Source organism: Capricornis sumatraensis, chromosome 1, assembly GCF_032405125.1.
Source record: "Capricornis sumatraensis isolate serow.1 chromosome 1, serow.2, whole genome shotgun sequence".
NCBI classification, from domain to species: Eukaryota; Metazoa; Chordata; class Mammalia; order Artiodactyla; family Bovidae; genus Capricornis; species Capricornis sumatraensis.
In genome coordinates, this window is record NC_091069.1 from 30,186,507 (window position 1) to 30,258,595 (window position 72,089).

A 72,089-nucleotide genomic window follows, 5' to 3' on the forward strand; every position below is an offset into this window, starting at 1 on the left:
ATTGGAGAAAGACAAAGGAAGTGAGTAAAAACAAAAAGAGATCAGGTAGAAAGAGAGAGAAAGAAGCCTGAGAAAAGAAAAACAAGAAAATGAAAGACAAAGAATGTTGGTATTTATTCACACTGTGACCTTGGCAATGTTGCTTAATTTCTTCAGTTTTCAAATCTTTAAAACTGAGATAATATGGTAATCTAGAAAAATGGTACAGATGATCTTATTTACAAAGCAGAAATAGAGACTCATGTAGAGAATAAATGTATGAATATCAGGGGGAAAGGAGGTGAGGTGGGAGGAATTTGGTGATTGTGGTTGACACATATACACTATTGATACAATGCATAAAATGGACGGGCTTCCCAGGTGATGCTAAGTGGTAAAGAATCTGCCTAAAAATGCAGGAGACACAAAGGACCTGGGCTCCATCCCTGGGTGGAGCAGATCCCTTGGAGAAGGAAATGGCACCTCACGGCAGTATTCTTGCCTGGATAAATACATGGACAGAGGAGCTTGGCAGGCTAGTCCATAAGGTTGCAAAGAGTCGGACACAACTGAGTACAAATATCTCTCTCTCATAAAATAGATAACTAATGAGAACATACTGTTTAGCACAGGGAACTCTATTTCGTACACTGTGATGACATGAATGGGAAGGAGGATAGGAAAAGGCAGGGAATACATGTATATGTAAGGCTGATTCACTTTGCTGCATAGCAGAAAGACAACATTGTGAAAAAACTGCACTGCAATAAAAATTAATTTTAAAAATTGAGATAATAATCTCTACCTCTCATGGCTGCTATTGGAATAAAATAAGTCAGACAAACTTATTTACTTAACCACCCTTCCTCTGTGAAGGCTAAAATTAAAAAAAAAAAAAAGTCAAACATAACATTTAAAAAGGCTTCAGGTGTGATGAAATCCTGACATTGATGATGGGCAGTACATGTATACTCACTGTCAACCAAATAAAATTCTTAGCATTGCCACTAAGAAAAATTGATTTGATGATTCATTGTAGATGTGAATTGACTACACCTAGAGGTATCTGGACTCTCCATCATGCTGAGCTTCAGGGATGAACAATTTCAGATTGAGCACTGGAGCTCCACAGACTGCTGAGTTTTCATTAACACTCTTATTAGTGATGAGATCACATGTTAAGCAGAAAGAGAATTACTTTGCTCGATGACAAATATGGAGTTATCATAATCACCACATGTAAAAAACAATATCCCACAGCAAAAATAGATAAAAAAGGACCAAAGTGTAGCAATTTTAAAAATTAGGCTCTTTGGAGGTGGTTCTAACTCAGCAAAGTTTTGCATGTGTGCATGCATGAGTGCACACACACACACACACACAGATAAAATATATATTAGTGTAGAGAAATGTCTTCTAAAACAGGTATTTAAAATAATTCTAGAACCTAAGAAACTTGCCTAGGAAGAAAATGTATTGAATTCTCCATTCTTGAACACAATATCCATTATTCTAAGACTGACATCTCCTCTAACCCTATATGGTATTATTATCCTGTTCTTTTCTGCAGTTACCGTTTATCTCCAGAATTGTGTTATTCATTCAATCACACAAAACACACTTGTTTTAAAAGAATCCTGGACACTGTTGAAACTGGAAATATAAAGAAGGGTGTGGGATAGGAAAACATGGTCAGTCTCTTTAATAGAGCTCAGAGCCTAGGTTAAATAGCCATTGTTTTCAGTGATAAACAGATAGAAAAACATACAAGGCAAAGTCCTGTTGATATTTTGCAGCTGTACAAGTGATGAGTGGCATGAAGTGTTTTTGAAAGTTATCTCAGAAGCCTCAGAAATCACATCAAGACTTCTATAAACATTAAAGCCATGGTCCTAAAGCCTGAAGCAATGAAAGTTCCCAGAGATTGCTCTCTTCCATGCTCAGGGTAAAGTAATGTCAGGTTATTCTGAAGCACAGAACAACAGAAAAATTTCTCTGCATTGACTTTTTTTCTGATGCTTTCATAATCTTCTCCTCTTTCTCTGCTGGTTGCACTCTCAGATGATGAAAAGAAGGGTTTCTTTCTTCTTTTTTTTTTTTTTTTAAATAACATCTCCTTAATATGCCAAGGGAAAGCCTAAAAAACTGGAAGCAATTTGAGGGTAGTCTGTTACGATACCACAATAACTACAATATAAAAATACAATGTATATATGATACCCACACACATACATACACATACCCTAATATCATATATACAAGGGTATTAGTTAACTTTCAGCACTTCATAATAGATATAACTCTGAAGCAGAAGAGTTTTTGAGACGAGAAAGGAAAAGCTATTCTCTGTGTATATGAGATACATTTGGGGAAAGATAAAGTAATTCCGAGAAGCCCAGGGGGCACAGTGGCAATTTACCTGCCAACACAGAAGACATAAGAGATTCGGACTAGATCTCTGGGTCGGGAAAATCCCTTTAGTAGGATGGCAACCCACTCCAGTATTCTTACCTGGAAAATTCCATGGATGGAGGAGCCTAGTGGGTGCTGCAAAGAGTTGGATATGACTGAGTGACTGAGCAGTCATATTCAGTTCAGTTGCTCAGTTATGTCCAACTGTTTGCAACCCCACGGACTGCAGCACACCACGCTTCCCTGTCCAACACCAACTCCTGAAGCCTGCTCAAACGCATGTCCATTGAGTCAGTGAGCAGGCACAAAATGTATTAATAACTTCAGATAGTGCTCCTACGGCCTTGAATGTCTGTACCCCACTGCCCCAAATTCATGTGCTGAAATCCTAAACTTCAAGGTGATGATATAAAGACATGGCATCTTAGGAGGTGACTAGGTCATCAGTTACCTTATAAAAGAGGTCAGAGAGCTCCCTTGTCCTTTCTACCATATTGGGGCACAATGTTGGGGCACATATCCATGAACCGGAAAGAAAGCCCTCGTCAGACATGATTTTGCACTTGATCAAGTTGCCAGCTCCTTGATCTTTGACCAACCAGTCTTCACTATGAGAAATACACTTATTTTGTTTATAAGACATCTAGTCTTTGATATTTTGTTATAGAAGCAGTAATAGGCTTAGATGAGTACTAGGCACAATGAAAAGCAGTGTGTTAAAAAGCAGAAACATTACTTTACTGACACAGGTCTGTACAGTAAAAGCTATGATCTTCCCAGTGGTCACATATAGTTGTGAGAATTGGACCATAAAGAAGGCAGAGTGCTGAAGAATTGATGCCTTTGAATTGTGGTGCTGAAGAAGACTCCTAAGAGTCCTTTGGACAGCAAGGAGATCAGACCAGTCAAACATAAGGGAAATCAACCCTGAGTACTTATTGGAAGGACCGATGCTGAAGCTGAAACTCCAGTACTCTGATCATCTGATGCAAACAGCTGACTCATTGGAAAAGTCCCAGATGCTGGGAAAGATAGAGGGCAGAAGGAGAAGGGGGCGTCAGAGGATGAGATGGCTGGATGGCATCATCAATGCAATGGGCATGAACTTGGGCAAACTTCGGGAGATGGCGAAGGACAAAGAGGGCTGGCGTGCTACAGTCCATGGGGTCACAAAGAGTCAGACACGACTGGGCAACTGAACAACAACCACAAGATACATTGATCCCAAATATTGACTTAGAGCTGTGATTAGAGGCCTAAAGCTCAATGACTTAGTCTGGAAAAAAAGCCAGACAGGGTCATCTGAGGAGCTGTGTTCTGTTTCATGTCTTGGGAGATGCTTTGTGTGGAAGTCTAGTCTAGAGGCAATTCATTTCTATATGGGTCCCAAAGACAAATGATGAAGATGCATGCCCAGAGTGAAGCCAGAGTGAGGCTGTGTCCTCCCTACAAGGCTCTTGGTCTCCTGTAGCCGCAGCCCGCAGAGGGGAACCTATAGTGTTCTTTCTCAGTACAGTCCTGGCTTCTGACAACCTTCCATGCAGACAGCACCAGAGTAGAATGCTGGCTCCATTCAGCTCTCCCAAGAAATTCCAGAAACTGACTCTACATTTTCAAAGGCCTGTGGGGTTGAGATTGAAGTTACCTTGGAAACGTCTCAGTGATAAATGGAAAGGGCTTGAGTGGAAATCTGGGGGACCGAAGCACAGCATTGCTGAGGTATTGCTCATATATTTGCTTTGTGCTGTTTTCAAAGCACAGTGCTCTCATTCCCAAATCCCTAGGGGGGCCCATACAAATTCACAACTGCACCCCCTCTATGTGCGTGGACACACAGAGCACAATTGTCCATTCCAGACAAAAGGATCACATTATAAAACTCTCAACTTTGTCTTTTCCTAAATCACGTGGTGAACAAGTCGCTGTAACTTAACTCCTTGTCACATACTTATCAATAATTTAACTGGATCTAACAATGCTTTTTATTTTTTAAGCAAACACCATGCCTCTCAGTGAAGAATTATGGTCCTTTCTTCTGGTTCCACAATGAAGTGCACAGCATATTGACTACAAGGGGAACTAACATCACATTTAAAATATGGGAGCAGGGGGTCCAGAGTAGATCAATCAGGATGAAATGATCCAGAAACATCTTTTTCCAAGAATGAAAAAAAAAAATCTAAATTAGGCAGTGAAAATCAGAGTGACAACCCCAGAAGCCCTTGAGGGTTTGCCAAGCTAAGATGCTTTTCAGGCAGAGTGAGCTTAAAGCCAACTGACCACTGTCTTTCTATCCTTAGGACTGCACCACCTAAGCAATCACATAATAACAACTGTCTTTGTGAAATGTTAAGTCAAAACCATCTGCTTTCTTAGGCCTCTCCTCTATTGAGTTTCTCTTTTCCAGAGAATCAATTCATATTTCTCCTCCATATCAAAATGGAAGCACTGCCATCTTGTTTACTAACTTTCACCAGCAAAGAGGATGTCAGGCTCTTTCTGGAAACTTACACTGGGGGTGGTCACAGGTGAAATCTGGAAGCAGTAAAAGGTTTGCAAAGTACAAATGGTATTGGAGGCAGATTCAAGAGTATCTCAAGGTCTTAAATGTATCCAAGGATCATGAGTATCTGCGCCTCAGTTGGTCTTCTCTTCACATAGCTGTTATCCCAGAAGCCACATGGCATTAATTTCACTTCTGTCAGTAAATAATGATCCCTAGACCAATACCCTAGAACTCAGCATCATTACAGTGTTGATTTGGGGGCCCTAGGGTAGTGACTGAGCTAGGGCTTTCTTTCATGTTGAACACTAGTTGGACAACTGGATCCTTGTTCAGCAACTTTCACCAGAGGCTTTGAGTGTGATCCAGAGTCAGGGACTCCTTTCTCTGAGTCCACCTGCCCTCCTATCCTCCTGCTATGATGGAGTATAATTCAGCTAATTGTCATTCATCTTCTATTTATTCTTCTATAGTAAATACTCTGTGTGAAGAAATGGTGTTTGTTTGTCTTGGCTCCAGATTGTTTCTCAGATAGGATAGTAAAAGTCACTTTACATACTAAGCTGCTAAGTTGCTTCAGTCATGTCCGACTCTGTGCGACCCCATAGACCGCAGCCCACCAGACTCCCCCAGCCTTGGATTCTCCAGGCAAGAACACTGGAGTGAGGTGCCATTTTCTTCTCCAATACATGAAAGTGAAAAGAGAAAGTTAAGTCACTCAGTCGTGTCCAACTCTTCACGACCCCATGGACTGCAGCCTACCAGGCTCCTCCATCCATGGGATTTTCCAGGCAAGAGTACTGAAGTGGGGTGCCATTGGCTTCTCTCTAACTTTTAGTTAATTTGAGCTGATCTACCCACCAGATTTTGAACTAATTAAGAGAAGGAGTTAGGTCTTATTCATTTTCATTGAATTTGAATTTAAGCTCACGTGAAAATTGAATATACTATCTTATTTAGTAAAACTCCTATCTTATTCTTATTTTGAATATACTGTTATCTTATGAAAATAAATACTTTAAAATGCATTTAGAAAATATTTTTGACCAGAAATAGTGTGAAAATTAGATCTTTGTTACTTTACTTCTGATTCATTCATTCTCTATATAGTTATTTAATCCCCACTACATGGCAGATATTGTGAATATTACTTATCTACTCATTTCTGCACCTTTCAATATTATGATGTAGTTACTGGATATAAAATACATTTTTGAAAGAGAAAGAAGCTCCTGAACATTTAAAATATTGCATTATCAATGGAAATATGTTAATTCACTTTGATCAAAATCAAAGTATGAAAACAAATACTATCATGGAATCTCATTTCTTTTTCAAACCAAATCTATAGGCTATGGTTTTTCCAGTAGTTATGTATGGATGTCAGAGTTGGACTGTGAAGAAAGCTGAGCGCCGAAGAATTGATGCTTTTGAACTGTGGTGTTGGAGAAGACTCTTGAGAGTCCCTTGAACTGCAAGGAGATCCAACCAGTCCATTCTAAAGGAGATCAGCCCTGGGTGTTCTTTGGAAGGAATGATGCTAAAGCTGAAACTCCAGTACTTTGGCCACCTCATGCAAAGAGTTGACTCATTGGAAAAGACTCTGATGCTGGGAGGGATTAGGGGCAGGAGGAGAAGGGGGCGACAGAGGATGAGATGGCTGGATGGCATCACTGACTCGATGGACGTGAGTCTGAGTGAACTCCGGGAGTTGGTGATGGACAGGGAGGCCTGGTGTGCTGCGATTGATTCATGAGGTTGCAAAGAGTCGGACACGACTGAGTGACTGAACTGAACTGAGGTACTCCTAAAGTGAGTGCTGTCAGAGTGGTCACAGTTGATGAGCAAAGGTTTTCTTATTCAAATTTCACTGGAATTGGAATTTGCTCTATTATTTCCCAAGGAGGTACTTTTATATCAGGGTTGGAGAAAAACGCTTGCCATAGTATCCTTAAGTATAAGAGAAAGGCTTACCTATGTTGGCTCCCTTTCTGGAAGAAGGGATTTAAACCTACACAGAGTTCAAGTGCACAGGATGCATCCTGATTCTGAACCAAGATAGGGTACAGCACAACTCAGTCATTCCAGTAAAAAAAGCCAAAATAATCAGTCTTTCAAAGGCCATCTCATGGCACGCCAGGTTCAGAGAAACAGTTTCACAGGACACTAGTCTCTCATTGATCATGTCAAATTAAAGCAGGCTAACATGAACTGACAGTGATTCATTCAAAACAAGGTGTTGGGAAAAATCAAACTCAGAGCTTCTTTTTCTTTCTTCTAAGCAATATAGACTTCCCCACAGTCTGTAATATATTAGAAAGGGAAGGAAAATTGACCTTATCAATAATCAGTGAAAGGATGATGAATGCTTTCCCTCAGGGTTCAGAAACCTTCAATGCCCCCTTGCCATGGAAATGGAACAATCCAAATGCCTGCAGCTATTCTTAGTCTAGGACTCTCCACAGTCTCCACCTACTCCCCCCAGTTCAGTATGAAGCACATGAGTCATCTTGCTAGAATATGTCTCCCCTCCATTCTTTATATATTTCTAAGTTCCATTTAGCTTTCAAAGTCCATCTCAAGTCATACCTTCTCCTGGTCGCTACACTGACCACACAATTCACTGGACTCCCTTCCCAAAAATGGCAGAGCCATGACTAACCTACCAAGGCAGCCCTTGCCTCGCCCTCTTATACATGTGCTCCCACCTCACGGAAAGCACAAGTCTTTCAAGGCTGAAAAATTACATTAGTTTCCTGGGAAAACTATAACAAATGATCGCAAATTAGGTAGTTTAAAATAACAGAGTTATATTCTCTCACAGCTCTGGAGACTAGAAGTCTAAGACCAAGGTGTCAGGAGAGTCATAGGCTCTCTAAAGGCTCAAATGGACGATCTTCTCCATGCCTGTCTCTTAGCCTCAGCTACTGCCTGCAGTCTTTGGCATTCTGTCTTGTAGCTGTATTCCTCTAATGTCTGCCTCCATCCTTGTGTGGTCATTTTCCTTCTATGTTAATATCCCAGTGTGTCTTCTCTTTTTCTTATAAGGACACCAGGCATATTGGATCTAGGGTCCACTCTAGTGTCTGGTGGCTCAGACAGTAAAAAATCCACCTGAAATGCGGGAGAACTGGGTTCAATCTGTGGGTTGTGAAGATCCCCTGGGGGAGGCATGGCAACCCATTCCAGTATTCTTGCCTGGAGAATCCCCATGGACAGAGGAGCCTGGAGGGTTACAGTCCATGGGGTCGCAAAGAGTCGGACATGACTGAGCAACTCAGCATAGCACTAGTACCATATGATCCCATATTAACCATTTGCATTCGCAAAGACCCTATGTCCAAATCAGGCCACACTGTGAGATTCTGGTTAGATATAAATTTGGGGGAACACAATTCAACCCAGGCCAGAGATAAAATCACCCTGTTTGTGATGCTTGGTGTCTTCCTTTCACCAGGAGAACTACAGAGCTCAGCTGATGATAATGACATTATACTTATGGGGATTGCTTTGTTTGAGATGATATGCTGATCTCTGCAGGGGACCCTTTCTGCACTGATTCAGTCAGAGAAAGGCAGTAAAAGTACTCTTCCTGTAAGTCTTGGTTCTACTAAGAAAAAGCCAATCACTTTGTAATGGTAATTGCTTTTGACCTGTTCTTCTGGGAGGCCGCTGATAGATACAATGGAGTTCACTTAAGCAAAGCTTTAGTATAAGAGATCAGGAATAATTAAGGCAAAGAGGGTGGGGAGAGGAAGCAATCATGGAGAAGCCTCATCATAAAGCATGGAAAATGCCACGTTGGATTCACTCTGTGTAAAGGTCAGCCCTAACATGCCAACCTTTCTGAATTTCATTTGAAGGACTCTGTTTAAAATATCATGCTACAAATTTGCTAAAGAACCATACACTCTGGGAAAACCTTTCATACAGCTGCAGAAGACAGTGTTACCACATTAGAGTTCAAAAGTAAATTAAAACAAAATAAATTTCCTGAATTCTAGGGAAACAAAAAGGAACACACCAAACTTTAAATATCCAGGAGAACAGTCTGGTAGAAGGGAAGTAAACAAAAAATGAACAAACAAAACCCCACTAGTCTTGAATCAGAAAAATGTGCTTCTAGTTCTAGGTTGCTAGTTGCTGGCTTTGTGACAATTCAGCAAGTTTAAACTTGACTCCTTTCTCTAATATGGGGTAATACTTGGCATGCTTACTATAAATGATTATTTTGCAAAACAAAATGAAATCTTATGCATGAACTATTTTGTGACGTCATTATTCACTCCAGAAATACTCATGACAATTTTGAAACCCTCAGATAAGCAGTTGCATGTTATCTTAATCAGGATCAAAGTTACAACCAAATATCATCTGCCATCTTGAAATAAAACAAATTTGTTCTTGAGTAAGGTCCTAAGGGATCAGCCCAAACTGGTTGCGTAGGAGAAGAGACATTTAATTAAAGGTTAAGCAAAATTGAAAACTGCAATCTGAAATATAAAATTAGAGTCTTACAAGGTGATCTAGTCAGAAAACCTACAAACATGCTGATGGAACACCTACTGTGTGTAGATGTTCTCTAAGACCGAAGGAGAAACAGACCTTAAAAAATTAGTGCCACAAAACCTAAAAAGATAAGAACACAGCCATACACTATTAAAAACAAAAACATAAAGCGTCAAAGTAGTGCAGGAAGAACACAGAGGCATGGCTAAATAACAGCTGAGTGACTTCATTGTAAGGAGGGATCCCTGTGGATATAAAGGTCAGGGAAACATTACGGAGGAAGAGGTGAAGAGTTCTGTCAGTGGTAATTTTGAGTCTATGTGATGGAACAGATCCTAAAACATCTTGGATGTAGTAAAGCTGTAAGGTTTGAGAGTGAGGAAGGAGAAGAAACTTTTATTTTGATCCAGGACTTTTCCACTTTAAGTATTCTGTCACTGAGATTATTACCTACAGTATCAGTTTGGACCCTCACGTCAGACTGAAACAAAAAGGATTTTAGCAAATCCGCTAGACTTAGGAGAAGCCTTCGTTAGATATATTATCATCTGTTCTGTTGATTTCAAAAAAAAAAAAAGATGAGGATGTGAAGACTGATCTGTTTGTCTTTAGGGTGCCATGGACACTTGGCCAGAATTCCCACTATTTACAGAGAAATGAATCCATCCACTTGTTTTAATTTCTTTAATGATAAAATATATAGATGTATTAAAATACTTGTACAAATCTATACATACACAAACACACTAAGAAGATTTGACTACACTAGTATTTTTAGAAAAGGAGAAGAGAAAAAAAAAACTTGATAGATGAAGTATGAAAAAAATCAGAATGGAATTTAAAGTTGCAAAATGGAAGTGTTTTTAGCAGACTGAACGGGAGAAAATGATCAAACTGAACTTAGCTGGATTGGAACAATGCTTTCTAAAAAGTGACCTATTCAGAGATGGGAAGATCTTACCCCTTCGAGAAGAGACAATCAGCTTGTGTGTGCAGTGTCAGTGTAAAAGCTGCTTCCAGCTGAGAGGAGAGCAGCCCCGCACTTGCTTTCTAGAGGAGATGGTAAGATGACAGAACGATGAACTTTAATGGGCTATCAGATATTTTTAAATAGCATTTTCCATTTTAAATGTGGATCCAAACCCAGTGCTTATAGAATGAGGGCTAAAAGCTTCAATTCAAACCAGCAAGGCCATCACCAATATCTGCGCCAAAAGCTCTCTGACAAAAATACACTTGATTTCCAACCAGCAAGAGACTAGTTATTCCATTTAGGGAAATGACATCGTGATGACCTAAAATTACCCTTGCAGTTTCTGCAGACTATAGTTTCAGCAATGCATCTATTCCAAGTTGCACAGAAAAGCTTTGCTAAGGCTTTTAGAGAACTCTCTCCAGGGGGATCATGCTTTCTTTGCTGCTTTGCTAGAGGTGATATGAACGCCTGTCAACATGGCGTTTACCAACCACTCAAGCTGGAGATTCATTCATTTAGGAACAGTTCTCGAATGCTTCCAATGTGCCAGGCTCAATGCAAGATGGTGGCGAAACAAAAATTAAAGACATAATGCCTGCCCTTAAGATCTATTGCCCTTTGGGGAAGACAAAAAAGTAAACTAATAATCAAAATGCAGTAAAGAGAGGTGGCCAGGTAATTCCTGGAAGAGCAATTGAATTTTGCAGCCTTCACCATCTGCAATCTGGCCCAGGCCCTTTCCTAATACTAATCTCCCTAAGATCACCAGGAACACTCAACCTTTCAATTTGATGGCCAGTTTAATCTTTATCCCATCCATTTGCCAACGGCATGTGTCATTTTGTGTTGTCTACTGATTTTCAGAACCATCTCTTTCATCTGTTTCTAGGGCTGTGCAATATCTTGATATTTCTCCTATCACCTAGAAAATTCCTTCTAAATTTTTTGAAGTAGTCTTTTTCATAGTTCAGTCCTCAAACATTAGGGTCAAAAAGAATAGGATTCAATTCTACCTATATGTGCCTTCCTTAATACAATTCCATCTTTCAGGCTTCCATATAAACCTAAGCCTCCAAATATGTCCCATATATAATCCATTGTCAATTCTGTTCATTAGATTCTGGAAATGCTTCCAAGTTTCCATTTAAGATGGTAAACAGAGCCCATATATTTGACTACATCATTGCTAAATTTTCATTTATATTTACAATGTTATATAAAAATATGTGTATTTTAGAAAACTGTATCAGTGTGACCAAACAGGGAAGGATGCCATTCACATCCTCAATATTGTTGAGAACATTTTTCCAAGATATGATATAGGCTTAAATTGCTAGATAGAAAAATCACATACTAGGCTTAGATTCAATACATGGAAGGCAAACTCTCCAATCCTTTGAAACACAGGGGTAGGACCTAGAGGGATGGGGAAGGACCTGAACAGTAATCAAGAGGGGCCTAATCACAGGAATTCCCTGGTGGTCCAGTGGTTAAGACTCCACTTTTTTAATGCAAGGGGTGCAGATTCGATTCTTACTAGGGTCCCACATGCTGCCCAGCCAAGAAAATAGGGGGGAGCCCGAATCTTACTATGTGAATGACTTCAAGATGGACATCACGGAAAGCACTGAGTCTGAGGTCACCAGGCTTGGACTTCTACTCCAGAGTGCTTTGGCCACCACACAAAAAACACCAAATGAAATAGGGAAATTTTCTCAGAAATACCCTGACAATCACCTGGCTGACCTATGCTCTTTTCTGCAGTTTTATTTTGCCAGAGAAAGACATAAGACATGACAAGCAGGAAGGGAGTTATTACTATAGGCATTTTGTTCAGCAAGAAACTTTTTCTCTTCTGACGGAAGCTTGTTTTCCTGTGTCTGTTTGCCATGTATGCCTGTTGAAGGAGCTCTGCCTTGGTAGAGATCCAATCCTTATTTACTAGGTGGTGCAAATGCACAAGTTGTGAGATGGCACCAAGGCCACCTTCTAACCAGGTGTATGTCCAGAGTAGGCTCTATGTATCTCTGTCCACAGTACACACCAACTCCATTTCCAAAAATTAAAATTTGCCCCCAATCCTTCTCTGGTCTCTGCTACCTGCCCTGATGGGTGTCTCTGCCTGGAATTTCAACAATTAAAGAGGGCGGTCTACAGTAAACCTTGCTGCTACTAGCAAAAAAGCTGGATTTCCACCCCCCTCAAGTTGGTTTTGACACAATGAAGTTAGCTGGACTACTCCTCCTCCGTAATGGACATGTGGTGGTGGTAGTTTAGTCTCTAAGTCATGTCTGACTCTTGAGACCCCAGGTACTATAGCCTGCCAGGCTCCTCTGTCCATGGGATTTCCCAGGCAAGAATACTGGAGTGGGTTGCCATTTCCTTCCCCAGGAGGTCTTCCTGACCCAGAGATCAAACCTGGATATCCCACACTGAGGCAGATTCTTTACTGTATGAGCCACCAAGGAAAACTCCTAATGGTCAGGACTTTGCTCATTAACAATTTCTCTTTTCTCACATGCTTTAAATGGCATGTGTGTCCCATGACAAGGATAGTAGGGGAGAACCCATGTCATATCAGTAAATATTGCCACGATAATTTTGTGTGACATTCAACCTCAAAATCTTAGTAGGCTAAAATGGCAAGCACTTATTGGGCTCACTTTTATGAGTAAGCTATGGTTTTCTGGGGATAGGATGGACTTGGCTGCAAGTCAGCTTCGGACTGTTTTTTATAAATTTGTGTGTGAGTGTGTGTGTGTGCTCAGTCTTGTCTGATTCTTTGCGACCCCACTGGAGGATAATTACTTTACAATGTTGTGTTGGTTTCTGGCATACAATAACGTGAATCAGCTATGTGTATATGTGTGTATACACACTTCAGCCTCCCTCCCCTCCTTACTGCTCTAGGTCATCACAGAGTGTCAGGATGGGCTCTCTGTGTTATACAGCAGCTTCCAACTAGTAATCTATTTTGCACATAGTAGAGTATATATGTTGATACTACTCTCTCAGTTTGTCCCACAGATTGTTCTAGACTTCTGTTTCCGGGATAGCAGATACCTGAGGTATGTGCTTCCCAAGGTGAATCGCAGGACCATAAGATGGTGAGGTGAACCAGAAGATCCTTCCTCAGGCCCAAACTTGAAACTGGTATACTGTCACCATGGAATACATTCCATTGGCCACAAGCCCTGTGGTGAAGCCCACCAAGGCTGAGGTGGGTAAGACCTCAAAAGAGTAAGAATAATGGAGACAGGAAGAGACGGGTAATGATTGAGGTGGAACTTATGAACTATTTTAGGAATAAAACAGATTCTATATAACATGTAGTTGGCTGTGTGTGATAGACATTTTTTATTGTTCCAAAATTTTCCCTTTGTCTTAGTTATTACCTTTTGTAATATGGCTTCACAATGATTGAATCTTGGGTTTATCAATCCAGCCTTCAATCTGGTACTGTGAACATGGTATTTTATACATACTATTTCTTTTTTCACCTATACTGTTGTAAAATTATCCAATGTTTGTGTATATGCATATATATATATATATATGTATATATTCTTATAAATGTGAATTTGGGAGAGAAGGGAATTAAATGTACAGGGCTGAAATTGTCATCTTGAACCAGAAAACATACATGTGGCTTTTCCATATTTGTTTATGTTTCTTCCAAAGAGACTATGTATCATTCTTGTATGCTACTGCTGCTGCTAAGTCGCTTCAGTCGTGTCCGACTCTGTGCGACCCCAGAGACGGCAGCCCACCAGGCTCCCCTGTCCCTGGGATTCTCCCGGCAAGAGCACTGGAGTGGGGTGCCATCACCTTCTCCTAAGCATATAATATTGTTCCTGGAATATTAATATAGTAATACATCCTCAATACATGTTCAAATTATTAATCACATTAATTATTTGGTTCTTCACTGTCCAAACATTTTATAATGATAAAAACTTAATCCTGTACAGAGTCCCTCATGTCTTTATCGCCAACCTTTCTCTGACTCAGCAGCTTGATCTTGCCTTGCTCTCCCTATAAGTTCTCCAGTTCTTTGATGCTTCCCTGGAGATGGGGCAAAATTTAAGCCTAATAACTCAAGTGTAAATTAACTATTTTCTATTATCAAGGCAGAAACTGTGAGTTTCTATCACAAGTGGTACACAGAGAAAGTTAACGTCAGTGCTTAACTTTCTGATTTATCCTGTCTAAAGTCAGGACAATGGTTCTGACTTTTCTGCTTTGAGATTTGAAAGCCACTTCACCACTCTAGCCCTCAGTTATTCTAGAAGAAGTGTAAGTATGACTTGTACCTCTCAGGGCAATGAGAGTGGAACAGAAGGAAAAAATATGGAGGAGCTATTTTTGCCTGCTCCATCTCAATGAAATGTAAACAACATACAGAAAATATACAGCTGCAGAAAAAGCACACCTCCTCAAGAGACAATATCCTCCTGATCCTATCTCACCAACCACCCACATCAAAAAATCCAAAATGGAAACAGACACAGGGAAAAGGAGATCAGCAGCCATAAAAGGGCGTTTATTTGGGAGTGAAGTTTCAGTATCTGTCAGCCTCACTCAACCTCCAGTGTGCCTCTTGATGTGTTTTGACAGGGGAGAGAGCTTATCCTGATTAAAAGGATCCATTCACATGGGGAGGTTTTTGGGGAGCAGGGCAGAGAGGGAAAGACCAATAACCAGCACTTCCACAGTGTGTAATTCTGGGCTGATGCTCCATCTGACTCCATCTAATACGGGGCATTCCGTTCAGTGCCATCTGTATTCTAGGACTGGAAAAAAAAAGAAATCACTTCAAAGATTAAACTCCATGCTGAGGAGCCAATTTCTCATAACAATCACTAATAATGAGTCTCCTTGCAATCCTTTTCCAATCAGAAAGACAGGGATTGTCAGAACAGATATCACTGTATTAAGGCCAGACTAACAGTCCAGTCAGGACTTCTCTTCTATGGATAAACCCACTAATAAAAGCAGTTCTAAGATATTTCTGTGAGAGTTTGAGAAAGAACACTAATTAACCCAGACAGAGAATCTTCCGAAGACGCATTCCTTCTGTTGAGGAATATCCTGTATTGGCATTTTTGTGAATCATTCTTGACATTTTGCCAGTTCTGCCGTCAGTTTCCAAGGGATACAGAAATACTCACTGGATTTTTAAAAGCAAAATCTATAAAACAAAGTCTGATTACAAAACTACCGGCCAGCTAAAAAGCAAAACAAAACACAGAGATGATCATTAAAAAACAAAACTTCTAGGAAAGCCTCCTGCAGTGAAATTGCTTCATCTAGTACAGCAGAACTATGTCAGAAAGGGCCAACTTGGATTAAATTAGCGTGTTCCTCAAGTCATAGCCTAAAAGCATTTTGAGTTATTGAGTGGTGTGTATGCAGGAGTGAGCAAACATTCATACATGATCACACACATTCATTCAATGCATGTTATTCAGTATGTACTATGTGTCAGCCACTGCTAATAACCTCTTAGAGCTACTGTTATTATTTTATAAAATATTAGTAGTTTGTTTTTTTTTTTTTCATGTATTTTCAGGGCTTCCCTGGTGGCTCTGTGGTGAAGAATTCTCCCCCTAGTGCAGGAGACATGGGTTTGATCCCTGGTCCAGGAGGATTCCCCGTGCCATGGAGCAACTGAGCCCTTGCGCCACAACTATTGAGCCTGTGCTCTAGAGCCTGGGACCTGCAGCTACTGAGACTACGTGCCCTAGAGCCTGTGCTCTGCAACAAGAGAAGCCACTGCAACGAGAAGCCTGTGCATAGCAACTGGAGAGTAGGCCCCACTTACAGACTCTGATGCTGGGAGGGATTGGGGGCAGGAAGAGAAGGGGACGACGGAGGATGAGATGGCTGGATGGCATCACCGACTCGATGGACGTGGGTCTGAGTGAACTCCGGGAGTTGGTGATGGACAGGGAGGCCTGGCGTGCTGCAATTCATGGGGTTGCAAAGAGTCGGACACGACTGAGCGACTGAACTGAACTGAACTGAACTGCCACTAGAGAAAGCATCTGTACAGCAATGAAGACCCAGCACAGCCAAAAATAAATAAATAGACTTATTTAAAAAACAAAAATTTTTTAAAATGTACTTTTGACTCATCTTGGTGTTCTGTGATGAGCTAGACTGGTAGGATGAGAGGGTGGGGCAAGATCCAAGAGGGAGGGGATATATGCATAGGTATAGCTGATTCACTAAATTCTACAGCAGAAACTAACACAACATTGTAAAGCAATTATATGTCAATAAAAAAGTAGTTTCTAAATATTTAAATGTTATTTTATGCTTTTAGTAACTAAATTTTTTTAATAGCTTATTTTTAGAGCAGCTTTTTCTCAACAAAACTAAGAACAAGGTAGAGAGATTACCCTTTTAGCTCATATCCTCACACATTTAGAGTGTCTCCATTATCAACATCCCCCACCAAAGTGGTACACTTGTTACAACTGATAAAGCTACCCTGATATCATTATCACCCAGTCTATAGTTCATACTAGGGATTTTTAATCTTGGTGTTATACATTCTATGGGTTTAGAATATACTATGACATGTATCCACCATTATAATATCACACACAATATTTTAACTGTTGTAAAAATTTTCTGTACTCTGCCTATTCAGCCCCCAACACACCCAGATTTTTCTGTTGTCTCCATAGTTTTGCTTTTTCCAGAACATCTTATAGCTGGAATTATACAATATGTAGCCTTTTCTGATTGTCTTCTTTTATTTAGTAGTATGTAAGAAGCTACAGTACTTTGGCCACCTGATGTGAAGAACTGACTCATTGGAAAAGACCCTGAAGCTGAGAAGGATTGAAGGTGGGAGGAAAAGGGGATGACAGAGGATGAGGTGGTTGGATGGCATCATTGACTTGATGGACACAAGTTTGAGCAAGCTCTAGCAGTTAGTGATGGACAAGGAAGCCTGGTGTACTGCAATCCATGGGGTTGTAAAGAGTTGGACATAACTGAGCGACTAAACTAAGTTTCATCTCTTATCTTTTTATGGCTTAATCATTTCCTTTTAGTGAATAATATTCCATTGACTTGATACACCATTGTTTCACTATCCATTCTCCTACTTAAGAGCATCTTGGTTCCTTCCACGTTTCGACAATTATGAATAAAGCTGCTTATAAACATCTACGTGCAGGTCTCTGCCTGGACATGTTTTCCACTTCTTTGGTCAATACCAGGAAAGTAAATTTCTGGATCCTATGAAAGAGTATATTTAATTTTGTAAGAAACCCTCAAGCTATCTTCCAAAGTTACTGAACCCTTTTGCAGTCTCACCAGCATTGAGAGTTACTGTTGCTCCACGTCCTGGTCAGCCCCTTGGATTTTACCATTCTAATAGACGTGTAATGGTATTTCCTTTTAATTTGTCCTTCCCTAGGAAATGGCAACCCACTCCAGTGTTCTTGCCTGGAGAATCCCAGGGTCTGGGGGAGCCCGGCGGGCGGCTGTCTATGGGGTCGCACAGAGTCAGACACGACTGAAGCGACTTAGCAGCAGCAGCGATGACATATAATATGGGGCACATTTTCATAGACTTATTTGCCATCTGTATAACTTCTTTGGTGAAATGTCTTTTAAGGTCTTTAGTCTACATATTGGATTTTTTGTGTTCTTATGGTTGAGGCGTTGAGTTTTAAGTTTTTGTATATTTTGAATAATGGTCTTTTATCAGATGTGACTGGAGGAGGGCATGGCAAACCAATCCAGTATTCTTGCCTAAAGAATCCCTATGGACAGAGGAGCCTAGCAGGCTACAGTCCATGGGGTCACAGAGTTGGACATGACTAAGCACGGAACATCAGATTTGTCTTTTGCAAACATTTTCTCCCTGTCTATGACTTATCTTTTTATCCTCTTGATCTTTTTCTTATTATAAAACAGTAAGTGTAAGCCATATATAGGGGTTTCCCAGGTGGCTTGGTGGTAAAGAATCTGCCTGCCAACTCAGGAATTGCATTTTTAATCCCTGGGTTGGAAAGATCTCCTGGAGTAGGAAATGTCAACCCACTCCAATATTCTTGCCTGAAAAATTCCATTAATGGAGGAGCCTGGAGGGCTACAATCCATGGGGTAACAACCTCCACTCACCACTTCCTGTGGAAATTCTATGAAGCATGAGTTGGACACTCAGCCATGTCCAGCTTTTTGTGACCCCATGGACAGGGGTCACCAGGCTTCCCTGTCCATCACTAACTCCTGGAGCTTGCTCAAACTTATATCCATCGAGTCAGTGATGCCATCCAACCATCTTATCCTCTGTTATCCACTTCTCTTCCTGCCTTCAATCTTTCCCAGCATCAGGGTCTTGCCCAGTGAGTCAGTTTTCCCATAAGGTGGAGCTTCAGCATCAGTCCTTCCAATGAATATTCAGGACTGATTTCCTTTAAGATGGACTGGTTGGATCTCCTTGCAGTCCAAGGGACTTTCAAGCATCTTCTCCAACATCACAGTTAAAAATCATCATTCTTTGGTGCTCAGCTTTCTTTATGGTCCAACTCTAACTTCCAAACATGACTACGGGAAAAACTGTAGCTTTGACTAGATGGACCTTTGTTGGCAAAGTAATGTCTCTGCTTTTGAATATGCTGTCTAGCTTGCTCGCAGTTTTTCTTCCAAGGAACAAGTGTTTTTTAATTTCATGGCTGCATTCACCATCTGCAGTGATTTTGGAGCCTAAAAAAATAAAATCTGTCACTGTTTCCATTGTTTCCTCATCTATTGCCATGAAGTGCTGGGACTAGATGCCATGATCTTAGGTTTTTGAATGTTGAGTTTTAAGTCAGCTTTTTCACTCTCCTCTTTCACTTTCATCAAGAGGCTCTTTAATTCTTCTTCCCTTTCTGCCATAAGGGCGGTGTCATCTGCGTATCTGAGGTTATTGATATTTGTCCCGGCAATCTTGACTCCAGCTTGTGCTTCATCCAGCCTGGCATTTCGCATGATGTACTCTCCATATAAGTTAAATAAGGAGGGTGACAATATACAGCTTTGAGGTACTCCTTTCCCAATTTGGAACCAGTCTGTTGTTCATGTCTGGTTCTAACTATTGCTTCTTGACCTGCATACATATTTTCAGGAGGCAGATAAGGTGGTCTGGTATTCCCGTCTCTTTAAGAATTTTCCACAGTTTGTTGTGATCCACACAGTCAAAGGTTTTGGAGTAGTCAAAGAACATTACTCTTAAATTTTAATGTCAATCAGAATTTGTTAATGGCTTTCAAAATTGACATTAACAAATAAATACTTCACACATAAACCCTTTATCTTTGCTCACATGATATTTACACTTCCTCCATTCCTCACTCTATCTTCCAGAATGACTGATAAATAAGATACAAGCTCTTTTTTAAAAAAAGAAAAGATCCCATCCATAAGCAAGTGCAATAAAGACATAGTTTCTAGATCATCAAAAACCAATGAGAGAGACAACCTTTTGCCTAAGAGATAAGCAGGATGGAGGATATGGTGTATTTCTTTGTAGCTTGGGGAGTGGGGTCTTTGAGAAGATACTACACAAGCCAGGGATAGAAGATTTGGTCATTAAAGTAGATCGTGGCTCAGCTAATGGCAGATGGTCTAACGAAGCTGATCCAGAGGCCTGGTGCCTTAGATTGGACCCTCATGTTCTGATTCCACATCAGCTAAAAGGCAAAATAAAACAAACAATAAACACACCAGTATTCCCCTATCACATGCTACAAAACACAGGCTTATATTTATGAGCCATAGTAAAATGCTTATTTTAAATATGTTTTTACAGCCTTTGGAATCCTCAGAGGGCAGGGCCCCTGTGAGAAAACACAAACAGTAATGATGCTCCACAAACCTCTGCGAGATGGTGGCTATGGAGCCCCAGTCCCCCTGAGGCAAGACTGCCTCCGTGGAAACTGCATCACAGTCTGATGGCGGGGGAGTGCCCCACCCTTGTTATCTGATAACCTCAGCAGGTGCAGAGGGGAATAGGGACTTCTGCAAGGTGGAGGACCCTCTGTCCATCTCACTACATAGGCACTCAGGCCCTTGTTCACCCACCAAAACTCTCGCAGACCCTTGCTGGAAAAAAATGGCTCCTGGGCAGAGCCTGTCAGCAGGAGGTTTGGCTGAGGGAAAGAAATAAAAAGAACACTCTCTGAGCATATTTTCTTCTCTGCCTCAGTAATAGCAAGAGTACCAAAAATGACTGGCTGAGTAAATTGTTTTTGGAATAAACACATGGTTCTTTCCCCCTGCTCTCTTCCTCTTCCTTTGTGTTCCCACTTTCCCCACCTCTTTCCATCCCTGCAAGAACATCCCTCTTCTCTCTTTTTGGTACTGACAAAGCTCTGGGAAAAATATGTATTTATATAACTCCCCCGACTCTGCGTGCACATACAGACACACACACACACACACCAGGATATAGCCTCCAGCTTTCCAGGTCATGAGATAGATTTGGTCAAGATAGAAACCATGCTCCTCTTCAGATTCACATCACTTGCTTGTCACTGACCAGATAACATGGTGTAGGCTTCGAAGGCTTTTCCACTAATAATAGTTTGAAGCCCTCTGGCAGCTGAAATATGACCCCATACCAAAGAAAGAGCTGAATTTGCAGGCTAGGTCCATTCCACAGGAGGAAGTCATTTAGGTTGCTGCCATGGTATTTTTTGTGACTGTGCACTCAAGCCTCCTCCAGGTTCTCTCTCATTTCCAGCTTGGGTTCTGCTCTGGGAAAGCTTTCTGCAGATCTCTTCAAACACCTTTTTTATTAGCCACATGGACACTGTCATCCAGCCTTCCATAAGCTTGGGTCTCTCCAACTGTGGTTGAAATTGCACAAAGATGCACATTTATCTGGGAGCTACTGCTATGAAACATCCTCTCCATTTGGGAAATCATGTAACTTATAAAGTAGGGTGTCTACCAAGTTAATGAGCATGGAAAACCACAGAAAGTGGCATTATATGTGTCCCCCACTCTCTCCACCCACTTATACAAATGCCCGTTAACAAACAGCCTCAGCTACCAGTTAGCTCAAGACCTCAGGATCTGCTTCATCTGAGATCCAGCTTTTAGGGACCTTTCCATGCTTGTTGCCTGATAGGATTGAAACAGACTGAACTTAACTTTCTGTGCTATTATTCTGCTTCCTATTTCCTTCAGCTCAGCTTACACATGTCTATGTACTGTGTTACTCCAGTTAAATAACAAGCTAACTGAGGCACAGAACATAGGCAAAATTTTTCCTGCCATCTCCAGTATTCAGAACAGTACCTTTTTAGATGTCAATACATGTTTGCTAATTAATTGATAGGTTTATAAAATGAGTATAACTGAGAATAATAATAATCATGGTGATAAAATACCCTTTAAAGAATATTTACAAATTGCCAGGAACTTCAATAGACGTTATACATTTAATAACTAATTTATGCAAAACACTTATGAAAGAGAAATAATATTCTCTACACAGAATTATCAACTCAATGGACATGAGTTTGAGCAAACTCTGGGAGATAGTGAAGGATGAGGGAAGCCTGGTGTGCTATAGTCCATGGTTTGAAAAGAGTCAGACACAACATAGCGACTGACCAACACAGAAGCAAATTGAACTTTAGAGAAAAGAAATAAAGAAATTGTCTTAGGGCTATAAGAGGTAGAAAAATCATATTCCTGCCTTCAAATCTTCAGAATGTTAGTCAAAGTGGAATTTTGAAGGCATTGCTAACAAGATTTTTCAGTGTTCCGTAGGGAAGATTGAATTTTGCCAATAAAATTGATTTCTCCTTTCATAATCTCATCTCGTTTGTTTCTTTGTTTGTTTTTTAGTATACATGTAAGTAATCAGGATTTTCAATGTATTTACCCAGGTGCTCATAGATTTTTAGTAAAAGTCATTTGTATATCACAGAATGCCTGAGTGAGAAGAACTATAAAAGAAAATCTAATCCAACTCAACTTGGCTACTTCCAGCATTTCATTTGATGTCTTAAAAATCTCGTAGGCAAAAATACTTTACAACTTGAGTGGATGGCACACTTGAAATGCTCCTGGGCAAAAAAAAGATGCCATCTGGTAAAAGGAGTTGCATTTTGTCCTAAACTCTACTATGCATGCCTCCCAACATGTAGGCTATGTCTACTAATTCTCAAAAGTTGGCTTTCTTTTTAGACTGTAACTTTCAGGATCACCCTTTTTTGGGGATCTTGGTGTCCCCAGTGTTGCCTACTGACCACAGTCTGGCAACTAGTTTCATGAAACTACTATCTCCCAATTTTCAATGTAGTTCAGTTATGTATGTTTCTGAAGCTTGGCAAGAAGTGTGATTGTTCATAAATTTAATAAGACATGGGAATCAAACCTGATCTTCAATCCAGAAGTCATATTTTCTTTCTGTTGCATTATGAAATAAAATGAAAGTTTCTTTGCTAGTGGAGAAGCTCTGTCTTAATACTGAATTAAGCACTAGAAAAGAAGATGGCTGAGATGAGGGAATAAAACCACCATGATCTATTTCAAGTTATCAGATACCATAATCTAATTATAATTTACTTGATGAGAATAAACTAAACATCAGAGGTTTGACATAGTTTTCTACTTCAATTTAATTATCCCCAGGACCTATGAAAGATTCATAACATGGGGGATTTCTTGACCTGTTCCAAAAAGAGGAACAAGGGCATGCAAAGATTTCTGGTGAAGTGGGACAAATGAGCGTGACTATAACTAATACATAATCAAAAACAAACAAACAAAAAAGCAAATGCATAAAACATAAAAACAAATCCAGAAAACTCTTCGGCTGGGGCTTATTACATGAAATCAGCTCAAAATCCCACCATTACTGAAAGGTAAGAGTGGATGGCCCTCTCTATACATACCTTTAATATCCACTGCTTGGTCTCCTTCAAGGCTATTATAATATCCATGTATTATACTCCCCATGAATGTTCCAAAGATACACAACCACTTCTGAAGATTAGAGGCACACTTAAGTGCCCTCAAGCCTCCTTGGTGGCTGTAGATCCACTCCTGCAAGCCACAAGTTGATCTATTTGCCTACATATAGATCCCTTAACCAAAATCAAGTGTCTTTAAGTAATAAAAGCTCACAGTCCTTTACACTGGTGGGATGAACAAATAGTTGTTCATACATATGCTAACATCTTTCCTTTATGTAGACATTAACCATTGTTTCTTTCTGATTTGTGATATCTATGGATGCATTGCCTATAGATTTTGAATGAATGAATACAGTTTTAACTGTTCACATGGAAAGTGAAAAAAAATGGGAAATCAAGACCAGACCAAAGAAAAACCTTCAATTCAAATGCTTAAAGAATGAGTAATGATGCCCGGATTAAAAAGAATCCATTTAGCATGCAGGTTTAGAGTTAGAAATGGTAATTATGAAAAGAATAGAAACTCACCATCTAGGTTAAAGAATAGAAAGGTAATAGTACTTTAGAGGAATCCTGTGTGCCCCTCTTTAACCATCTTTCTTTTTCTCTCCCAGATTTAACCATTACCGTAAATTCGTATCATTTTACATACTTAAGCATATATAAATATATCCCTAAAATATATATTTTACCTACTTTTGAATTTTTAACTTTATGTAAATATATTTATACTGTTTATAAGTAGTCATTTAATTTTTTTTTACTCAGCATTATGCCTGTGGAGGTTCATCTGTATAAATGTATCTAATTTATATACCACAAATAATATATTGACTTTTATTGCTGATAGATGTTTGACTTAATTCCAATTCTTTTGCAATTCTGAAAATACTATGCTATATGATGTTTTATAAATATGTATTTATATTTTACAAATTATATATGTAATATAAAGATATATACCTTGTGTTCTGATACATATGAAATTCTCTGTGGTGTGAATCATGAGGTGAAATTCTTATGACGTAGAGTATGAGCACTTACAGATGAAAACTGCCCACAAGTCTACCTGTCTGCTCTATTGGCAGTGTATGAGTTTCCCTTTTGTATTATGAGTTTAAAAACTCATTTCATATACAAAGTAATGAAGATATTTTCTTCTAAAAGCTTTTGAGTTTTTCCTTTCAGACTTTAGTCTTTAATTCAATTGGCATTAATTTGCATGTGATGCTGTGGTATAAAATAAAGATGCATTTTAGTTTTCTCTACGTGTACAATCATTCTCTGTGCAATTTGGTACACAGCTTTCTTCACCACAATGCAGTGAAGAAAGATTTTCAGTGCTAACTTTTCCCATGTCAAGAGTCAATATATGTGTAGACCTTTCTCTGGAAATTCTATTCTGTTTCATTTGCTTATCCAGTTGTCTGTCTAGTTTAAATAGCTTACTTCCCACTCTGCAGAGAAAACTGAAATAATCAAAGTTCAAGTTTCACAGATTCCTGCCATCAAATCTACTCCCTACACCAGCATCTGGTAAAAGAGATGACAACTTTCATCTTTGCTTATTGCATTAGAATTGAGAATTGATCCGTGTTGTTCTGTATTTGTGTACAATATCAGTCACTTTCTTTTACTTAAGGATATTACATCAGCAATTCCACCTTCTCTTTCTCTTAATTCATCAATATTTCCTTCTCTAAAGTGTCATTCTCATCAGCATGAGTATAACTTCTTCCTTAAAAGAAACAAATAAGTCTCATCTCTTAAACACTTAGATACTCTTGCTATAGCCATTTCTCTGTTCCCCTTTACAGCAACACTCCTTGAAAGAGTTGACTGGACTCGCAGGTTTAACACCTCTAGTCCTAATCTCTCTCAAACTCACTCATTTGGGCACTCAATTCCATCGTTCTGAAACTGCTCTTATAAAGACCATCAGTGGCCTATGTCTTGACACATACGACAGAGATTAGACTTGGGAAGACCAATCACTCTCTGAAATACCATCTCAGTTGCTTCCAGAACTCCAGATTCTGCTGATCCTTGTCCTGTATCATCAGCTGCTCCTGAACCATCTTTTCTGTGGCTCTTTCTTTCCTTCCTGACCTCTTTAAAGTTGAACCACATCAATGACCAGCCAGACTAACCTTTACTCTTTTCTCTATGTATTTCATGTAAATCACCAAGAGAGACCATTGGTTCTGTCTTCAAAAATATCCAGATTCTGACAATCCTTTCTGTATCCACGTTGTCACTCTGATATGAGTTGTCCCCACCTCTTGCTCATATGATTGCATTAACCTGTCCCTCTCTTCACCCTTCTTTTCCTATAATCTATTATCAACATAGCGTCCTTAGCAATCTTTTTAACATGTCAATCTGGTCATGTCCCTTACCTGTCAAAATGCTCCAGTGATGCCCCATTTTGTATAGTAAAAGCCAAATCCCTCACCATGGTCTACTCTCTCTCTCTCTTCCTTCATCCCTATGACTCTCATCTCTTCCCTCTCCACTCCAGTCCACTTCCTTGAAAAAAGTCAGGCACATTCTCACCTGAGTACCTGTTCTGTAGTAAATCATGTAACAGGCTTCACTCACCTCCAAGTACTTACTCAAAAGTGACTTTATCAGTGAGGAATAATACAATTTTAAAAATTGAAAATCAAATGAACTCCTCCTCGTAGTACCTACTGTCATCCAATATACCTGTTTGCTATCTTTCACAATATTGCTCACCTTCCAATGTAATATATAACTGAATTATTCCAGTCATTGTCTGTCTTCCTAGGGGTGAGGCGAAACTGGCTCAGACCAGCTCAAGAGGTCTGACTGAACATACTTGCCAAACTCTCTGGAATTGGCTGGCTTGAAATTACGTTACAGCAGGCGTAGCAGCCATGGAAGATACCCCACATCCAAGGTAAGAGAAACCCAGTAAGATGGTAGGCGCTGAGAGAGGGCATCAGATCAGACAGGCTGAAACCACAATCACAGACAACTAGCCAATCTGATCACACGGACCACAGCTTGTCTAACTCAATGAAACTAAGCCATGCTGTGTGGGGCCACCCATGATGGATGGGTCATGGTGGAGAGGTCTGACAGAATCTGGTCCACTGGAGAAGGGAATGGCAAACCACTTCAATATTCTTGCCTTGAGAACCCCTCAAACAGTTTGAAAAGATGAAAAGATAGGATACTGAAAGATAAACTCCCCAGGTTGGTAGGTATCCAATATGCTACTGAGGATCAGTGGAGAAATAACTCCAGAAAGAATGAAGGGATGGGGCCAAAGCTAAAACAACACCCAGTTGTGGATGGGGCTGGTGATAGAAGCATGGTCCAATGCTGAAAAGAGCAATATTGCATAGAAACCTGGAATGTTAGGTCCATGAATCAAGGCAAACTGGAAGTGGTCAAACAGGAGATGGCAAGAGTGAACGTCGACATTCTAGGAATCAGCTAACTAAGATGGACGGGAATGGGTGAATTTAACTCAGATGACCATTATATCTACTACTGTGGGCAGGAATCCCTTAGAAGAAATGGAGCGGTCATCATAGTCAATAAAAGAGTCTGAAATGCAGTACTTGGATGCAATCTCAAAAATGACAGAATGATCTCTGTTTCTTTCCAAGGCAAACCATTCAATATCATGGTAATCCAAGTCTATGCCCCAACCAGTAATGTTGAAGAGGCTGAAGCTGAACAGTTCTATGAAGACCTACAAGACCTTTTAGAACTAACACCAAAAAAAGATGTCCTTTTCATTATACGGGACTGGAATGCAAAAGTAGGAAGTCAAGAAACACCTGGAGTAACATGCAAATTTGGCCTTGGAGTACAGCATGAAGCAGGGCGAAGGCTAATAGAGTTTTGCCAAGAGAACGTACTGGTCATAGCAAACACTCTCTTCTGACAACACAAGAGAATACTCTACACATGGACATCCCCAGATGGTCAACACCAAAATCAGATTGATTATATTCTTTGCAGCCAAAGATGGAGAAGCTCTATATAGTCAGCAAAAACAAGACCAGGAGCTGACTGTGGCTCAGATCATGAACTCCTTATTGCCAAATTCAGACTTAAATAGAAGAAAGTAGGAAAAACCACTAGGCCATTCAAGTATGACTTAAATCAAATCCCTTACAATTATACAGTGGAAGTGAGAAATAGATTTAAGGGACTAGATTTTAGAGTAACTGATGAACTATGGGCAGAGGTTCATGACACTGTACAGGAGACAGGGATCAACCATCCCCAAGAAAAAGAAATGCAAAAAAGCAAAATGGCTTCTGAGGAGGCCTTACAAATAGCTGTGAAAGGAAGAGACGTGAAAAGCAAAGGAGAAAAGGAAAGATATAAGCATCTGAATGCAGAGTTCCAAAGAATAGCAAGGTGAGATAAAGCCTGCCTCAGTAATCAATGAAAAGAAATAGAGGAAAACAATAGAATAGGAAAGACTAGAGATGTCTTCAAGAAAATTAGAGATACCAAGGGAACATTTCATGCAAAGATGGGCTCGATGAAGGACAGAAATGGTATGGACTTAACAGAACCAGAAGATATTAAGAAGAGGTAGCAAGAATACACAGAAGAACTGTACAAAAAAGATCTTCATGATCAAGATAATCACGATGGTGTGATCACTCACCTAGAGCCAGACATCCTGGAATGTGAAGTCAAGTGGGCCTTAGGAAGTCTCACTAGGAACAAAGCTAGTGGAGATGGTGGAAATCCAGCCAAATTCTAAAAGATGATGCTGTGAAAGTGATGCACTCAATATGCCAGCAAATATGGAAAACTCAGCAGTGGCCACAGGACTGGAAAAGGTCAGTTTTCATTCCAATCCCAAAGAAAGGCAATGCAAAAGAATGCTCAAACTCCCACACAACTGCACTTATCTCACACACTAGCAAAGTAATGCTCAAAATTCTCCAAGCCAGGCTTCAGCAATATGTGAACTGTGAACTTCCAGATGTTCAAGCTGGTTTTAGAAAAGGCAAAGGAACCAGAGATCAAATTGCCAACATCCACTGGATCATGGGAAAGCAAGAGAGTTCCAGAAAAACATCTATTTCTGCTTTATTGACTATGCCAAAGCCTTTGATGTGTGGATCACAATAAACTATGGAAAATTCTGAAAGAGATGGGAATACCAGACCACCTGACCTGCCTCTTGAGAAACCTACATGCACATCAGGAAGCAACAGTTAGAACTGGACATGGAACAACAGACTGGTTCCAAATAGGAAAAGGAGTATGTCAAGGCTGTATATTGTCACCCTGCTTATTTAACTTATATGCAGAGTACATCATGAGAAACGCTGGGCTGGAGGAAGCACAAGCTGGAATTAAGATTGCCGGGACAAATATCAATAACCTCAGATATGCAGATGACACCACCCTTATGGCAGAAAGTGAAGAACTAAAGAGCCTCTTGATGAAAGTGAAAGAGGAGAGTGAAAAAGTTGGTTTAAAGCTCAACATTCAGAAAACGAAGATCATGGCATCCAGCCCCATCACTTCATGGGTAATAGATGGGGAAACAGTGGAAACAGTGGCTGACTTTATTTTTCTGGGCTCCAAAATCACAGCAGATGATGATTGCAGCCATGAAATTAAAAGACACTTACTCCTTGGAAGGAAAGTTATGACCTACCTAGACAGCATATTAAAAAGCAGAGACATTACTTTGTCAACAAAGATCTGTCTAGTCAAGGCTACAGTCTTTCCAGTGGTCATATATGGATGTGAGAGTTGGAATATAAAGAAAGCTGAGTGCAGAAGAATTGATGCTTTTGAACTGTGGTGTTGAAGATGACTCTTGAGAGTCCCTTGGACTGCAAGGAGATCCAACCAGTCCATCCTAAAGGAGATTAGTCCTGGGTTTTCATTGGAAGGACTGATGTTGAAGTTGAAAGTACAATATTTTGGCCACCTGATGTGAAGAGCTGACTCATTGGAAAAGAACCTGATGTTGGGAAAGATTGAAGGCAGGAGGAGTAGGGGACGACAGAGGATGAGATGGCTAGATGGCATCACGGAATCAGTGGACATGAGTTTGGGTGAACTCTGGGAGTTGATGATGGACAGGGAGATCCGGTGTGCTGCGGTTTGTGGGATCACAAATAGTCGGACAAGACTGAATGACTGAACTGAACTGTGGAGTATTACATCACAGAAAACAGCAAATACTACAAACCAGAGCTTTTTGTTTGTTTTCTGGTTGTTAAAATTTTACCAGCACAATGCTGGTCTTCACCTTCTAGAACAACTTTATCTCCCACAAGATTAGAGCAGGGATTTCTTTATTTCTGTTTATTTTATTCACTGATCTTACTTTAGTGCTTAGAATAACACCTAATATTTATTAGATACTTCAGAAATTAGGAAATGAATTAGAGAGTTGTGTATGACCTTTCTCTTTTCAGCAAATATGCTGAGTCATGCTACAAGGTTTTCAATGTTTAAAGAAAAGGATGGATTTCTGAAATAAACTCAACATTGTAATATATTTTCTGATATACATATACATTACATTTTTAATATGTTGTTTAAGAATGTTGCATCCCTAATTATCAGTAAAATTATCTGGATGGTTCCTAGCTTATGCTGCTTTAGGTTGAGTTTTCATCTCACAGTTATATTAAACTATTATAAGAATCAGGAAGAATTATTTCAACTTTTATTTCCTAAAATGCTTGTATGATATTGGAATTATGTGTTTCATGAATTTTTGGTAGAATCAGCCTATGAAACTATTAGAGTTTTCTTTAGCAGAAGATTTAATACAGTTTTCTTAATAAGTTTAAGGCTATTGATAGTTTTTATTTCATCTTAAATTTACTTCTGCTACATATATTTTTCTAGGAACTCTTTCCCTGCAGATACTCTTTGAATTTATTAGCATATCATTATTTTAATCTGTGCCACATCTGTGGTTATGGCCCATTTTTCCACACCTAATATTGTTTATTTAGCTTTTTCTCTCTAGTTAATCTGGAAAATTTAATTGTCCACTTTGTCAACTCAAAGAACACACTTTGTCTTTTTTGATCTTTTTTCCACTAAACCTTTATTTTACTATTTCATTAATTTACTATCATTATTTTTTAAAATTATTTTCTTCTTAATTTTCTGTTTATTTGATGTGGTGGGCAAAATTCTAAAAATGGTTGCATGTCCTAATTCCCTGAACTTGTGAACTTAATGAGATGGCACTCCCATCATTATGTTATGCTAAATAGCACAGTTGAATTTAAGATATGGAGATTATCTGAATATGTATAATATCATCACATAAACCTTTTAAAGGCAGAGAGTTTCTACACCTGGCAGCAGAAGAGAGAGAGAGATTGGAAACATGAGAGCAATTTGATGTCATGGCTGGGATTATAAACGCACCTGAATGTGTCCATATATCTGAGTTCTGACCATTACTATGAGAGGAAACGTGCTGGGGAAAGCTCCAGATTACTTTCCTGAAGACAAGATGCTTGCCCTGGAATTTCTCATTCCCACAAATTTCTATTGGTAAGAAATAGTGAATGTTTATATAATATTGGAAAACATATTGAGAATGGCAGAGGCTCTCTTCAACTTCAAGAGCGTTTCTACCTAGAACTTTAAAGGGAGGAAGATATAAACCCATTTTATTTAAATCACTGTGTTTTACAGTCTCTTGATAATAGCAGCTTAGTTTGTACCCTATTACAATATATTTAAAAATTGCTTACCTTTTATGTGTTTTGATTTCTCTTTCAAATTTTCTATTTCTTCAACATTCTGTGCTTTGTTCTATTGTTATTCTATATTATCAGATCAAAATCCAGTTTGCTATTTCCCACTACAGCTGTGTCTAATTGAATGTCTATTCTACCCACTGAATTTTAATTTTAATCACTGTGCTTTCCAATTGTAGTTAGTTCTTTTGCAAATATGTCCCTGTTGATTTAATACTATATACTCATTTATGATATGTCTAAGAGTCTCTTTAGCTCTTTAAAAATATCAAATCTATTACTAATCCCCAAGGCAAAAGATATGATACTGAAAGATGAACTCCCCAGGTCAGTATGTGCCCAATATGCTATTGGAGAAGAGTAGAGAAATAACTCCAGTAAGAATGAAGAGACAGAGCCAAAGCGAAAATAACGCCCAATTGTGGATATAACTGGTGATGGAAGTAAAGTCTGATGCCATAAAGAACAATATTGCACAGGAACCTGGAATGTTAGATCCATGTATCATGGCAAATTAAAAGTGGTCAAACAGGAGATGGCAAGAGTCAACATCGACATTTTAGGAATCAGCAAGCTAAAATGGACTGAAATGGACACATTTAATTCAGACGACCCTTATATCTACTACTGTGGGCAAGAATCCTTTAGAAGAAATGGAGTAGCCCTCAGAGTCAACAAAAGACAATGCAGTACTTGGGTGCAGTCTCAAACGACAGAACCATCTGTTCATTTCCAAGGCAAAACATTCAACATCACAGTATTCCAAATCTATGCCCTAACCAGTAATGCTGAAGATGCTGAAATTGAACAGTTCTATGAAGACCTACAAGACCCTCTAGAACTAAAAACCAAAAAAGATGTCCTTTTCATCACTGGGGACTGGAATGCAAAAATAGGAAGTCAAGAGATACCCGGAGTAACAGACAAATTTGGCTTGGAGTACAAAAATGAAGTAGGGCAAAGGCTAAGACAGAATGCACTGGTCATAGCAAACACCCTCTTCCAACAACACAAGAGAAGACTCTACACATGGACATCACCAGATGGTCAATATCAAAATCAGACTGATTATATTTTTTTGCAGCCAAAGATGGAGAAGCTCTATACAGACAGCAAAAAAACAAAGTCCAGGAGCTGACCGTGGCTCAGATTATGAACTCCTTATTGCCAAATTCAGACTTAAATTGAATTAAGAAAACCACTACACCATTCAGGTATGACCTAAATCAAATCCCTTACGATTATATGGTGGAAGTGAGAACTAGACTCAAGGGATTAGATATGATAGACAGAGTGCCTGAAGAAATACGGACAGAGGTTTGTGACACCGTGTAGAGATCAGGAATCAAGACCATCCCCAAGAAAAAGAAATGCAAAGAGGCAAAATGGTTGTCTGAGGAGGCCTTACAAATAGCTGAGAAAAGAAGAGAAGCTAAAGGCAAAGGAGAAAAGGAAAGATATACCCATCTGAATCCAGAGTTCCAAAGCATAGCAAGCAGAGATAAGAAAGCTTTCCTCAGTGACCAGAAGATCAATGATCAAAAGAAATAGAGGAACAATAGAAAGGGAAAGACTAGAGATCTTTCAAGAAAATTAGAGATATCAGGGGAACATTTCATGCAAAGATAGGCTCAATAAAGGACAGAAATGGCATGGACCTAACAGAAGCATAAAATATTAAGAAGAGGTAACAAGAATACACAGAACTATACAAAAAAGATCTTCATGACCCAGATAACCATAATGGTATGATCACTCACCTAGAGCCAGACATCCTGGAGTCCAAAGTCAAGTAGGTCTTAGGAAGCATCACTATGAACAAAGCTAGTGGAGGTGATGGAATTCCAGTTGAGCTATTTCAAATCCTGAAAGATGATGCTGTAAAAGTGCTGTACTCAATATGCCAGCAAATTTAGAAAACTCAGCAGTGGCTACAGGACTGGAAAAAGTCACTTTTCATTCCAATCCCAAAGAAAGGTAATGCCAGAGAATGTTCAAACTACTGCACAACTGCACTCATCTCACACATTAGCAAAGTAATGCTCAAAATTCTCCTGGCCAGGCTTCAACAGTACGTGAACTGTGAACTTCCAGATGTTCAAGCTCGTTTTAGAAAAGGCAGATCAACCATAGATCAAATTGCCAACACATGTTGGATCATAGAAAAAATCAAGAGAATTCCAGAAAAACACCTACCTCTCCTTCATTGACTATGCCAAAGCCTTTGACTGTGTGGATCACAACAAACTGTGGAAAATTCTTCAAGAGATGGGAATACCAGACCACCTTACCTGCCTCCTGAGATATCTGTATGCAGGTCAAGAAGCAATAGTTACAACTGGACATGGAACAACAGACTGGTTCCAAATAGGGAAACGAGTACATCAAGGCTGTGTATTGTTACCCTGCTTATTTAACTTATATCAGAGTACATCATGCAAAATGCCAGGCTGGATGAAGCACAAGCTGGAATCAAGATTTCCAGGAGAAATATCAATAACCTCAGATATACAGATGACACCACCCTTACGGCAGAAAGGGAAAAAAAAACCTAAAGTGCCTCTTGATGAAAGTGAAAGAGGAGACTGAAAAAGCTGGCTTAAAACTCAACATTCAGAAAACTAAGATCATGGCATCTGGTCCTATCACTTCATGGCAAAGAGTCAGACACAACTGAGCAGCTGAACTGAACTGAATAATTCCCAAATTGGTAGTGTTTGATGTCCTGTTTCTGTGATTAGTTATTTCTGTTATATTTTGTTTATGGTGGTTAGTGTAATGATTTGCTGAATAACCTCTTACTGTGAACACATGTCCCCCAGAACTTGATCAGCGAGAATTTGTTGAGATGAGATCTAGGTTTAAAACACATTATTCCAGAGAAGATAATCATTCACTACTGACTAATTCTGGAGTACTACAATTTAGCACCACTTTAAACCACATTTCTTTGGGTGGGGTAGGAGGCATAGAAAGTGTGATTTCTAAGCCTCAAAACTCCAGAGAGAGGGTTTGTGGTTTGAATTCTCATAAAGTTTTTATTTATTTTTTCGATATCATCCTGTAGGCAGTGTGCCAAAAGAGGACAAGTCCACATGCCTTTCACTGTAGGGACATTTATGCTTTCCATTTGGCCACTGAGAGTGTTGACCCTAATGTACCTGAAAAGTGAAATTGCTAGTTGCTCAGTCATAGTCGCTCAGTCCGACATTTGTGACCTCATGGACTGTAGCACATCAGGCTCCTCTGTCCATGGAATTCTCCAACAAGAAAACTGGAATGGGTAAAGCCAGTCCCTTCTCCAGTAGATCTTCCCAACCCAGGGATCAAACCTGGGTCTTCTTGCATTGCAGGCAGATTCTTTACTATCTAAGCCACCAGCGAAGCCCAGTAATGTGCCTGGATTTATAGAGTTATTACAATTTGTCATGTTAAGTCATCAAGAATGAACACAATTCCCCCAGAGCAAATGTCAGTTCTTGTTTTCTCCCTTTGATTTGGGCTTTCTCAAATTTCATTTCTTGCTATACATATAAATGTCTATATTTCCAGATAAGCTTCAAATTTTCTATGTATGGGTATGTATCATTATGTAAAATTATCTTTGGGGGTTTTGGAGAGGTTATTTTCTGTTTTCTTTTTAGACTATAACTTCCTGAAATAGGAAACTGATTAGTCTTATTTACAGCTATATTTCCAAGACTAACAATGCCTCACACATAGAAAATGCTCAATAAAAATTCTTAAATAAAAATAATAAATGTAAGTATAAATGTAATTATACATTTATACACACATATAAATGTATTCAGTTCGGTTCAGTTGCTCAGCTGTGACCAACTCTGCGACCCCATGAATCACAGCACACCAGGCCTCCCTGTCCATCATCAACTCTCAGAGTTCACTCAAACTCATGTCTTATTACATGCACTTAAATATGTGTTATACATGTTTGCACATCTATTTGTGTGTGTCTGTGTGTTCAGTTCAGTTGTTCAGTCATGTCTGGCTCTTTGCAGCCCCATGGACTGCAGCACACCAGGCTTCCTTGTCCATCACCAACTTCCAGAGCCTAAACAAACTCATGTCCATCAAGTTGGTGATGCCATCTAACCATCTTATCCTCTGTTGTCCCCTTCTCTCACCTTCAATCTTTCCCAGCATGAGGGTCTTTTCCAATGAGTCAGATCTTTGCATCAGGTGGCCAAAGTATTGGAGTTTCAGCTTCAGCATCAGTCCTTCCAATGAGTATTCAGGACTGATTTCCTTTAGGATGGACTGGTTGGATCTCCTTGCAGTCCAAGGGACTCTCAAGCATCTTCTCCAACATCACAGTTAAAAACCATCATTCTTTGGTGCTCAGCTTTCTTGGTGGTCCAACTCTCATAGCCATACATGACTACTGGAAAAACTATAGCTTTGACTAGACAGAACTTTGTTGGCAAAGTAATGTCTCTGCTTTTTAATGTGCTACCTAGGTTGGTTATAACTTGTCTTCCAAGGAGCAAGCATCTTAATTTCATGGCTTCAGTCACCATCTGCAGTGATTTGGGAGCCCAAGAAAATAAAGTTTGTCACTGTTTCCCCATCTATTTGCCATGAAGTGATGGAACTGGATGCCATGATCTTAGTTTTTTGAATACTGAGTTTTAAGACAGCTTTGTGTATGTGTGTGTGTGTGCATTGTGTACCTATATAATTTGAATTTGAGCCATTTCTTAAACAACCTAATCAATTATAAAACATTGTAATCTTAATGTATATTAAACATGATGAGTAAGATTAAATATTAAGAAATTCCTTGCATTGAGTGTTTGGTAAAAAAGGCAAATGAGAGTTTTCTGGACAAAATTGGTTATTAACATGACAGACACAGCAGACAAACATGTACTTTTGAAGTCCTGAGTTATTGTAATATATATAGTCACTGAATGTTAAGCTTAATTTCAGGTTGTCATTCAGGTTTGCATCCTGAACGCCTCATTTCCCTGGTGGCTTTGAAAGGTGCTGTATTAGAGATTGTCACTTGGAGGCTTGAGGCACCTGGAGTTCCTGTAGTATGACTGACATGAGCATTGAACGGCCCTTCATAGTCTCTGCCAGCAGGCCTTTATCCTGAGTAAAGGAAGTAGATTAGATAATTGGATGGTTCAGCAACAATCCATGTATGTGTATTTGATGGAAGCAAAAACATGTGTTCAAGAATGCAAATTTGAGGATGAACTCTGTTTGCTGTGGAAAAAACATTGGAACTGGGGTTTGGAGACTTAAGTTTAAGCCTAGCTTATCCTCTTACTAAGGTGATTCACTTAACCCTTCTGGACCTCAGTCAATTCACTGTAAATTAAAAGGATCCTGTAGTAAATGTTCCTTCCAATTCTGCAATTCTATTATCAAACATTTCACAAACTCATAGACCTTTCTGAAGATGAAATAAAGTCTGAGAATAAGTTATTCCTCTTCTGTACTATGCAGTGTAAGGTAAGTCTTTGCTATAATTTTTTCAACAATAGTATTGTAAATACATGATGCCTATCCCCAAGTGCTTCCCCAAAGTGGATGGTAATATAACTGAAGACAGAGCTGTACATAGAAAATAATAACTTATTCTATCATCTTGAGAAAGCAAAGTTAGGGATCCCTTAGAGACATTTAGGGTAACTTGGTACTATTTCTAATCTAACTTGATGCATGAGTTATTGGACTGTAAATGATACTTCCTATGGTGCCACTCGCCTCTAATTTCTAAATCTCACACTTTGTTGTTTTCCACCAACATTTATCTCTGGTTGGATTCAACTTCTCTTGATTCATCTTGCTAATTATATCTAGTCTGTATAATCAACCGAACAATAGAGAATGAAAGCACAGTATTTTTAACATATGATGACCATAGCCCATCAAATAGCTACAGCAGTGCATCAATCCTGGCCTCTGTCTACCACTGAAAGTAGACTACTGATAAAGAAGAAACAAATTACCCATACCAGAAATAAAATAAAATAATGTTCATGATCCCATGAGTATTAAAAAGAAAATAAATACTATGAACAATTATATGTCCATAAATTTGATAGCTTTGATGAAACTGACCAATTTCTTAAAAGACAAACCAGCAAAACTCTCACAGTCTCTTGCCTTCCTAAACCAGAATAGATAATGCAATTAGCAAAGCATCAGACAGCCCACTAGCTGATAAGAGCAAGGGTTTGGGGTAGTCCAATGCTTTCTAATAGTTTAGGGGATCTCTGGTCACACCTTTTCACTCATCATCAACCATGTTGGTTAGCTTGCTTTCAAGTCTATTAATTGAGGCTCGCTCTGTGCTTATAATCTTGGCAAATCTCAGCATTATTTAGCCAAAGTTTGACCTTCTCATCATCCTCTTCTTGTGAAATTGGACTTTTCTCTCTGTACCCTTAGTTGTTGATAGAGGTCCTGCCATAGCAGAATGATGAGCCAGACCCGAGATGCCTTCTGTAGCTTCATTTCAACAGCTCGGGCTCCCCCACCATCTTATTGCTGTAAATAATAAATCCAACCATCACAATACTAGACTTGCTGACCATGGATTGCTTAGAGGTAGTAAGCAAGCAATTGCATGGATTGCTTGCTAACCACGGATTCCTTGGGAATCATAGTTTCCAACTAGAGCAATTTTTTTTTTTCTTCCTCCTTGTCTCTCTTTACTGTTTTCCTTTCTCCTGGTCCATCATGAAAAAATCTCTTGTTATTACATAGTGTCTCTTTTTCTATCTTTAGGTAAAGTAGGAAGGAAAAAGCAGTTTAACAACTCAGCCAGTTGGAGGTATGTCATAGTCATCAAGAGAGGCACAACATTAGAGACAGACCTAGCTTAGATATCTGATTTCATAATGGTATAAAGAACTTGGACCATCACTCATCCTTTTTATTTTCTTAAGCTGAATCTGAGGATACAAGATTCAACTTCACAGGGATACTGTAAAGATTAAATGAGATGACATATATAAAAACATAGCACAGAAGTTGCCGTAAACATTCAATAAATAGAAATTAACATAAAACCTGAACTGGCATTTGCTTTACAGATACCTCTATCGTCTACTGGAAGCGTTTTAATTGGATCAATCCTGCTCCTCCCATGCCTCGTATCTTCCATATTATATAGAATTGAAAAGGCTTTCAGGGACCAAGGCTTTCCCTTTTCTTGAGGAAATACTGCTTAATATCCCATATTTTATTGAAAGCAGAGTCAGGACTAGAGCTCAGGTCTACACTCTCAGGGTAAAGGATCTGGGAGGCTGGTTTGGCTTGATGGGTATTTGGGAGCATTGAGAACTAGTGCACTCTTCTCTTCTGTGTGGAGCTAAAATGAGGGCATAGGTCCCTCCAGTCCTGTCTTTTGCTGGATCTCATAGAAGAGTAGAAAGCAGCAGAGAGTCAAAGGGAAAAGAAAGTGCCTTGGTTCTGAGTGCTGTCACAGATGAAAGAAAACAACAGAAAATGCCGTCCCTGATGCAAAATCCATTAATAGGGCTCTGAAATATATTAGCCAATTATATTTTCCTCAAGCAGCCTGGGAAGCTTCTCCAAAGAATCTTATCAACACAATCAGCTACTAAGTAAAACAGTTGCACTAGTGCCAATATACATTTGAGTATGAAGGACTGAAAATTCTAGGATTTAGTCCAAGACTAACTTTAATCAGGAAACTAATTTTAATTTTCAAATGGGGATAATGGAAGGAGAAAAGAAGAAAACTGAAGCTGAATGGCTGAAAATTAGATGGGTTGTTGAAGGCTATAGAAAGCTGGCAAAGTGAACTTGGCTTTCATTTCACACATAGACCAATTGCCTAAGCTTAGAATGAGTCTTCAGTGGCAAAATGCCCTGGGCTGCCTGGTCTTTCTATCTCTGATTGTGTCTGGAATCCATTCTGCAATGATCTTCATTATGGTTAAAGCACAGAACTTCCTCATGATTAGCTCCTCTGCATGGGTCCCCGTCTGAGTAGGCTGAGTCAGATGTTGTCAGAACACTGAGATTATTACCATCATTCTTACCAGAGGTGTATCAGAGTCTTATTAGAGGGAACCACCTAGTATCTTCCACATATCTCCTCCATCACATATTGGCAGCTTGGCTCCCACAGGCCTGCTCAACACTATCTCAGGCTTGAGGACATTCCTGTCCTACAATGGAGAGAACTGGTGAGTTCCCAGTCTAGGAGGTGGCAAGCCTCCCACCAACCCAGCTTGACATCAGTTTTGGATTGGACTTGGACCCCAGCCCCAGGAAGACCTTTCACTATACTTGTGAGCCAAGGTTTCCTAATCTCTTTCAGTTCCACTTTCAGCAATGCCTCAGTTCCTCTCTCCAGCTTGAGACTCTTCACCTCCACCATTCTCACTATAGAAACTGGCTATGTTCTTACCCGTCCTTCTGGAGAATGGTCCCTGGTTCTTGCCCTGGTCTGAGGTCAGGTCTCTCCAGTAAATACCACATTCTTCCCACTCTTATTGTGAACCCAGGACCATACCACTCCCTATGATACTGTGGCCATTTCCTTGACAGATATCCAATTGACTCCTCAGGCTCCAGTCTGCCTGAGCCGCTGTCTCCAGCTCTTAGCCACCATCTCTATGTCTTAGCCACCCTCCTTCCTATTACTTTCTCCTTTGGTCTTCTCCTGACCATCCATTTCACCTGCCCAAAGCCCCCTTGTCCTACTTCTCTAAGGATCACAAGCTCTGATAGTAGTCTCTTCAAGTCAAATTTTTCCCACCTTCACAAAGGATAAATAATAAATCCTAGTACATTGTGATAGTATCAGCGGGGGTGAGAGGGACAAAGAAATTAGTTATGAAATGAACTAATCTTGTCTTCTAGTCTTCTATAGAGTCTTCGCATTTCACTGAAAAATGTGGCCAAACAAGTGAGTCACAACCTAAGGAAGTTCATCCTAAAAAACAATGTAGTTGGCTGGTCAAAAATGGACCATGTTCCCAGCTTTCCACTCCTCTGCTCCTTTCACCTCCCCTTTGTTTATGACATGTTCTGAACACATTTATTTCACAGGATTATTACAGAGATTCCCTCAGGATCATTGCCCATCTCAACCCACTCATGGTGTTATATTGAGAAATCTAGCTCACAAGAAACATGAAAAAATATCATCTTTCATAACATGCCATAGAGCTCCTTCCCTTTCATTCAATGTCTGGGATCTACATTCTGGCCCCAAACCCAAATATTACACTTTCACTTCCTATTTTTTTGAATGTTCAGTTCTCCTTGTGAATGTTAACAGGATCCTCCCTTCTTCTTCTCATTGCCTTATGTAGGACAAAACTAATTTCCATTTTCAATCTGATATCTGTCCTCTGCAAGAATCTATGCTCATCTGCTCTCTAGAGATACACAAAAATTTGCCTAAAAATGAGTCATAAATTTCTCTTTAAGTCTTAGAAATAAGAAGCCTGGATTATCAGGGAATGTATACAGAAAGGATGCTCTGTATAAGGCAGCAGGTGGATGGTACAGATGCAAAAGGCTAGGGAAGGAACTTGGCTCCTTCACGCCTCTTCTACATAAGGGCAGTGGTAGTCTGGAAGTGACAAATTATAGGGTGCTACAATCATCTAAACTTGAAGGTATGTGAAAGGGTGGCATGCAGGAAGTGACAAATGCTTAAAAATATCAAAAAGGGCATCCAAGACAGCTCTTAGCTGTGATCAGCCACTCACACTTCCTATTCCTCCTCCGAGACCTGGATCCTCAAGGATAACCCAAGACCTGAAATTTTCATGACTCCATTTTCAGAATAGATCAGAGTGCTTTGTGCTTTTACCATCTCGTGTACAAACTTCTAACTCCTCTGTAACATAACCGTCTGTTTATGTTACAGTGCCTTTTATTAGGTTATTAATTATTTGAATACAGGGTATGCGTCTAAGTAATCTATGAAAATGTGGCTACCTAGCAAAATGTGTGATGCTTGATGGATGCTCATAAAAATGATCCTTGAATAACTAATTGCAAGGATAAAGATTGTGGTGTTTATTGGACTTCTGCATGAATGGAAGTTTAGACTTGGACCATAATGTTTTACTTGTTCTGAAAGTTCTCTGTTTTCCTAAGAAAGTGTCAGGAGTGAAGGGAGTAATAATTACTGAGACTTCTGAAGCTCTCCGTCCCCACACCCCAAAAAATGTTTTTTGTTACACGTTCTTATTATGTGGGGGAGTTCAATGGTTTACTTGGTTTTGATAGGAAAATTTACTTGATAACTAAAAGGAAGATGGTTCCACGAATCACTTGTCATTACCGATATTTGGTAACTTTGAATGAAATAACATTTAAATTTCTTGAATGTCTACTCCTTTTTAGGTACTTGATAAGCACTTGATAAATAAAAACTCTTGATTTTCCCCCAAACTGTACAAAATAAGTATAATTTTGTCTGTTATATAGAGGATGGGATTGAAGCACAGAGTTATTTGTCACAAATACACATATTTTAGCTATGTCTAGTAAATGACAGAGCCAATTTTTTTTTAATGGCTTCTGTTTACTGGATTCTTTGATTCAGAGATTAGACTAAAAGTTTTGAATGATTGTCAGTACAAACATATTTCCTGCTAATGAACTGTCAGTTTATTTTAAATGTAAAATAATTTCATTGACCCCAGGAATTAAATATTAAGTACTTTTTGTGATCAAAGGCTTGAGATATAAAGTAAAAATATTCTCATATACCAGCCATGAATGGGCATGTTTCACAGTCAGATTGGGGAAGGTAGGTAATTATGATTCCATATGACCTACAGTGCATATCAGAACTGGATCCCCACTGGTTTGGGGATGGCCAGGTAGGAATGATAACCACAATATTAACGGTAACACATATATTCCATGCCATATTTGTTTCTTTATCTATTAACTATTTTTGGAGCACTTACTTCTTACATGCCAGACACTGTGTGAGTTGCTGAGAATATATTCAATTGACCCCATTTATGTTTCTATAATCACTTATTTGCTTCCTATACCCACAGGAAGGTGGGTCGACATGATCTAGGTTCTTATCTGCTCTTTATTGAACAAAAATCTTCTGACCAGCTGTTTGTCTATAAATCTCTGCTTGTTCTCATTGTTTTCAGGCTTAAGCTCAATCTTTCTCCTCCACTGCAAAAACCCTGATTGCAGTCCTTAAATAAATTCTTCTATACTATCTTTAACGAGTGTCACAAATAATTTTTCTAACACTACCCACTGCTCTTTGGATGATATTTGGGACCTGTAACATGGATTACAAGGCTCCTTGTAATCAGTCATCCATATCTCCAAAGAGACCAAAGACCTACCTGAAACCTCTCTCAGTGAGTTTACTCAACGCTCTTCCCACTTATATACCCATCTCACACTATGTCAGGTTGGATTACAACTCCTAGCTAATTGTCAGTTTCGTAACTAACCTCTGAACTTTTCAAGGAAAGGGATTTAAATATATCTATCTTTGTTTCCATGACACCTCTTACAACACTGAGAGAACTAAATATTTTTCAAAAATCTGATGACTATTTAAACATGATCTTCACCGTTAAGATTTGTTCATTTAAAGTGATTTCATAAGCTCCACAATGATGGAGGCATTTGATGGCACTTGTAGCTGATGATTTATGCCTTTTACAAAGTGTTATTTTGAATGAGTGATTATTTCAATTTATTTACTTCAACTGGTCACACTCTAATTTCATCAAGGCACTCTAGCCTTTCTGCACAAAGGCTCAGACACAGAAATATGTGGAATTCATAGCAAGTAGCTTCTTCCCTCATTCCTTAGTCTGTTCACTTTCTTGCCTTCTACCTCCCTTTCCCAACTACTTCCCTTTACTTCTTGCTCTTTTCCGTACTTTTTTCCCCCTTGTTAAGATTACTTGACTATTTGATTATTATGATAGTGTTTTCCAAAGATTCACCATCAGAATGCTTTATCTGACATTTAACATATTATTAAGGAAGGAGGACAAGGCTCGAAGGTCATAGTTTGGATTTAAAGCTTAAAGGTTTTCATAATGTTTAGTAAAGGTATCATAAATGTCATCTCTCTCCAGAACTAGCACTTCCATAGTCAATGCCAATTGGATTTATTCAGGACTTAGATTTCTTTAGCTTTCCCATGCAGCATTTGTCAAAAAAGATTTCAGTTTCCAAGAAGTTATTTTGTTGAGCACAACTTAACTCCTTTAGCTAACATAGTCAAATGCATGATACCCATAAAAATAGTCTCGACCATAAATGCACTGTCCAGTCACAGGGAAGAGAAAAAGAATTGAGAAACATGACAAATGTCTACATTGGTTCTCTCGTCAGTGTTCATTAATTTCCACAGCAATACCAGCCTAGGCGGGAAGATTCCTATACGTCTGGGTTACCACAAGGATTTAAAGTGTAACGTGTGTGTGTGTTAGTCACTCAGTTCTGTCCAACTCCTTGTGACCCCATGAACTGTAGCCTACCAGGCTCTCCTGTCCATGGAATTCTCCAGGTAAGGATACTGGAATGGGTTGCCACTGCCTTCTCCAGGAGATCTTCCCAATCCAGAGATCAAACCCTCCTGCATTACAAGCAGATTGTTTATTGTGTGAGCCACCAAGAATACCTCTGAAGTGTAACATACTAAATAAAATTGGAAATAACTGAAATATACAAATATTTTTTGCAATCCATCATGTTTACAAAAATAAAGCCATCAAGACACCCAATAAATTAGTCTTGATGAGATTTGTAATGAGGCATTAAAGATAAGCTGAGTAAATATATTACAACATATCATACTCCTTATTTTATGCAAACAATCAGACAAGAAATATTTTTAAACAAACAGAAATTTAAATCTTAAAAGAAACTACACAAAACAGATTTAATATTTTTGATTACCTGCTGCTGCTGCTGCTGCTGCTGCTAAGTCGCTTCAGTCATGTCCAACTCTGTGCAACCCCATAGACGGCAGCCCCCCAGGGTCCCCCGTCCCTGGGATTCTCCAGGCAAGGACACTGGAGTGGGTTGCCATTTCCTTCTCCTTTGATTACCTAGTAGAGTTCAAAGCCATTAAACCCTGAGTAGGAATTATATGGCTGGAAAGAAAACATTTTTCTTTTTGGTACTGAAATCCAATGGTTCTGTTTTTATTACCAGTGAAAATTAAAGACTTTTAGTATAAATGAAGTCATATTTAGCTTTTTAAAATTCCAGGGCAGTATGGAGTTTAATATACTCCTTTAGTTTCTGGAGAAAGCTGCTCGTTACAAGAGCTAATAGAAGAAAAAAATAATTACTCCTATTGTTGGTTCAATGGTGCACCCAGAAATCTCATTTTGTCAAGCTGTCAGAACTGTTGATAAGATTTTTAAACAGATGATAGAGGATCACTTTCTGGGCAAATATCCTCATTTCTTTAAAAAGCCAAAGCGATGCTATTTTTTGTAATGAGATGGAATTGCATAGGATAGCAAGACTAACTCAGTGATACCATCTTACAGAAAAATCTGAACACACTTTTGGGACAACTGAATACAATTCGTAATTGGGCGCAGAGTCTGCTCCAAATATGACAGTCCTGTATTGAACTCACTGACACTAGATAATTCTGAGATGGAGTGTGAAGGCTCTGTATGTTTCTATAAGAGTACAAACCAGTTAATCCTAAAGGAAATCAGCCCTGAATATTCATTAGAAGAATTCACTGAAGCTGATGCTCCAATACTTTGGCCACCTGATGTGAAGAGCTGCCTCATTGGAAAACACCTTGATGCTGGGAAAGATGGAGAGCAAGAGGAGAAGGGGCAGTGGAGGATGAGATGGTTGGATGGCATCGCTAACCCAATGGACATGAGTTTGAGCAAACTCAGGGGGATAGTGAAGGACAAGGAAGGCTGGCGTGCTGCAGTTTGTGGGGGTGCAAAGAGTCTGACTGCAACGTAGCAACTGAACAACAACAAAGTGAACAAAGGGGCTTCCCTGGGGGCTCAGTGGTAAAGAATCCACTTGTCAATTCAGGAGATGTGAGTCCAATCCCCGGAAAATACCCCGGAGAACAAAACGGCAACCCACTCCAAGATTCTTGCTTGAGACATCCCACGGACGGAAGAGACTAGTGGGCTACAGTCTGTGGGGGTTGAAAAGAGTTGGACACGACTAAGCAGCTAAACAAACAACAGAACAAAGAGTCAGTATAAGCTCTCCCCCACCAAATCACTGCTTTCAGAAAGGTCTCTGCTTTCAGTATCTCTCTTATCTCCGAAACCTCACAGTACGCATGGACTTCCCTTTTCTCTGCCCCCACATTGGCAGACATTGGCTTCAGAAGATAACTGAATGACATTGACTTTATTTCATTTTCTCCAGCACAAAAGTTATATCACAAATGGCAACAGGAGCTGAACATTTAGAGGGGAAGGAAGACAAATAAACTTTGGTCCAAGATCTTCCTACACCATGGCCCTTGTTCTACACAGCTGGAACTCAGAATGTTTTCCAGGAACAAAATCTGGGGTTTGGCAGAACTTTAAAAATGTGCGTATTCTTTGTGTGTGTTTGAGAATGCCACAAGTGTCTCATTTTGTGCAGGCTTTCCTGACCCCTGAGTCAGTTTCAAACCTCTGTAATTCACATTCAAATCCAGTGAAAAAGGTGAAGGTTTAGAAGTTTACCTCCAGCACCCTGAAATTCAAACCTCTCTAATCAAGCAATATTCCATCATATCTCAGGATAACAAGCATCCTTGTGAGACTTTGCAGTGTTTTGCTCCCAGCCAAGCTGAAAATACTATGAATATGAGAAATGTTTTTTATTTTTCCTCTCTCCTTGTGTGTCTGTATGTATTTTCATGGGGTTGTGTAACTCCTGTCACTTCCATTGCAGATCATCATGAAAGACAAAAGTATGCTGCAGTTGGGGTGGAGAAACTGAAGGAGACAAACACAAATGAGTTTAGAAATTTGAAAAAAAACAAGTTCTAAATGGGACAATAATTTTTTGGGCTTCCCAGATGGCTCAGTGGTAAAGATCTTCCTGCCAATGCAGGAGACATGGGTTCAGTGCCTGGGTTTATAAAATTCCCTGTAGCTCAAACAGTAAAGAATCTGCCTGTGAAGCAGGAGACCAGGGAAGATCCTCTGGAGAAGGGAATGGCAATCCACTCCAGTATACTTGCCTGGAGAATTCCATGGACAGAGAAGCCTGGCAGGCTACAGTCTGTGGGGTTGAAAAGAGTTGGACACAACTGCGTGACTAACTCACTGGAGAAGAAAATGGCAACCCACTTCAGTCTTCTTGCCTGGAGAATCCCACGCACAGACACCCAATCCATAGGGTCACAAAGAGTCAGACAAGACTGATGGACTGAGCGCGCACAGTTTTTTTGCAGATCTAGTGCTTATTTTAAGTTTAAACTAAAATGTGCACAGGGAAAAACAAAGTGAATTTAGGAAAACAAAATGAGCAGCTTAGTCCTTAGAGGTTGGGAGAAGGGTCCTAGGTAGGAAATCTTTTCCATTCCCCAGAACCAATAACTTTCCAGAAGTACTTCCAGGATTCTTCAATAGCTGTGCTTGGACCACCATGGTGATCCAGTGGTTAGGAATCTGCCTACCAATGCAGTGGATACAGGTTTGATATCCAGTTGAGGAACTAAGATGGAACAACTAATTTCTCATGCCACAACTACTGAGCTCACACTCCACAGCTACAGAAGCCAGTGCACCCTCGAGCTGGTGCTCCGCAACAAGAGAAGCCAGTGCAACCAGAGAAAGCCCATGCACAACAACAAAGACCCAGTGAAGTCAAAAATATTAAAAAAAAAAAAGAATGACAAAAATACTTAAAAAATTAGTTGTGCTTATGACTAAGACTTACTACCAGTGAGAGGATACAAAGCAAATGCAAAAAAGGGTGGAGGGAGAGAATGATATACAGGGTGAAATCTGGCTGACCCCAGGACCTGGCTTCCAAGAATCTTCTCCCAGTAGAATTACACAGGACTTAACTCCCAGCGATGAGTCACGGCAACATGTGAGAAGTGTTACCTGCCAGGGACATATGTTGGGGACTCAAAGTCCCAGGTGTTTATTGAAGCCTGGTCACTTAGGTACCTTCTACCTAGCACACACAAAGTTCCAGACCCCCAGAAAAAAAACAAAGTATGTATACAAATGGTTTCAGCACAATGAGCCACTCTTACGATTTAGGGAGTTTCATGTCTCATGTATGGTTCTGTTTACCAGCCATGTTCTCAGGTAGGAGGCTGGGACCACACTTGTAAGCAGGCCTTTACAGGTTGCACAGTCTCTAGCCATCTGTGTTCCCTTATCTCTGCATGGCCCTACAGGCCTGTGGCTGACCACCCAGTCCCCCTCTCTCCACAGTGTGTGCAGACCTTCAGGGAGACATTCTCTATCTTTTTCTAGTCACATTTGGAAAATACATTTCCATTCTTTATAATGGCTTGGTCAAAACACTCATTCAGATATTTTTTAAGATGTACGAATGAGCTTTTTAGCCAACCCAATATTATGGCTTTAAGAAAAGCAAAATAAAGGAATTATAAAAGAGATAGTGTTTATAACAGGAGCTTTTCTTCACATAATTTTGGCTCTCCTGATGTTTCAGGTATCATTTGAAACCTTTTGAGATAACATTTAAACATACTTTGGGAAAATTCACTAAAGCTCTCAGATCTCACTAGCAAAAGGATAATTCCAAGGGGCTCAGAGGAGTTCCAACAAACTGGAACCCCCACTCCCCAGACTCCCTGTTTTATACGGTTTGAATTTTTGAAGGGCTGATGCTAAAGCTGAAGCTTCAATACTTTGGCCACCTGATGCAAAGAGCTGGCTCATTGGAAAAGACCCTGATGCTGAGAAAGATGGAGGGTAGGAGAATAAGCGTGTGACAGAGGATTGGATAGGAAGTTGAATGGCATCACTGACTCAATGGACATGAGTTTGAGCAAACTCTGGGTGATAGTGAAGGACAGGGAAGCCTGTCCAACAAAGAGCTGGACATGACCTAGTGACTGGACAACAACAGCATGGTGACTCATGCTAGAGCACAGCCAACTTTTTTAAGCCTCTCTGATGGAGTACCTAATTTTTTCACCACCATATTTGAGTCCCAGGAATCACAACATACAGCAATTAGCACCAGGGCCCAAGTACATCTGTGCAACATCCATTCTCTTCTCTCAAAGAAGAATGGAAACAAGGTTGGCTACTGTCACCCATCTCACCTCAGTTCATCTGCCTAAACTCCAATTTCTTCTTTTTTAACCTAACTGATTGTGGTAGAGCTTCTTTCATAAAACCTTGCCCCAATTCCCTGACTTCAAGCTTCCTTACTCCTTTGGGTGCTGTGCCTCTCATCGCTGGGCTTCAATTAGGACATTTAAGACCAGTTACCTTAAAAGATCACCACTTAGGGATACACATTCTCTTCCCAAGTACATGTGAACTCCTTCAGGACTCAGGTTCCTCCAATGTGCATCAGCGTGCCCACCTAAGATACATGCCTTCTGTGTGTCACTTACCGAATAAACCACAGAAGTCATCTGCAAGAGGAGAAGAAAAGCAAGGTGAAAATAGGTGTAAGTCAGCAGACACCAGGAAAGCTTGAGCAGATACCACACACTCTTCTGAAAATGTGGAGTTAGACTTGGGACAAGGGAAGAGTCAAGTACAGATGAACACAGCAGCAGATGGCTTTTCTAGGACAAGTTTGGAGATCCAACTTTGTGAGCAAAATCTGAGAACAAAACTAGCAAAAACAGATAAAAAATAAAGACAGGAGGAATCATTTATTGATATTTCCCATCTGATCTATAACATAGTCCTGTTTCATGCTCATTAGAAAATACACATTTCCATTCCCAGATAAGCTTGGGATACATTCTATACCACATTTCCTACCACATTACCACCTACCTCAGGAATTATTTTAAATTCCCCCAGAAGACCTGCAATAAAGGTCAAATTTATTGGTCTAGAAACGCACCATGTTTTTGTTTAAGTTCTATACTTTCTTTGTTTTATTAACACAAATTAATGTTTCCCTGGTGTGGGTTCCATGGAACACGCATCGGGAGACAATGTTATCCGTATATTCTTATAAACATTATGCTATTGTTCTGGGTCTCTATGGAGTGTCAATATATCAGCTGATTTCTGTTCACCTTGCCTCATATTTCAGTTATTTCTCAACATGTAGTTGTTTTATGAATGGAATAATTAGTGACCCGATGACATGAGTAGAGTTGCATAAAATATCAGGCTCTGTATTTGGATGATCTGAACAAAAGGACAGGTAGAAAGCAATCCCAAGAAGGAAAAAACCAAATTGTTTCTGTTAGAATATTTTCAAGGGCTAGAAGTATTAACACTGCCAAAACCACTCATAAGTGATTAAGAGAATATAGGGTCCACTTTCTCAGATGCTTCTGGGTCCCAGCTGGTAGAACTACATTCTGACCCAGGTGTGCTTTCCCCAGCTTTGTGATTATTCACTGTGAAGCCAACTGTAAGCTACTTGATACTGCTGTCTTTGGCTTACTGGTCTATAAAATGAGGCTAGCAGTGCACCCCACCACAAGCATGGGAATGAAATTAACATAAGTGATTTCAAGCTCTTCACAAATTTGAAATACTAGTGATATGTGCTAACAAGACTAACACTGCCTTCATGCTCCATTTATCCTTTTCCTTTCCTCAGGGAGACTTGTGCTTGTTTGAGGGCATGGGAAAAAAAAAAGGCCTGAGAGGTCATTTTCTCTTTGCGTGTACCCAACTAAATGTGATGTCCAACTACACCGCTGGCCTATTCTAATTGAGCATTAAGTAAAAACAAGGTCTCTGGATAGCCTTTCATATTTTTAGCTTCTTAGATAGCCATTTAAGGGCTCCCCGTGCCTCAGATGGTAAAGAATCCACCGGCAATGCAGGAGACCTGGGTTTGATCTCGGGATTGGGAAGATCCCTGAAGAAGGAAACAAGAGCCCACTCCAGTATTCTTGCCTGGAGAATTCCATGGAGAGAGAAGCCTGGAAGGCTACAGTCCATGAGATCACAGAGTCGGACATGGCTGAGTGACTTTCACTCTCACTCCAGGTGGTGCGGTGATGAAGAATCCACCTGCCAGTTCAGGAGGCTCAAGAGACATGGATTCGATCCCTAGGTCAGGAAAATCCCCTGAAGGAGGGTATGGCAACCCACTCCAATATTCTTACCTGGAGAATCCCATGGACAGAGGAGTCTGGCAGGCTATGGGGTTGCAAAGAGTTGGACATGACTGAGTACACACACATAGATAGCTACTTGCTTTTCCATAGAGTTCAAACAGATTTTCAAGTCTTTCTGAAATTATGACTGTTTGATCACAGTCTTGTGACTTGGGTAGAATCAGCATTAGAGTCTTTTGTTTTTCAGATAAGAAAAAAAAAAAAACTCAAAAAATTATGGGGGTTAGACCAACAAAGACTCAGAAATACTGGCCTCAGATTTGGCTCCTGAAAAAAAGACACTATCGATTCCCTTGTGGCTCAGACGGTAAAGCGTCTGCCCGCAATGTGGGAGACCCGGGTTTGATCCCTAGGTTAGGAAGATCCCCTGGAGAAGGAAATGGCAACCCACTCCAGTACTCTTGCCTAGGAAATTCCATGGATGGAGGAGCCTGGTGGGCTATGGTCCATGGGGTCACAAAGAATCAGACACGACAACGATCTCATACACATATCTCTAAGTGGTCTTACAGTGGCCCCTTTCCACTTAAGAATGGCCATCAGGGCCCCTGAGGGAAGAGAGTAAAGTCATTGTGTCTCAAGTATCCAAAAAATATACCAGATTTCCCTTTCTTCATGGCTATACAGAACATAGATCTCACAACTCTCACAACTCATATCACATTTAACCAGAACCAGCTGAAACAAAGTTCTTTGGAAGTTTTACTAGAATCATAGAATCCCATACTTGAATCTCAAAGGTTACTTGTATAGCTTTCAGGCCAAAGCATCTCATATAGTACCAATGCACCTTTTATGGTACCAATGCATCTTATATGGCACCAATGCATATCCTATGGTTCCAGTGCATCTCATATGGTTCCAATGCATCTTATATGGTACGCTCTCTATTACTCAGCCTTTGGTTCTTCTCTGACAACATCATCTTTATTACACCATCAGAAGTCAAAGTTACTTCACATTTCTGCATGCCTAACCCCCTCGAAAAGCATGCTCTTTAAAGGTATTGATTTTAGTTTCTGTCTTCGTATTTCTAAGAACCAGCCAATAACTAGTTGATGTGTCAATAAATAATTTGAAAGCTTTTCTTTTCACCTAAAGTAAAAGCAATAGCCTTCTATTAGTTCCCCTACTTACATCTAAATAGCATATTAAAAAGCAGAGACATCACTTTGTTGACAAAGGTCCATATAGTCGAAGTTATAGCTTTTTCAGTAGTCATGTATGGATATGAGAGTTGGAACATAAAGAGGGCTGAGCAACAAAGAATTGATGTTTTCCAACTGTGGTGCTGGAAAAAACCCTTGAGAGTCCCTTGGACAGCAAGGGGATCAAACCAGTCAATACTAAAGGAAATCAGCACTGAATAATACTCTGGCCACCTGTTGTGAAGAGCCAACTCATTGGAAAAGACCTTGATGCTGGGAAAGATTGAAGGCATGAGGAGAAGGGGACAACAGAGGATGAGATGGATGAATGGCATTATCAACTCAATGGACATGAGTTTAAACAAACTCCAGGAGTTAGTGAAGGACAGGGAAGCTGAGGTTCTGCAGTCCATGGGGTTACAATGCATCAGACACAACTTAGTGACTGAACAACAGCTTACACCTAATCATTACCCTTAGTTCAATCACAGAAAAGAAAGATTTTATAAAATGTAAACCAGACTATGTCCACAGTCCCTGCTTAAAACCTATTTATTTTCTTGAACATTCTAACCTAAAATCTAAACTCAGCACTAATGTCTAAAAGCCACAGAAGCCACATACTTTGAAGCTGAGATTGTTATCATATTGCATGGTCTCACCTTCCCATCACTATGACTGTCTAGTCAGATGGGCCACCTTCCTGCAGATAGAACATGCCACACTTATCTGGTCCTTTCATTTATAGTTTCTTCTGCCAGAAACTGTCTTTCCCATACCCCCTCAGGACTGAATCCTTCTGCCATTCAGATCCTTGGCTAAAATGTCTTTTTCCCAGAGAGGGCTTCCCTTCCCACTCTAGCTTATATGCCTATTCACATTTTATCACCTTAGTTTGTCTTATATTAGTAAAATAACCGTATGCTTTTGGTTTGTTTTACTGTTTATTGTATATTAGCTGTCATCTGGTAAAAGCCTGGTAAGAACAGGATCTGGCCTCTCATTCAGCAATCTCTAAATCCAGACCTTACCATCAACTCTCAGTTTATAAAGGAGATATTCTATTTGCTCTCTTCTGAAAGAATGGCTAAAGGAATTAATAATTCATGTAATGCTTAAACTCTCTCAAATACAATTACTGGTGTCTTAACCAAGTGTTACTCTTATTTTTCCTCAAGTAAAATGTGATTTAAAAAAATGGTTCTCTATTTTTATACCAATTTTATTACACAAACTTTCCCTCATGCAGTTGTTTGTCTTTCTGAAATGTTCTTCCTAATAATGAATATCCTCACTCTTTAAAAGCACACAAAGCCAGTCTAGTTCCTTTTTCCCAGTACAGTTCTCTGATTATTGCCTTCAAATCCTCTGCATTGATTCTTTTATGCAGGCTAGGAGTACCATGCTTTTCTTCTATTTCATATATTGTAGTGTCAAATTTTAGCTTTCTCTTCCAAATATACTCGTTTGTATTTATTTCTTATAAAATATGGAGCTTTTAGTTGATTTTTAAAATCACAAGGATATTTTCACCAATACAAATAGATTCTGTGTGTGTGAACTCATGTGTATTTGAAACCACTTAATATCACATAAACTTTGCTGGCAGCTACATCACACCCGTGACTCAAATTGTTTATAAACTAAAAATCCCCAAGCCATTTTTAAAGATCTATAGCCAGTCATGTGTGATGACCAGCCTCCAAGATAACCACTAGTGAACCTGACCGGCTGGACTTTAAAGCCCTCTTACAGTCCCCTGACATACTGTGTCAAGGCCAGTTTATGTGACCAATACAATATGGCACATGTGATGGTATGTCACGTCTGAAGCGATATTATAAAAGACATACATTTGACATCTGCCTTGTTCTCTAAGTCCTTTGCTCTGGCAAAAGCGAGATACTGTGTCACAAGGGCACACCATTCTCATGGAGAGACTCCAGTGGTTGAGGTTCTTCTGCCAACAGCCATGTGAGTGAGTCATTTTAGAAGCAAAACCTCCAGCCTCAGTTAAGCTTTGAGTACAACCTCAAGAGACTTTGAGCAAGAACCACCTAACTAAGTCTCTGCTGGATTTCTATTCTCAGGATCTAGGTGAGAAAATGAATTTTTTCTTTTGTTTGTTTCAGTTGCTAATTTTAGGCAAATCTGTTATACAGTAACAGACAACCACTACATCATGTCTCCTCCATCTTATGCTCATACAATTGTGTTTTTAGATCTAAATCTGGATCTGTACATTTATTCTGAATGATTTAATAGCTTTACATCTTATTTTTTCCATTCTGTTTAGATCTTTCTCAGTAAGATTTTTTTCTGTGACTTTTACTCCCACTAGCTTTAATATTTTGGAGAAGGCAATGGCACCCCACTCCAGTACTCTTGCCTGGAAAATCCCATGGATGGAGGAGCCTGGTAGGCTGCGGTCCATGGGGTCGCTAAGAGTCAGACTCGACTTAAGTGACTTCACTTTCACTTTTCACTTTCATCTATTGGAGAAGGAAATGGCAACCCACTCCAGTATTCCTTTTTTTTTCTTTTTTAATCTGCATGTTGCATTTATTAAATACATTAAAATCTGCAATGTAACAAAACGTTTTCTGCATACGAAATTCAAAACACTGTTTTAAATGAACAAAAGATGGCTCACTTCATTTTTATTTTTACAACTAGTGTATAATACACTAGCTCAGCTCCACCACACTACCTGTTCGTTCTTTTTTATTTGACATTGTTCACAGACTAGTACATATTACAATAAGAGTGCTGGATAAAAACATGAGGTACGAAAGTGGTTCAAAGATTATAGGTCATGCAGATCATGCTAGACAGCAAAGAATATTCCCACCTGAAAAAAGTCATACGAAATGTCAAAAAGCAGAGGAATCGTGGCAATTTCTATTAGAAAGTAGAAACAAATGAACAGTTTTCTTCATCAAAATAGCCCAATTATTTATTATATCACAATAACTGGTGACTACCTGTACAGTTGCACTATGTTCTTCATACTTACACTATACAAAATTTACATTCAAGCTGGGTCTTTACTACTGAAAATAAATACCAAAGGTAAATTGCCATTAGTGTTAGAAATATGCCAGGATTCTTTTCTTCAATTATTGCCTAAATGTTTTATCTATTAAATGCAATCCTGTCTTTCAATTCCTTTACTGATACTTATAATTATTCAAAAAAATTAAAAAAGTTCTGTGACATTGTTCATGTACATTATGAAAATAGCAGCCCTGTAATAAATAAAACACAAATAAATGAAAACTTATGTAGGCAAATGTTACTGATATTGAAAGAAAAGTGGCTCTTTAGATGAACTGTTATTTATAATATGATAGAAAGGCTCAGGGTAAATCCATGGGTAATAGGAAATATGGGAGAGCCACCAAAGCTCTTAAAAGACCCTACTCATTCTTGCCTGGAGAATCCCAGGGACAGCAGAGCCTGATGGGCTGATGTCTGTGGGGTCGCACAGAGTCGGACACGACTGAAGTGACTTAGCAGCAGCTTTAATATTTATTTATTTATTTGGTTGCACTGGGTCTTAGTTGTAGCATGTGAACATGTAGGATCTAGTTCCATGACCAGGGATTGAACCCAGGCCTCCTGCATTGGGAGCAAAGAGTCTTAGCCACTGGATCACCAGGGAAGTCCCTCAGTAAGAAATGATCAACATCTCTGACATAATACCATTTTATACAACATTTTTTAAAAATCTGTTAACTTCCAAATTACTATTGTCTTTTAAGTTACTGATAGATATGCTAAAATGAAAAATGTATTAGATAGTATCCTGGTTGCTTTTACCAGTCTCTTTGGATTTATACTTTTACAAACTCTTTGCAGACAGGCTTTCTACCAGCCAATACTTCTTTTTATTTTCTTGTTTTCCATCCTATGCAACTCTATTTTATCAACAAGGATATTAAAACATGGGTTACGTCAGTTGCATTTCTTGCATTGTCAGCTTTAGTACTTAAGTTTAAAAAGGAAAAAAAAAAAAGAAGATTCTCATTTGGATAGGACTCCTTACAGAGCCCATTTTAACTCCTGGAGATATTATCCTATTTGTTTTTCTTTCAGGGGCTCAGAGGCCATTGTTTTATGGCTTTATGATAATGTCACAAGTTAGCATAAAGTTCATGTTTGTCAACTTACTATTCTATTCTTCTCCCTTTTACTGACTATCAATGTTCATTTCTAGCCTATGCCTTCTCCCTCATTCTGCACTGCTTATCAGTGATTAGGGTTTGCAACTCTCAGGCCAGGACTCACTGGCAATTTCATTGTGTGTTTAGCAATGGTCACCTTGCTTCCCAAGGTAGTTCATCTCTGCACATTTATGTGTATGTTTCATTATATTGAATCATTCTCTGTTTCCTTTCAGGCATCTATTGGTACCTAACAGTATACCAGTCTACCAACAAATAAAAAACAACGACAAAAGGGAAACGCAAGGGAAGACAATATACTAACCACTCCAGTTTGTTTGTTTGTTTTGCTTTTGCTTTGTTTTTTATATTTTGGCCCAGCTGTGTGGCACGTGGGATCTAATCCCCCCATGAGGGATTGAACCTCTGGTGGAAGCATGGAATCCTAAACACTGGACTATCAGGAAAATCTATAACCATTCTGTATTTTATAACTACAATCTCTGAGGAGTCACACTCACTAAATTAGCGAATGAATGAATGAACATATGAAGTATCCTAATTCAGAAAACCCAATTCTGGTAATCAACACTAAAAATCCAAACACTTACATTTGAATTCGGTTAATATACTCTTTGCCTTAACACACTACATAACTTATTTATTTTGCTTCACTTTCCTCTGAAATATATTAAAGTTTTCTGGAATGTTTTTAAATCAATAAGAAGAATATTTTCAATTCCTTACTGTGCATGGAAAAAGGTAAAAAGACAGAAATAACACACAGTTTTGAAAATTGAAGACCAATTTAAAAACATTTTCAGATCGGATTATATTTTTCATTATTAGCTTTAAATGAACACCATCAGAAAGGAGTGTTCTTCCTGTCAAACCAAGGAATATTGTTATATGCAGGCAATAAGTCAATCTTAAGACATATAAAATAAGTTATTATGCAATGACTCATCCACAATCAGTGTCAAAAGAACAATAAATAGAGCTGGGTAATAAAAAATTTATTTAAAAAATAGATCCTTCTCTTAGAGTGTACCTCCAAACACATTACTGATGTAATAAGGAGCTAAGTTCTGAAAAGGAAATAATAAGTATATAAAGACTCTACTAATTAAACGAGCAATGGATATGAAAGGATAATTAGCCAAAATGGAAACAGAACATTTTAACAAACCCATTGAAAGAAAAATGTTTACCCTCATGGGGAACCAAATAAATAAGTAAAATAACAATATATATTTATTAATTCCAACAAATTAGCAATCATTTAGATTTAATACATACATAGCAGTGCCAGTTGGTAGAAGGTGAAAGAGGCACATTTATAGCAACAGAAATGTGACTGCAAATTACTTAATAATCCTATTGAAAACACATCTGTCAATATCTATTTTTAAAAAGCCTTTCCTTTAACTCACTAATTCCGTTTCTGGAAATTGCACTAGAATGCTCTCCCTTTTCTGTGTGAGGCCCTCTTGGCAAAGAAACACGTCTTCTTCCTAAGCCAGCCCAAGCTTCATTCCCTTTCTGAAGTTTACTGTCCTAGCACAGAAAATGACTTCCTTCACCTTACTCATGCTGATCTGGCCTTGCAGGAGAAGAGGTCTCTGATTATTTAGAAGACACATCTCTGCATGTGTGTGGAGGGCACAAGGAAGGGGAGCAGGACACAGCAAGAAATTCACTTTTCTATTAGGAGTAAATGAGATATCCTTTGAAACAGTGAGAGGCCCTTCAGGTTTTGCGGGCAATATAATCCTGAAATACAGAAAAGCAAGGTCAGAGCTTACATAGCATAGAGGAAAAGGAGATGATAAGAAAGGTAAAGGTGTCTGTGTTGGTGCTGCAGATAAATGAGAAAGGCCAAGAAGATGAAATCAGGAATGAAAAGGATCCAGACCAAAAACGTTGCTTCCAACTGGAGTGATGAGATAACATTTCAAGGCCAACCTTAAAAAGGCAGGCAAGATTTTAATCAGAATGACAACTTGGTGGGCAGGAGGTAAGTTCCAACATGCTTTTCAAGACACCAAGTGAAGGGTCTGATTCCAAGCTTCACAGGTGAAAAGAGAAGAGAAAACAGACAAAGCTCAGAAAAATTTATATAGACATGGAAATGACCAAAATAAATGCATGCATATACACACACAAATATATTCACAGTTCTTTATTTCTTTGGGGGCCTCAGAGACACAGAATTGAACTATTTACACTTACTAGTCAATAGCATACTATAACTAGCAGTCCAAGTAAGACCACTGCCTTTATTGTGTTTTTATTATTTTTTAGCCTTTCATGTTCTATCACCAAACCCATTGCACTCTGAAAACCCTAAGATCTCCCTCTCATATACTGGTTATATCCTTCTTATCTGCCTTCCAGATGTTTATGTAGATATAGATATTTCCTTGAAAAATATGAATCTGGTAGTTTTTATCTTTAAAACTAATCTTGGGAATTATAAAATATTAATTTTATGCTGGAGATACTACTCCCTATAATTCTCTGTGCATTTGTATTATTTCAAAACTAGATAAATAGAGTGACTTTCATTATACAGAAATAGTATTAGCTTACAATTATCCTTTTTTTCTTGCCCTTTAAAAAATTAACTTCTATGTTCTTGGGAGCTATCCATGTTGGTTTGCAGAAATATGTTCCTTGGGACCGATACATTTATTCTGGGGCATGTATATTGCATATTTTATTTATCAATACTCAAGCTTCCAACCATATTGCCTTTCATATACTTTACTCAACTTTTCCACTGGAGAAGGTGCGTTTTTCTTGCTTATTTACTGTTGTTCTTTCATTTACTATGTAATGTATTGCCAGTTTTATACTTGGTAAGTATCATCACTCAGTTATCATTCATTGTTAACTTTTCTCTGATAGTATTTATTGATTTCTTTTGTGATGTATATATGACTTTTTTTTAATTAATTTTTTTATTTAATTTTAAAATCTTTAATTCTTACATGTGTTCCCAAACATGAAACCCCCTCCCACCTCCCTCCCCATAACATCTCTGTGGGTCATCCCCATGCACCAGCCCCAAGCATGCTGTATCCTGCATCAGACATAGACTGGTGATTCAATTCTTACATGATAGTATACATGATAGAATGCCATTCTCCCAAATCATCCCACCCTCTCCCTCTCCCTCTCCCTCTGAGTCCAAAAGTCCGTTATACACTGCTGTGTCTTTTTTCCTGTCTTGCATACAGGGTCGTCATTGCTATCTTTCTAAATTCCATATATATGTGTTAGTATACTGTATTGGTGTTTTTCTTTCTGGCTTACTTCACTCTGTATAATCGGCTCCAGTTTCATCCATCTCATCAGAACTGATTCAAATGAATTCTTTTTAACGGCTGAGTAATACTCCATTGTGTACATGTACCAAAGCTTTCTTATCCATTCCTCTGCTGATGGACATCTAGGTTGTTTCCATGTCCTGGCTATTATAAACAGTGCTGCGATGAACATTGGGGTACATGTGTCTCTTTCAATTCTGGTTTCCTCGGTGTGTATGCCCAGCAGTGGGATTGCTGGGTCATAAGGCAGTTCTATTTGCAATTTTTTAAGGAATCTCCACACTGTTCTCCATAGTGGCTGTACTAGTTTGCATTCCCACCAACAGTGTAGGAGGGTTCCCTTTTCTCCACACCCTCTCCAGCATTTATTGCTTGCAGATTTTTGGATCGCAGCCATTCTGACTGGTGTGAAGTGGTACCTCATTGTGGTTTTGATTTGCATTTCTCTGATAATGAGTGATGTTGAGCATCTTTTCATGTGTTTGTTAGCCATCCGTATGTCTTCTTTGGAGAAATGTCTATTTAGTTCTTTGGCCCATTTTTTGATTGGGTCGTTTATTTTTCTGGAATTGAGCTGCATAAGTTGCTTGTATATTTTTGAGATTAGTTGTTTGTCAGTTGCTTCACTTGCTATTATTTTCTCCCATTCAGAAGGCTGTCTTTTCACCTTGCGTATATTTTCCTTTGTTGTGCAGAAGCTTTTAATTTTAATTAGATCCCATTTGTTTATTTTTGCTTTGATTTCCAGAATTCTGGGAGGTGGATCATAGAGGATCCTGCTGTGGTTTATGTCTGAGAGTGTTTTGCCTATGTTCTCCTCTAGGAGTTTTATAGTTTCTGGTCTTACATTTAGATCTTTAATCCATTTTGAGTTTATTTTTGTGTGTGGTGTTAGAAAGTGATCTAGTTTCATTCTTTTACAAGTGGTTGACCAGTTTTCCCAGCACCACTTGTTAAAGAGATTGTCTTTACTCCATTGTATATTCTTGCCTCCTTTGTCAAAGATAAGGTGTCCATATGTGTGTGGATTTATCTCTGGGCTTTCTGTTTTGTTGCATTGATCTATATGTCTGTCTTTGTGCCAGTACCATACTGTTTTGATGACTGTGGCTTTGTAGTAGAGCCTGAAGTCAGGCAAGTTGATTCCTCCAGTTCCATTCTTCTTTCTCAAGATTGCTTTGGCTATGCGAGGTTTTTTGTATTTCCATACAAATCTTGAAATTATTTGTTCTAGTTCTGTGAAAAATATGGCTGGTAGCTTGATAGGGATTGCATTGAATTTGTAAATTGCTTTGGGTAGTATACTCATTTTCACTATATTGATTCTTCCGACCCATGAACATGGTATATTTCTCCATCTATTAGTGTCCTCTTTGATTTCTTTCCTCAGTGTTTTATAGTTTTCTATATATAGGTCTTTAGTTTCTTTGGGTAGATATATTCCTAAGTATTTTATTCTTTTCTTTGCAATGGTGAATGGAATTGTTTCCTTAATTTCTTTTTCTACTTTCTCATTATTAGTGTATAGGAATGCAAGGGATTTCTGAGTGTTGATTTTATATCCTGCAACTTTACTATATTCATTGATGAGCTCTAGTAATTTTCTGGTGGAGTCTTTAGAGTTTTCCATGTAGAGGATCATGTCATCTGCAAACAGTGAGAGTTTTACTTCTTCTTTTCCAATTTGGATTCCTTTTATTTCTTTTTCTGCTCTGATTGCTGTGGCCAAAACTTCCAGAACTATGTTGAATAGTAGCGGTGAAAGTGGACACCCTTGTCTTGTTCCTGACTTTAGGGGAAATGCTTTCAATTTTTCACCATTGAGGATAATGTTTGCTGTGGGTTTGACATATATAGCTTTTATTATGTTGAAGTATGTTCCTTCTATTCCTGCTTTCTGGAGAGTTTTTATCATAAATGGATGTTGAATTTTGTCAAAGGCCTTCTCTGCATCTATTGAGATAATCATATGGTTTCTATTTTTCAATTTGTTAATGTGGTGAATTACATTGATTGATTTGTGGATATTGAAGAATCCTTGCATCCCTGGGATAAAGCCCACTTGGTCATGGTGTATGATCTTTTTAATGTGTTGTTGTATTCTGATTGCTAGAATTTTGTTGAGGATTTTTGCATCTATGTTCATCAGTGATATTGGCCTGTAGTTTTCTTTATTTGTGATATCTTTGTCAGGTTTTGGTATTAGGGTGATGGTGGCCTCATAGAATGAGTTTGGAAGTTTACCTTCCTCTGCAATTTTCTGGAAGAGTTTGAGTAGGATAGGTGTTAGCTCTTCTCGAAATTTTTGGTAGAATTCAGCTGTGAAGCCTTCTGGACCTGGGCTTTTGTTTGCTGGAAGATTTCTGACTACAGTTTCAACTTCCGTGCTTGTGATGGGTCTGTTAAGATTTTCTATTTCTTCCTGGTTCAGTTTTGGAAAATTGTACTTTTCTAAGAATTTGTCCATTTCTTCCACATTGTCCATTTTATTGGCATACAACTGCTGATAGTAGTCTCTTATGATCCTTTGTATTTCTGTGTTGTCTGTTGTGATCTCTCCATTTTCATTTCTAATTTTATTGATTTGACTTTTCTCTCTTTGCTTCTTGATGAGTCTGGCTAGTGGTTTGTCAATTTTATTTATCCTTTCAAAGAACCAGCTTTTGGCCTTATTGATTTTTGCTATGGTCTCTTTTGTTTCTTTAGCATTTATTTCTGCCCTAATTTTTAAGATTTCTTTCCTTCTACTAACTCTGGGGTTCTCCAATTTTTCTTTTTCTAGTTGCTTTAGTTGTAGAGTTAGGTTATTTATTTGACTTTTTTCTTGTTTCTTGAGGTATGCCTGTATTGCTATGAACTTTCCTCTTAGCACTGCTTTTATAGTGTCCCACAGGTTTTGGGTTGTTTTCATTTTCATTAGTTTCTATGCATATTTTGATTTCTTTTTTGATTTCTTCTGTGATTTGTTGGTTATTCAGAAGTGTGTTGTTCAACCTCCATATGTTGGAATTTTTAGTAGTTTTTCTCCTGTAACTGAGATCTAATCTTAATGCATTATGGTCAGAAAAGATGCTTGGAATGATTTCGACTTTTTTGAATTTATCAAGTTTAGATTTATGGCCCAGGATGTGATCTATCCTGGAGAAGGTTCCATGAGCACTTGAAAAAAAGGTGAAATTCATTGTTTTGGGGTGAAATGTCCTATAGATATCAATTAGGTCTAATTGATCTAATGTATCATTTAAAGTTTGTGTTTCTTTGTTAATTTTCTGTTTAGTTGATCTGTCCATAGGTGTGAGTGGGGTATTAAAGTCTCCCACTATTATTGTGTTATTGTTGATTTCCCCTTTCATACTTGTTAGCATTTGTCTTACATATTGTGGTGCTCCTATATTGGGTGCATATATATTTATAATTGTTATATCTTCTTCTTGGATTGATCCTTTGATCATTATGTAATGGCCTTCTTTGTCTCTTTTCACAGCCTTTGTTTTAAAGTCTATTTTATCAGATATGAGTATTGCCACTCCTGCTTTCTTTTGGTCTCTATTTGCGTGGTATATCTTTTTCCAGCCCTTCACTTTCAGTCTGTATGTGTCCCTTGTTTTGAGGTGGGTCTCTTGTAGGCAGCATATAGAGGGGTCTTGTTTTTGTATCCATTCGGCCAGTCTTTGCCTTTTGGTTGGGGCATTCAACCCATTTACGTTTAAGGTAATTATTGATAAGTATGATCCCGTTACCATTTACTTTATTGTTTTGGGTTTGGGTTTATACACCCTTTTCGTGTTTCCTGTCTAGAGAATATCCTTTAGCATTTGTTGGAGAGCTGGTTTGGTGGTGCTGAATTCTCTCAGCTTTTGCTTGTCTGTAAAGCTTTTGATTCCTCCTTCGTATTTGAATGAGATCCTTGCTGGGTACAGTAATCTGGGCTGTAGGTATTGTCTTTCATCACTTTAAGTATGTCTTGCCATTCCCTCCTGGCCTGAAGAGTTTCTATTGAAAGATCAGCTGTTATTCTTATGGGAATCCCCTTGTGTGTTATTTGTTGTTTTTCCCTTGCTGCTTTTAATATTTGTTCTTTGTGTTTGACCTTTGTTAATTTAATTAATATGTGTCTTGGGGTGTTTTGCCTTGGGTTTATCCTATTTGGAACTCTCTGTGTTTCTTGGACTTGGGTGATTATTTCCTTCCCCATTTTAGGGAAGTTTTCAACTATTATCTCCTCAAGGATTTTCTCATGATCTTTCTTTCTGTCTTCTTCTTCTGGGACTCCTATAATTCGAATGTTGGAGCGTTTCATATTGTCTTCGAGGTCTCTGAGGTTGTCCTCATTTCTTTTAATTCGTTTTTCTTGTTTCCTCTCTGATTCATTAATTTCTACTATTCTATCTTCTATTTCACTAATCCTATCTTCTGCCTCCGTTATTCTACTATTTGTTGCCTCCAGAGTGTTTCTGATCTCATTTATTGCGTTATTCATTATATTTTGACTCTTTTTGATTCCTTCTAGGTCCTTGTTAAACCTTTCTTGCATCTTCTCAATCCTTGTCTCTAGGCTATTTATCTGTGATTCCATTTTGATTTCAAGATTTTGGATCATTTTCACTATCAATATTCGGAATTCCTTCTCAGGTAGATTCCCTACTTCTTCCTCTTTTGTTTGGTTTGGTGGGCAACTCTCCTGTTCCTTTACCTGCTGAGTATTCCTCTGTCTCTTCATCTTGGTTATATTGCTGCGTTTGGGGTGGTCTTTTTATATTCTGGTAATTTGTGGAGTTCTCTTTATTATGGAGCTTCCTCACTGTGGGTGGGGTTCTATCAGTGGCTTGTCAAGGTTTCCTGGTTAGGGAGGCTTGTGTTGGAGTTCTGGTGGGTGGAGCTGGGTTTCTTCTCTCTGGAGTGCAGTAGAGTGACCAGTGAAGGGTTATGAGACATCAAAAGTTTTGGAATAATTTTGAGCTGCCTGTATATTCAAGCTCAGGGGAGTGTTCCTGTGTTGCTGGAGAATCTGAGTGATATGTCTTGTTTTGGAACTTGTTGGCCCTTGGATGGAGCTTGGTTTCAGTGTAGGTATGAAGGCTTTTGATGAGCTCCTATTGCTTAATGTTCCCTGAATTCAAGAGTTCTCTAATGTTTTTAGGCTTTGGATTTAAGCCTCCTGCTTCTGGTCTTCAGTTTTGTTTTTACAGTAGCCTCTAGACTTCTCCATCTATACAGCACTGATGATAAAACATCTAGGTTAATGATGAAGTTTCTCCACATTGAGGGACACTCAGAGAGGTTCACTGAGTTACAAGGAGAAGAGAAGATGGAGGGGGTAGTTAGAGGTAACTGGAATGAGATGCGGTGAGATCAAAAGAGGAGAGAGCAAGCTAGGCAGTAGTCACTTCCTTATGTGCGCTCTATAGTCTGGCCCGCTCAGGTATTTACGGAGTTATACAGGGAAGAGGAGAGGGAGGAAGTAGACAGAGGTGACCAGGAGGATAAGAGAGAGGAATGAGAAGGAGAGAGACAAATCCTGCCAGTAACCAGTTCCTTAGGTGTTCTCCACCGTCTGGAACACACAGAGATTCACAGAGTTGGATAGAGAAGAGATGGGGGAGAAAAGAGACAGAGGCCACCTGGTGGAGAAAAAGGAGAGTCCATAGGAGAAGAGAGTGGTCAAGCCAGTAATCTCGCTCTCAGGTAAACTTGGGTAGTGAAGTTTGGGTTTTTAAATGAACAAAATTGACAACAAAAACCTAAGAGCAAAGGTTAAAAATCTAGAGTAGAGGTTGGATTTTCAAAAATACAATATTAAAGAAAAGAAGCAGAAGGAAAAAGGAGGAAAGAGAGAAAGAAAAAAAAACAAGAATTATTTTTAAAAAACAAAAAACAAAACAAACAAACAAACAAAAAACCCCACCAACAACCATCCAAAGGCTATATATGGTGTTTGCCTTTAAAAAAAAAAAAAGTCTTTTTTTTAATAGTAATAATAGGTTATAGTAATAAAAATTAGAGGAGAAATAGAAGACTTAACAATTTTAAAAAAAGTTAGAAAAAAAAAAGAAAAAGAAAAAAAAAAAGGAATGATTTTAAAAATAGTAAAAATATATCTGGCCCTTCTCTGATGTTTTGGGCCGTGTGGGATCACTTCCAAGGTGGTTCCCTCTGTTTAACTTCCGTTTGCTGGTTTTTCAGGCTCACTAGTTCAGTCGCGCTGTGGGGAGGGGGGATGCTGCAAACAAATAGCACTGTCATGTGCTCACAGTGTCTCAGCCCCGCTTGACCTGTCCCTTCTCGCGGCGCACAAACCGCTCCGGCTCTACGATGCACAGCCGGGAACCGTCTGGGGCCGGCCCTAGGCTGCATGCACTTCCCGGTCCAAGCCGCTCAGGTTTGGCGCTCAGGCAGCCCTCAGAGGCACAGATTTGGCTGGGACTGCGCTTTGTGCCCTTCCCAGGTCCGAGTAGCTCAGGAGTTTGGCGAGCGTGATCGCTGCGGCTTGTCACCTTTTCTGTCGCTGCTGCTCAGCTTTCTGGGTGGACCGCTGGCGTCCCCCATGAGGCAGATTGTGACTGTCCAGCACCCCCAGAAGTCTTAGCAAAGAAGCCTGCTTGCAGTTAGGTAAGTAAAGTCTCTCCGGGTCTGCAATTGCCCCTTTCCAGCCCTTACGGCTCTGGCTGCCTGTCCCCGGTGGGGGATGGTCTGCAGCCGGCTTTTTCCGTTCCGTCCTTTGTTCTGTACTCGGTCCTGGCGGTGTCTTATGTTCGAGCTTTTCGTGCGGTAGCTATCACACAGTCTTGTTTGCTAGCGCAAGTTAGATCGTTCTGATTGTGCGCGGGGCGTTCCTGCCCGATTCTTACAAAGCACTGCAGCCCGCGCCTCCCGCGCGTCCCTGCCCTGCCCCCACTTCCCAATGGCGGATGCAGGCGTCTGTGCTGCTTTTCCGCTGGGGGAGTTACTGTTGGGCTTGTAATCTCTTGGTTTTAATTATTTCTTTATTTTTCCTTCCTGTTATGTTGCCCTCTGTGTTTCCAAGACTCGCCACAGACTCGGCAGGGAGAGTGTTTCCTGGTGTTTGGAAACCTCTCTTCTTAAAATTCCCTTCCTGGGACGGGCTTCCCTTCCCAGGACGGAGCTCCCTCCCCACCTCCTTTGTCTCCTTTTTCGTCTTTTATATTTTTTCCTACCTGTTTTTGAAGACAATGGTCTGCTTTTCTGGTTGCCTGATGTCCTCTGCCAGCCTACAGAAGTTGTTTTGTGGAGTTTGCTCAGCGTTGAAATGTTCTTTTGAGGAATTTGTGAGGGAGAAAGTGGTCTTCCCGTCCTATTCCTCCGCCATCTTTATGCTCCTCTCCTATATATGACTTTTTAAAAGAATTTTTAAAGATTTCTTTCCCATTCAAAGACCAAGAAATATGCTACACTTTTATTAGCTTTATAATTTTTATCTTTCATATTTACTCCAATTTTATTTGTATATGTATTTGTACACAGGATTATGTGATGATTTGATTTGTAAAAAATATATACATACATGTATAAAAATACACACAGACATACTAATATACATAGTTTTTATGCTAGCCAGAGCTCCTGAAACTCTTAGAATTTCCTGAGCGATAAGAATGATAAGGATTCATTTTGCTATTCATTACAAGTTGCTTTTAATCGTACTTGAATTTATGTTAATGGGACAACTTGTAGAATGTCCCTTAGGATGGAATCTAGTTGCCAGGAAAATCAACTATGTGATTAAACTGTTGCAACTTAAGCCATACTCCCCTATTTTTCGGGTGGAAAGGGAGTGCTGGAGAATGAGTTAATCACTAATGACAAAAGATTCAGTCAATCTTGCATACGTAGTGAAGCCACCACAAAAATTTAAAAGGAAAGTGTTGGGGAGCTTCTGGGTTGAGGAACACATGTAGGTCTGGAAAGGTGGTGAGCCTGAAGAGGGCAAAGCAGCTCTCTACCCCTTCCCCCACATCTTGTCCTCTGTATCTCTTCCATCTGACTGCTCCTGAGTTACCTCCTTTTGTAATAAACCGGTAACCTAGTAAGCAATCTCTTTTCCTGAGTTCTGTGAGACATTCTGCAAACAGTTAGAAGAGGAGTTTGTGGGAACCTTCAATTTCTAGCCAATGGTCAGAAGCATGGGTAACAACCTGGACTTATGATTGACATGGAGAGCAGCAGAATGTTAGAATGAGCTAAGCTGTAGGACCCTTCGCTGGCATCTAAAAACTGCTCAGTGGGGGAAAACCCTGGCACATTTGACAACCAGAAGTATCAGAGGTGTTTTGGGAAAGGCTGAAAGATAGAGTGTTATGTGAATAGACAAGAAAATGGGAGTTTTTCAAGTTCCAATATATTTTACTAAATTGCAAATTTTAACTACAATATATACTAAGAAATTTTTCAACACCATCTTCTAAATAATTCATTATTTCCTCACTTCTTTGTGATTCTATCCTGTACCGCTTGTAACCACATATATGTTAATCTGTCTCTGGGCTTCTAATATGTTTAGCTGATCTACTTAGCCTGTGTCAATACTAGTCTCTTTTTCACTTCAGTTCAGTTGCTCAGTCATGTCTGACTCTTTAAGACCCCATGGACTGCAGCAGGTCAGGCTTCCCTGTCCACCACCAACTTCCAGAGCTTGCTCAAACTCATGTCCATCTAGTCAGTGATGCCATCAAACCGTCTTATCCTCTGTCATCCGCTTCTCCTCCTACCTTCAATCTTGTCCAACAACAGGGTCTTTTCCAAAGAGTCAGTTCTTCGCATCAGGTGGCCAAAGTATTGGAGCTTCAGCTTCAGCATCAGTCCTTCCAATGAATAACACCACAGTTCAAAAGTATCAATTCTCTTTTTACTATGCCTCTATAAATCCAAAAAACTATGACAGTTTACACTCCCCCCCAAAAAACTAGCTATTTTATACCCTTTATTATTCTAGGTACTTCTTAGACTCTTCTTGTAATGTCTTCCCCAAATCTTAGCAGAGTTTTGATTAAAGTTGCGTGTAACTTTTATAGAATATATTCAAGACATCGACACCTTTAAAAGATTAAATTTCCCACCCATAAACACATACATCTCATTATTCATTCAGATTTTCTTTTGTTTTCTTTAATTAAATCATTCCTTCTATGAAGGTTTTTTTTTTCAGTTTCAATACTTGTATTTATTATTTCTTGTCCTTGTCCTAAACATTTGTCAGGGGCTTCAGTACTACACTGAATATTAGAAAATTTGGCAATCTGTTTTATTCCTATTAGGATCAGTGATAGAAGACATGAACTAAAATTTATCACATAAGTTTACAGAAGGGCAGAAGGTCCAGAGTCAGTGAGAGGTGGTCACATTGTCTTCTGTATAACTCTTTCAAATCATGATTGATTATATCTCCTGTATTAAGCATATCTAAGGGAACAAACGGAGAAGGCGATGGCACCCCACTCCAGTATTCTTGCCTGGAAAATCCCATGGACAGAAGAGCCTGGTAGGCTGCAGTCCATGGGATCGCGAAGAGTCGGACATGACTGAGCGGCTTCTCTTTCACTTTTCAGTTTCACGCACTGGAGAAGGAAATGGCAACCCACTCCAGTGTTCTTGCCTGGAGAATCCCAGGGACGGGGCAGCCTGGTGGCCTGCCGTCTATGGGGTCACACAGAGTCGGACACGACTGAAATGACTTAGCAGCAGCAGCAAGGGAACAAAATGAGGGAAATGATTTTTCAAACATTTCCCAGCTCTGAAATTATACAAGTAAAAAGCCACCAACTGCATGATTTCCATATATCTTGAATATGGCTCATAAAATGGTAGAGAACAAGTCCTTACACAGAGAAATTAGGGAAACTTTTGTTATTCTTGAACTGCTTCTAGAATTACCTCAAACCTAAATTTATCCCTAAAGGAATGACAATTAGTCACCAAATTTCAATTATCTTTGAGTTGCAACATTTACTTCCTTTGGCTGGAGAATAGGAGCAAGTATTAAACTTTATGGGTTGATAGATCAGATTGATTATGAATGGAAGAAAACCCAGATGACAAGATTTAGCCAAATGCAGTTTTCTAGATAATGCCCCTGCACAATGTTTTAAAAATAGACCACTGGATTTTGGGCTAATAATTTCATCATCTTCAGAATAAGAGAGAATCTTAAAGCGATCTCTGTGCAAACCTGCAAAAGTTAAATGCCACTTGAAATTAGAGGAAACAATAGCATTCTTCTGGAATCATCTATAAAATGAACCCATGCATTTACTTGTACTTTCTAAAACAGCATCGGGCTTCCCAGGTGATGCTAGAAGTAAAAAAAACCTGCCTACCAATGCAGGAGACATAAGAGACGCAGGTTCAGTCCCTGGGTTGGGAAAATCTCCTGGAGGAGAGCATGGCAATCCACTCCAATATTCTTGCCTGGAGAATCCCATGGGCAGAGGAGTCTGGTGTGGGCTACAGTCTATGGAGTCACAAAGAGTCCGACACAACGGAAGCAACTTAGCCACAAACATCATGCGCAAAACAGCATCATTTAATGAGCCTGAGATTGGCAACTTGGCTCAGAGGAGCCTAAGGAAGGGATAGCGAAAATTGATGAGTAAGGAAATCAAATTTACTCTGAAGGAAAAGAACAGGAATGAATCTAAATGGATCTAGGAACCATGGTTCTCTAGGTTTACGAAAGATTTACTAATGCATAGCTAAGGAAGAAACATTCTAACAACAAGGAAATTCTATCATATAGGGTGCTGATTCTTTTTTTAAAGAGTCAAGTTAGGTAATGCCGTTAGGAGAACGTGATCCCTAGATTATGCTGCTATATAGGGAATAACTTTGGTGTAAACTTTGCGCTTGGTATAACTTTAAAATGCAGACTCATGCATAGCAAAAGATAAGCCAAAGGCCAAGAAAGGGCTATTTCAAACCAGAGCAAGAACTCAAGTGTTCTCTCTAGGCACTGTGTCTACTGTATATGGCTCTCTTAAGAGAGAGATACTCAAACGGAATGGGTTCCTGCATCACACCAGTAGGCCGGGAAACTCTCCTAAATTTATCAGCTTAGTTGCAGGCAGCATGAAGTTTTGATGTGAGTCCTCCTGATTTTACTTAAAAAAAAAAAATCATTTATTTGTCTTCACTGGTCTTAGTTCCAGCACACAGGCTCTTTAGTTGAGCCATGCGTGTTCTTAACTGAGGCATGTGGTATCCAGTTCCCTGACCAGAAATCAAATGTGAACTCCCTGTGTTGGGAGTACGGAGTCGTAGCCACTGACCACCAGAGAAATCCCTGCCTAATTTTACTTTTTAATCACAAAGTCTGAAGTCCATAGCTATGGCCTGATCTTTAGACTATGCTTTCTCTATGATGATGGCTAAATGGTTTCTACTGCCAACACTTCCACATAAGAGTGATCAGAAGCCAAGGAATCATTGACCTTGAAATATACTCTCTTCAAATGAGTGTGTGTGCTTAATACATAATTAATTTTGAATTTCTTCTAGTTGGCCAGAGAGCAAAATTTTGTATGCCTCTGTGAGGTACCTAGCACTAGGATATGTTCTAAGTTTATGTTAATATGTATGACAAGTGCAGCCCTGGTCAGCAGTAAAAACATATATTTAAAAATCAGTGGTATTAATTACAAATAAGTTCTAAGATGATTTTAAGTGAACAAAGTGCTGAGAGAGAGAAACATGGGGGTATTCTGGGGCTCATGATGTGGACTTTAATCATGGCTGGATGTGGAAGGCGCTGGAAACATTCCTGTCCACGTCCACAGGCTCTGAAAGGAGAGTCAGAGCTGGGCCTGTGAAGAGGAGAGGCAAGAGGGTTCTAGGTACTCAAGAATATCACTTGTAAAAAGATCAAAGAAAATGAAATAATTTTCATGGGGTTTCATAAATGTCATGCTGCTTGTCCCAAAAGAGAAATCTGATTCTTTAACAGAGATCACTCTATCTGGGGCTTTGCTCCTGGCTCAGAGGGTAGAGTCCACCTGCAATTCAGGAGACCTAGGTTCGATCCTTGGGTTGGGAAGATCCCCTGGAGAAAAGAATGGCCACCCACTCCAGGATTCTTGCCTGGAGAATTCCATGGACAGAGGAGTCTGGCGGGCTATAGTTCATGGAGTTACAAACAGTCACACATGACTTAGTGACTAATACTTTCACGACTTTTACTTTCTTCACTCTGTCCTAGGCAAATTTTAATTGACTAGATCCCTGCCTCAAGGATTCAAGTTCTAACAGAAAACTTTATGTTCAGATCAAACTCATTATTTTTATACTCCAAAATAGCCTTTCTTATTCCTTCTTAAATTCATTTCATAATTTCTCTAACAGAGCCCAATTCTTCTGTCTTAGCATAACTCCAGATCAACCACCTAGGATTATCCTGTGCAGTTATCTGCATGAAGTAATTACTTTTTTCTTTTGCAACCCCATTTTCATATTCTAAGATAAGTCTTTAGACTTTGAGGCATACACTTACAATACAGCTTGCAAATTTTCTTGGAAGTTAAAAGTAAAGAGTCAGCAATTTACTTCACTGACTAAAAAAAAGAAGAAAAAGAAACTTTAAAGAACCATTCTACCTATGCATCTTTAGATGCCTACAAAATCTTGATTAATTTCTTAAGATGTCAAAACTGGCAGTGAAGTGTATGCCTTTGGTTGAAGATTAGGAAACTTTGTTCAGGGCATTTGAATAATAGTTTTATGATAATGTACAATGGTGGTAAGTACAAGTCACATTGAATCATTCACTCCTGAACTAAAATCTAGGAAAATGTCCTGCCTGCTAAAACAATAGGAAAGTGACTTGTGAAATGATACTGAATGTAAAGCACTTTATTAAAAATCTCTCTGGTAACAAGGATGAGAGGCGGACTACCATGGCTGAGAATATATTTCTTTTTTTCATCAGCAATTCATAAGTGTTTACTACATTGACATTTGAAATTAGATAGGCAGGTGTGTCTTATTTCACACAACAGATGTCTTCCTAAAAAGATACATAGAAATTACTGAAAACGAATTCACATTTTATACATGCGGGGGAAACTTCCTATTAAAAGGCAATCTGATAGACTCTCCT